The following is a 55,945-nucleotide window of genomic DNA, read 5'->3' as shown; positions in this document are numbered from 1 at the left end:
TAGTCATCAGAGAAATGACAATCTAAACAACTCTGAGATGGCTAAGATCAAAAACTCAAGTGACAGCACATGCTGGCAGGGATGTGGAGAAAGGGGAACTTGCCTCCATTGCTGGTGGGAGTGCAAACTTGTACAAGCACTTTGGAAATCAATCTGGCACTTTATCAGACAATTGGAAATAGTGTTACCTCAAGACCCAGCTCTACAACTCTTGGACACATATCCAAAAGATGCCCCACTATACAAGGTCATTTGCTCAATAGTATTCATAACAGCTTTATTTATAATAGCAAGAAATTGGAAACAACCCAGATCCCTCAACTAGAATTTTCAAGCTTTTTTTCTTATTAAATAAATGGGAAATTTAAAAAATAAGAACCTTGTTGTGACTTATACAGCCTCTCCTCTAACTCTCCATAGGAAAATTTTGGTGATTACTTTGTATACCAGGCCATAGACCACTAAGACCAAAAATATAGGTAGAAATTATGGAAGACAAAACCCCATAATACTTATCTTTGGAAGTTTCCCTATATTTTAAATATTAAAAAAATAGAATTATGCACTTCATTCCTTAAGACTTTACAAGAATAGCAATATAGCACCATGTAAGATCTCTTTATTCTGCCACACCCTTTGGAATTTAGCAAACTAAAATACTCTAGAACTAGAATAATGAGTTTCACAAAGACCTATATGCCTCTTTTTGGCCAAATAAATGAATTATTTAACAATTTATAATTGTTAGGACTTTAATAAAATACAACAGACATTTTAAGACTTTAGATGATTATTCAATGTATTTAGGTCATCTTTGCCTACACTATTTGGTAGTCATTGTGAGTTTTACATTCTGGAAGTTGCACAATAAAACTTTATCTATCTAACTGAGGTTTCTGGGAATTAGAATCTGAGATATAGAATTGCTTACAGGAACTTTATTGAAGTTATGAACATAGCTTAAACACCTATTGTCAAGTGGCAGACATATAGTTTATCAGGAAGAATTCTTGGATTGAAATGAAGACTGGTCTTGTAGGGATATAGAAAGGAACTGTAGAATGGGCTATTTAAACAACCACAAAGAAACATCACTGGTACAAGATAACCTTGTACCAGAAGAAGATACATGAAGGCTGTTTTCCTTTTCTGGGTAAAATTCCCAGAAAGCTTTTAGCTGAAAAATTGTAACTGTTAATTTTTTCAAGCAGTTGAAGAATTGTGCCTCGGTCCTTTACACAAATGTGAGTGATTATCAAAAAATGTCTACTCTGTGACACCCAATGCACTGATTAATCTACACACATTATGGAGGTGAGTTATCTTGGGAGTCTAGAGCTTTCAGTTGCCAGAGGTGTCAAAGCTCATTCTAAGTCCATAACTAATCCTTACCACCCCTATTTCACCAAGTGCGTGAATTCTTCCTGGCAAAAGCTGTTTCTATCACAACATCTCTGTGAGTCTTTGTCCCTCAACTGAAATCATATCCTAGATTTTTACCTCTAAAATGCCTAAGACCCTCATCACCATAGCCTTCTTAAGTTAAGGCTGATAAGTTTATGATTTTTAATATGGTCGACAAAAAAGTGGGAAAAGCTCAAGGTTCTGGAATTTGTGAGGAGGTTAAACACCTGGAATGAAAGATAGTTACGAAGATTCGCAAGATGGCGTCAGCCAGTATGCACCATAGCTGATCTACTCCAAGGTGAACAGGGACATGAATGGAGCCACAGACTGTAGGATTTTGAGAACTGTAGGTGAGTGGGGCCCCAAACTCTGCAGACCACCAGTGGGTCTATCCCCGGGACAAGCAACAGCCCGGAGGTGCTAAACGCACACCCCAAACTCTGAAACGGAATCCACAACCAAGCTGCAGCCGGCACATAAAACCCAAACTCACCATATGGGGAGGGGATTTTCTGGAGCCCCCAACCTGAGGAGTCTCAGGGAATATGGTGAAACTACCATTGAACCTCTCCATCCACACCATGCCAAACTGCAGAGGTCACCTGCCTAGCCGAGTGGAAACACAGGTGGTGGGATTCACCAAAAACAGCTAGAGCTGGCGTGTAGCTCGTGCTCTGCACCCTGGGCCCAATCTGAACCTAGACACAAAGGATTGACCCTGCAAACAGGGGCAGTTGGAAACCCGCGTGGACTGCTCCCACAGCCCAGTGGGACCGCCCACGTTATCGGGAGACGTGGGTCTTGCTTGTGGCGTCTAACTCCAGATCTAAAGCGAGCTGGGAGCATTCTGGCTGTCACTGGCAGAAAGAGAAGATACAGGGGATTCCCGCCAGTGGTCTGAATTGCCATTGTAGCCAGCTGCCCACCCGGGCTGCCCACACTAAACCGGCACTCCCCAAACAACAGAACCTAGCTGGGTCCATTCTGGCGGCGTGACAGGACCTCCCACGATATAGGGAGCCATGGGTCGTGCTTGCAGGGCCTAACTGCTGACCTACAGTGAGCGGGGAGTATACTGGCTGTCACTGGCAGAAAGAGAAGATACAGGGGATTCCAGCCAGTGGTCTGAATCGCCATTGTATGGGAGTGTCCTGGCTTACAGGGTCGTGGAAATTGCTGCTTCCTTGGGTACTGCCAGTGGCCTGAAACCATATTGTCTCTGGCTCACCGGGCACTGATTCTGTAATCTCCAACAGGCAGATCCTAGCTGGGTCAGCTTCTGCAGACCCAGCAAGAACTCCCAAATTCATGGGAGAGGCTGCATGCTCCTACAGAGTATAGAGGCAGAGCTAAAAGACAGCTGCAGCCCAGAAGATCTGATTCACCTGGTGTCTTGGCTACAAAGCAACAGGAAGGACAGGCAGCTGGGGTCAACCTACACAACCAGAGAGCTTGTGTGCTGACCTTGCTCTAGAGCCCAAAACTGCTGGTCTGAATTACAGCAGTAAGGTGAAAAGGCCCAAACAGAAACCTACTTTGCAAGACTCAGCCTGGAGCCTAAGGTGTTGAGAAAAATCTTCAGGAGTAGAACCTGAGTCACCTGCCTGGTCCAGGGAAATACTCCTTCATCCCCACAGGCAAGGGTACCCTACCTATAATCAGGCATCAACTATCCACTCTCAAACAGAGAAGGTCACTACAAACCACCTCCCAACACCAGAGTCACCAAAATGACAAGAGGACAGCGAAAGAACACTAACAAAACCCAAAACAGGTTGGCATCTCCAGATCCCAGCAATCCCAATGAAAACAACCTGGAGAGCCCAACAACAATTGATATACAAGAAAATGACCTCAAATTCTTAGTAAGTAAGATAAGGGAAGAAAAAAATAAAATCTGTAAACAAATGCAGGAGGAGGCAAACAAGAGGGCTAAGGATTTAAAAGAGTCATATAAAGAGGCATTTGAAGAATTTCAGAAAAATACAAATAACCAGATGAAAGAAATCATTAACACAGTTCAAGACCTGAAGATAAGGATGGAAGCTATCATAAAAGAACATACAGAAGAAAAGCGTGATCGAGAAGCATCAGAAAGGAAATTAAGAGAAGTTTCTCAAGTCAACTATTTTTCTCCTCACAATTTTTACTTGTGCCAATTCTGTCAATAATACTTTATTCTGCTAATTAAACTGTATTTCCTTAAAGAATATCTTTTAAACTGTTTGCTGTTGTAGTGTGTCAGAAGCTGGGTATCAAAATTCTCATTCTTCACATGTTAATTTAGAGTTTTCTGCTGGCATTCTAGATGGTGATGTTCCAGCAGAATATACTAGTCAAAATTCTAAGGATAGATTAGAGCTGTATAAATTAAGACAACATTTGTATATGTAAGAAACAGAAGTTAGCTGAACAGTGGTGGTGCATGCCTTGAATCCCAGCACTTGGGAGGAAGAGATAGGCAGTTCTCTATGAGTTAGAAGCCAGCCCTATCTACAGAACAAATTCTAGGACAGTCAGTGCTAAAGAGAAACTCTGTCTAAAAACGCAAGCAAATAAATGAATGTATGTGAAATGACATAATTGGTGAGAGGAAGGCAGAAAAATAAGATGAGTGCCTGCAGCAAGCTTAAGACTAAATTAACATTGCAATTTGAATAGAAGCAAAGTAATTTTAAGGACTTCAATAATTTTTATATTGTATAAATTTATATTTCAGTAAATTTTGAAGTAAAAATAACCATAAACTAGTCACCTAAGATACATAAAATCATATTTTAAGGAAACATTTCAATAAAAATAGGATATATTTTTTAAAAATAGAAAATAAATTATCTAAGGAAAGGCTCTGTGATGATTAAACTTAATTGCCACCTTGATTGGATCAGGAAACTCCTTAATCCTACAGAAGCATGCTGTTAATTATGTCAGTGGGGCATTTACAGAAAGGTTAGTTGAAATAAGGCCTGCTCTAAGGCAGGCAGCACCATTGTTGTAACTTGCTTAACTGCTTCAACTCTATAGGTCCTCAGTTGAGACTTACTTTGGTTCCTAGCATGACTATACCTCCTCTATTAATACCAACTCTTAGCATATCAGAAACTATTTTGATTCCAAGTCTCCATTTTCATTATAAAGTGAAATTAAGATCAAGTTCTCAGGCCCTACGTTCCTGAAACCAGGAAGGTTCAATGCTTGTTGCTTGGAATAGATGATAAATGCATATTCCCAGAGAGCGAGAAATCCCTCAGGAGCTCTCCTACCATAAATGCCAGCCAATCAGCTTGAAATTCTTTGTCTAGCCACCTGATTACATTGTTCTCAGAAGAAAATTAATTCTTCTTGTGTTTAACTGGTCAAAATGATGTAATGTTATGCTCCTCTTGCTTACCACTTGGGTACCTGGTTACACTTTTCTTATAAAAACCCTTCCTTAGAAGCAGATTAATGTCACAGTCTAATATCCAAGTTCCAACCATTGCCCTGACTGATCAATTCTTGTTACCAATGCTGTAGTCTGAATTTACAGGCTGTAACTCTGATGGGTCAGTTCTTGTTCAACATTCAAACAAACTTCCGTCAACCTGAGTCTGGTGTTCCAGTAGTCAGTAGGCAGCTATCCCTGAACCCTAACACCGTCATATGGATGTAATATAAAAACTGAATTTACATGAGGAATCAAATAAAAAAATTCAGGCTGATTTCAAAGGAGAGCTAACAGTAGCTGGAAAGGAGTACCTCTGGAAAAAGTGGCACTGTGACAATGGTGTCACAAAGTGCTCAGCACAGGATTTGAGTCAGGGGTTTGTAGCTAGCGAGTAAGGAAGGTGGAGAGTAGGATTTCATTAAGGCAGAGTGAGGATAGTAACACTCTTGTTTTGTTTTGTGTTTTAGATAATTTAAATAGCATTTGAAATTAAAGGGGGAGGGATAGATCTGTTTTTAATCTGGAGATGAGGTCAGATGGTCTTCTTTTGTAACTTTTAGGAATTTTCCTGACTCACAAATATGTATGTCAGATATATTGGGCTAGAAGGCCAAAGACGATGCTCCAATGTTATAGAATGTAAGGGTGGCTGTTCAGGCAGTAAATTGTCTCAGTCATTTTTTTCATTTTGGAAGCTGCTAACCTGCACTTCTAGTTCACTCAGGTATTTAAGTTTTATTCCTTCTCAAGACTCTGATGGGGTTGAATACCAGATTTTTAGTCTCACAATTAAGCTTAGTTGGTTAGAAGTTAAAATTTTTTTAGCTCAAGATAGGTGTTTTAAATTAATAGAGATAAGATATGGTAGATATTGATTCTTCTTTCAGAAATTTAGACCCAACAAGATACGAAAGATGTTTACTTCAAGTTTGCCAAATACAAAAGCCAAATCACTATGAATGTAACATTTATATAATTCCTGATTGTCTTGTGGTTCTTCCTGCTGTATGTGGTTTATTTTATTCATGTGTAATAATACAATGTATATGGTAAAAAAGAAACATAATAAAAAATGAAAATAAGTGGCTGACTTCTTAGAATTTTGAGCCTGGTTATTATGCTCTCTCTCTCTCTCTCTCTCTCTCTCTCTCTCTCTCTCTCTCTCTCTCTCTCTCTCTCCCTTCCTCTCTTTCCTTCTTCTCCCTGTCTTCCTCTCTCTCTCCTTCAACTTCCATAACTAGCATAGTAGTAAATCAATGAATGCTGTTTTTTTAACTAAAGAAAGGCTATTGTAAAATAAAGTAAATGCTTATGAATAACACCCAGCAGAATTTACTCTGGGTCAGAGAGTTTTGTCTACATTTTCTACCTAGCTTTGTACATCTTTTTGGTCATCTGAACATTTGGACAGAAGAGATGTGAAGTTATAAAACTTTTCAGTGTGTGAAAAGGGACAAACTCATTCAAGAAAATGGTACAGAAGCTTCAATTACTCAAAAACAGTAGGGACTCATCCTGCTACTACAATACAAACTTTGTAGAACTGAAGAAAAAATTAAAGAAAATCGAGGCCAGATGTAACACCATGAGATTGTAACTCCAACACTTGCAAGGCTGAGGTAGGCACATTGAGACTGTATTTGACTTCAATGATCCCTTAGAGTATACAGCGAGTTCTAGATTCACCTAAGGTTATATAGCATGTCTCTACTATTAGGAAGAAATTACATATGAACATATTTATTTCAGAGTATTACTTTACCTTTTTACTTCATTCCTTCATATTTTGTATATGTCTATGTGTTTTGACCTTATCCACATCTATTGCCCCTCCAACCCCTCCCAGACCAATTCCATCATATGACTTCCACTTCTTAATTAAAATACATCTTGGTATTCTAGTCCATTATCTCTGCCAGACAGATTTAGGCAGGATCTATTGAGGACTTGCTTACCCTGTCTGGTGAGAGTTCGGCCATCAACTCTGCCTACATCTAAGCTTGCCCATTTTAAGGCAGAATTCTGTCTGTGGCAGGAATGAGGACATTTTCCCCAGAGCCTTTTCTGCCAGATTTGAAGCCAACTCCATAAGGAGGTTCTCTGATGTTGAACATCTTCTTTGAGATAGGCTGGGTGTTGCCAGGAGTTAACTTGTCTTGTCAAAGAATCTTTAGGATAATGTAAACATCTGTAAATGTCATATTCTGTAGGTCTCTGAGGTTTCGAAGACCTTATTTAACTATTTTACCTTATATATCTATAAAATCATGTATATATGTGTTTGTGTACATGTACGTATACATATATGTATATGTAGTTAAACCTAGGACAAAGATGATTCACCAACATTATACAGAGTATTGGGTGACAGTTCCGGCAGTAAACTGTCTCAGTCATTTTTTATTTCATTTTGGAAGCTGCTAACATGCACTTCTGGTTCAATCAGGCATTTAACTTTTATTTCTTTTCGAGTCTCTGATGGACTTGAAGAGTTTAGTTTTACAATCAAGTTTAGTTTGTTAGGGGATAAGATCTTTTTAGATCAAGATAGGTGATTTAAGTTAATAAAAATGAGATATGATAGATATAGACTTCCATTCAGAAATTTGGACCCAACAAAGTAGGAAAGTTGGTTTCTTTGGGTTTGACAAATGCAAATGGCCAAATCATTACAAATGTAACATTTATACAACCCATGATTATCTCATGGTTCTTCCTGTGGTATGTAGTTTGTCTTATTCATATGTAATAATATGAATGCATATGTTTACAAAGAAATATAATAAAATAATAAAATAAAAAGTATACATCTCATTATTGCTGATGTTGATTTACATTTTTAAATTTAGTAGATGATAAAAGGAACTTCAATTTGTAATCATTTTTATTATTTTGAAATTTTATAATATTATCACAAAGTTTATCCTATAAAATCTTATGTTACCAATTTGACACATAATAGCACAGGCTAAAATGGCAAAAAAAAAAAAAAAGTGATTTGTCCTCACTTCTTTGAACTAAATAATATCTAGTTCATAAAATTAATGTATTGTTTTAATGTCACTTAAAAATTATATGTAAAATAGAATACATAGTCAAAGTATTTTGAACTGGTAAAGCACTATATTTCTGCTCTTAGTGGGATTCAAAGAATTAGCTTCAACAACAGAAGTTGCAGTTTTACATGGCTGAGAAAAAGGTTCTTACCACCTCTGCTCTTGTGTGTTGCAAGAGACAACAAAGAATCTTCTTGACACCGTTCCAGTTGTTGTTCTCAGTTAGTCAAAGGGAAAGTATGACTCATACAGAAAGACATTTGATATTAATCCCACATTACTTCCCTTATTAATTCACACAGTGAGTGCAAGGATAATGACTGGGTTGCTTCTGTTGGTGATAGGAACTCAGCATTTATTGTAAAATTACTATTATACCAGCATACATGGTGTACTAATATTAGTTTCCTCTAATGATGACATATTTCTCAAGAATAACACACAATCTGCAGAGTCAAGCACTTGTCCTGCAATTCTGTGTATGCTCTTTTATGCCCCACCATGGGAAATTCCAGAAGCTTTTCCTGGGAAGTCTCCTGGGGACAGTTGTCTTCCCCAGCTCAATCCCCATACAAAGCAGTGACTATCTTTTCATGCAGGGAGCTGCAGTGGAGGAATCAGCACCCCTGAAGGTAGGGAGTCATATTTATTTGCACATCAGTCCCAGGATCTTCCATTTAGAGGCCATTTCATTGGGTGCCACAGCTGAAATCCCTGGCAATTACATCTGTTATAGTTAGAATTTACAGAACACATCTTGTCCAAAAATACTGTCCTGTACTCTGACTCAGCACCTTCTTGTATGCCTTTCTGTCCATGGCATGAGAGAGACCCTTTGTACTGAGATTTCTCTCACCTAAGCTATATATCATCTGACTATAAGAGTAATTTCTTTCTCTTGACATAATTGTTGTCTCGGTGTCTTAATCCCTCTGTCTGCCAACCTAGGCCTAGTCATGGAAGCTTTTGGACTCCATACAATCTAATCTAGGCCTGGAATATTTTCAGCCTCTGAGACTTATTGGTGAATAATCACACACTTTCTACCTCTTTCTGAATTCTGCCTGCTTCAACTCAGCTGTTTTGACTTAAGCTCTTCTACAGGCTGACTGACTGAATCAAACTGTTCTTTCTGCTCCTGACTGAATTGCTCTGATTGGTCTTAAACTAACTCTAGCAATCTGTTCTAGTCTTCTGGCTCCTCCTCATTCTGTGGCTCATCTGTCTTCACTTGTTTCTAGCTTGTTCTGTCTACAACCTTTCTCTGTAAAACTGTACTGGTAAAACTGCTTTCTCTCCTCTCCTTTACCACTGATCTTTCTGAAGTCACTTCATGTTCCTCTCTGTTTTCGTGAGAGTTGGACATATCCTATTCTGTCAAATATTTCTCCTATTCATTACTTTGTCTGTCAATTAGACATCATTTTCATACATGGGTGCTTCCTTCTAGGTGTGTACTAAGGGGTGTCTGTATTCCAGCCAAATCATATCATAATCCAGGGCATGTTTGCATTCCATCCAGATCACACAGACTAAGATCTTTGGATGTGATCCTTTGCCATATCAGCCATGTTGCTGGATTAAAATTTCTCTATACCTTACTTTTACTCAAGTGTCATTCCACAGTGGTAAAAATGTAACAGCAAAGTGTCAACACAATACTTCTTAACATAACTTGACTTCAGTATAAGAACTTGACATTTATTCTCATTTTGCTTTGTCTTAACAGCTCAATACCCAGCAGTTTTCAGAAGAAATCATAAAGAAAGGCAAGACTTAGTATACCATTCTTGGCCTATGGAAAGGAGTGATCTTTAAAAAAAAAAAATTCCTGTATTGACAAAAATTGCTCACAATAATTTTCTGTCGCACTTGGGCATTAAAACTTACCTGCAATACAGAGTGTCCATTGTGTTGATCAGATATTTTTAATAGATATCATAAGAGTTATAAGAGAATCATAGATAGAAGAATCACGTATTAAATCATTTTCTTAGCTTGTCTTACTAGTTCTATATCCTTCCCTACTTTTATCAGAAAAGTGTATTTGCACAATAAAGTCATGGCTTTTAGCTTTGGGCGTTATTTAGGGTGTTTCAAAGATATGTGGCTATAATCATAAATTACATGCATCTTAAACATAAAATGTGACATCAATCTGTTAAAACTCAGGAAATTATTATATGAAAATTAAACTATATTACATATGTATAAGTTTGTGTGTATGTGCGTACATGTGTGTGGGTATCCATGTGCTCATGTGCCATGTCACAGGTATAGGGTTAAGAGGACAAATTTATGAGTCTGTAATTTCCTTATACCGTGTGGATTTCAGGGACTGAACTCAGTCTGTGAGGTACGGCAACAATCAACTTTATCTGCTGAGTCTTTTGTCTGGTCTGTGCCTATTTGTGTGAATGTCATGTGTGTGAGTACTCAATATGGGCAATGTTGTAAATCCTTTGTTAAAACATGCTTTTGTCTTTAGCATAAGAGAAGCCATTGTATTTTTAACTCCACATTTTGTTTTTTGTTTTTGTTTCTTTATTTGTTTTTCTTTAACTGATTTATTCAGGTTACATCCCAATTGTTATCCCCTCACTTGTATCCTCCTGTTTCTCCCTCCCTCCTTCTTTCACCCTATTCCCGTCCCTTGGTCTGTGACAGGATGGGCCCTCCTCCCAGACCATATGGTCACAGCCTATCAAGTCTCATCCTGGTAGCCTGTTTATTCTTTCTCTGAGTGCCACTAGCCCTCCTCACCAAGGGAAAGTGATTAAATATGGGTCACCAGAATGCATGTCAGAGTCAGGGCCTGTTCTCCACACAACTGTGGAGAATGTTCTGTCCATTGGCTAGATCTGAATTGGGGTTCAATGCTTACTGCATGTATTGTCCTTGGATGGTGCAGTAATTTGAGCAGAGCCCCCATGTGTCAAGATCTGTTCTTCTTGTAGGTTTCTAGGACCCTCTGGATCCTTCGATCCAGTCAAAATGATGTAATGCTGACCTCCCCTTCATTCTCACCTGGTTACCTGCTTGTTGCCTGGTTAAGGTTTTTCTTATAAAAGGCCTGCCTGCCTTAAAAACAGACCAGTGTCATAGTCTGGCTCCTGAGCCCAGATTGTGTCTCTGACTTGTCAGTCTTTTTTCAGTGTTCAATAAACTTCAATCAATCTGGTGCTCAAGTGGCCAGTGTGCAGCTGTGCCTGAACCCATAAGAGACAGAAGAGGGATCACCTGAAATTGGAGTGATAGTTACCTGTATAGTACACAAAGTCTTTTGCCAGCACCTTCCCGTTTCGCTTTGCATTTTCCCACTATGATGTTAACAAACTCACTCAGCACATATTCTTGTGGAATCATGACAGTATCTCCCCTTTTCCTTTTCATCACTCTCTTTCTTATGGTATACAGATAGAACAACAGCAAAAGACATAACAACGTGAAAATGTAAAATGACACATCTATGAACATCGTATTTACTAACCATACTTTCCACATTTCGTATCTAATACAATTCTTAGAAATGAAATTTAATAATAATTATAATTATAATCCTTATTCTACCCTTTGGTTTTGGTCTTACATATAATAAAAAAAAATTTGTCTTTCTGTTTCTGTATTCATTTATTTCTCTATAGAGGAGAGCATGACATTCATGTTTGGATGACCAATACTCAACTGTGTATGCCAACATTTTTTCTACTCATCTATCGATGATCTAGGCTGATTCCAAATCTTTGCTGTATTGGATAAACTGCGCAACAAACAGGGTGAACAAGTATGCCTCTCATAATTAAGCAGGGCTCTGGAGAATGACAGTAATTATTTGCTAGTAAGTTGCTGAGAAGTATATATGGAAAAATGAGCCCCTAAAATAAGAGGTGAGCCTACAAATGTAGAGACTTGGGCTTCAAGTAAGGTTCAAAGTGAAGTATCTTTTTTTTATTATTTAAAGACAGAGGTTTGTTTGTTTGTTTTTTTTTTTTTTTTTTTTTTTTTTTTTTTTTTTTTTTTTTTTTTTTTTTTGTAGCCTTGGCTGTCCTGTACTCACTTGTAGGCCAGGCTGGTCTTGAGATCACAGTGATCCACCTGATTCTGTCTCTTTGAGTTCTGGGATTACAGGAATGTGCCACCATGCCTGGCCTAAGTAAAATATCTTTAATTCTCAAATTTTAGAAATTTCTCTTGAAAAATATTCAACAGACCAACTAATTTGAGCAACATTATACATATCAATAAAATTAGAGATGGGATTAAATGATACAGAAACCATCGCCTGATAACACAGGAATGCCAATAGAACTCTGTTTTATAATCAGAGACAGAAATGGTGTGAATGTGGATGGGAAGAACTAGGAGAAATACAGGGTGTGAAGACTGTAATCAAGATATAATATGTGAAGAAAATCTGTTTTAAATAAAAGGAAAAATAGCATCTTGAAAAATAAATAGGCCTTGGTAGAAGAGAGGAGAGAAGGGTGGTTTCATAAGTTTCAACCCCTGGAATCTCTTATGTGCTTCTGTCCCCCATGGCTGTACACTCAGAGGGGAGTAATAACAATTTAGTTCTCTTATTTTGGAGGCACTGACATTTGACAGAGAGAGAATTTCGGCAAATCCATTTCTTTCAGTTCAAAATGCTTTTTATATGCCAACAGAGCCATTCCCGATGAGTTCAACAAAGAGCACAGAAAGATGGGCATCACACTCAACAGAAAAGTGAAGGCATTCCATGCAGAGCAATTGACACCTCAGTGAATATCTGACCTGGTGCTCTCACTTTGTCACTTGTAGTGGCCATGGCTCTACAGGCTTCAGTTCTAAGTCCTGGCCGGTGACAAGCTAGCAATGTCTACTCCTCCTCCTTCTTTATTTCTCACTGTTGTTAAGAAAAAGGAATTAAAACATTTTAAATTATTATTTTTAAGTAAATGCTTTAAAATACATGTATCTACATAACAGCTTCAGAAACTGCTGTCCTGAAGACTAGCTCCCAGAATAGTGAAGAGAGAAGAGTCTAGTGGATCCATGGTAGAGAGAATTGACAAGGCAGTGAACAGCTGGTTAAGGGAAACCAACCATTAGGAAAGAACTGGCTATAAGAACTAGCAGTTGAGGCGAGGTTGAGTAATGGAGGAAAAAATAAATATTAGAGACCCAGGAATATGCACTACAAACTGAAGGTCTTAAAGTCCAGGAGAACTTTATTTTTCTTTTTCTTTCTTTCTTTCTTTCTTTTTTTTTTTTTTTTTTTTTTTTTTTGGTTTTTCGAGACAGGGTCTCGCTGTGTAGCCTTGGCCATCCTGGACTCACTTTGTAGACCAGGCTGGCCTCGAACTCACAGCGATCCACCTGCCTCTGCCTTCTGAGTGCTGGGATTAAAGGCGTGCGCCACCACACCTGGCTAGCGAACTTTATTTTTCTATCTCTCTTTCATGCTTACTGTGTGTCTGTCTTCGGTTCTCCTTGGGCCAGCCCCAGTACTTTATTTAAAGTGAAGTTCAATTTTTTCATTACAGATTACATCATAATGTCTCTCATCTTTTACAATCAATAGGGCATTAAAAACCCAACAAAGCAAGAGAACAGTCTAACAAGGAAATACAAACAGTTCTGAATAACCTACAATAAAGCACACAGTAAAAATCAATCAACATCCAAGCAATGGTCAGCATGACCTGATTATTATTTCTTAAACAATACTTGAGAAAGTTTAATCATAAATTTCCTTGAGCTTTAAGCCATTAGTTTTCATGATTGCCAAAGCAGCATAACTTGAGCTAAATGTTCTCTAATAAAAAAAAAACTTGACTTACTCCCTGTCCCAAACCAATAGGTATGCTATCCAAGCCTAAGCTACCTGCCAAGAGGTCCTCTGTTGTAAAATATCTGTAAAGCTTCATGTTCCAAGTCCACCTTCTATTGCTGTCAAAGCAAATTCTAAAGAAACGTTTCTACAACTAACAGTATCTAGCCAGGTACTGTTAAGTCAAGGTCCTAACATTCTTCTAAGCAGTGTATGCTTGACTGCACACAGTCAGAGCAAAAACTCTATTATTATCTCAAACATTTGGACAGATGCTTTCTTTCAACATTCTCTGCAGGAAAAAAATTTCCCCTGTGAATTTCATTAAGACTGAGAAGTAAAGAGAAAAAGACAGTTTTAGGAGAAAATGCATATTTTTAGACAAAATTCCACTTGGACCATACATAATATTTAAGGGCATTGATGATCCTTGGAGCTTTGTCAAACAAAGCTTCAAGAGATGGTCTGGATGTCTAGAGGTCATGCTGGACAGTCAGAGGTCTCTGGAACTTTGTCAAGCAAAGTCTTTACAATTTGTTCTCATGTCGGTTACAAGAAACTATATGTGCCAAGAATTGTAATAGCAGCATCAGACAATAAAGAAAAATTACAAGACTGATAACACAGACCACTCTAATGCAAAGGAGAAATTGGAATTTCATTCATATTAGGCATAGTAATATATTTTTAAATTATTTCAACTTTACTTATATATAAATTATATATTTAAATATCTAGTAAAAGAAATATTTTAAACTCACTGTAATACCGTGATTTCTTATTATTTATTAAATATGTCAGATGGAAGATAGTATAGAAAAAATAATACATAAATTATTTCCTAATGAACAAAAGTATATTCATGAGTATGTTTGTTCAAAATAATTAGTTTTAAATTCTCAAACATCTTAGTAGATCTTTTTTTTTAACTTTTTATTAATTTATTCTTGTTACATCTCAATGGATATCCCATCCCTTGTGTCCTCCCATTCCTCCCTCCCTCCCATTTTCCCATTATTCCCCTCCCCTATGACTGTTCCTGAGCGGGATTTCTTCCCCCTGTATCTACTCATAGGGTATCAAGTCTCTTCTTGGTAAACTGCTATCCTTCCTCTGCGTGCCACCAGGTCTCCCCCTCCAGGGGACATGGTCAAATATGAGGCACCAGAGTATGTGAGAAAGTCATACCCCACTCTCTACAAAACTGCGGAGAATGTTCTGCCTATTGGCTAGATCTGGGGTAGGGGTTTAAAGGTTACCACCTGTATTGTCCTTGGCTGGTGCCTTAGTTTGAGCGAGACCCCTGGGCCCATATCTGCCTATCATAATGTTCTACTTGTAGGTTTCTAGGGCCCTCTGAATCCTTCTACTTTGCTATTCTCCCATGCTTCTCTCATCTAGAGTCCCAATAGGATGTCCTCCCCTCTGTCCCAGTTTCCTGGTAAGTGAAGGCTTTCATGGGAAATGCCCTTTGGGCTAGTATGCAGATATCAGTGAGTATATACCATTTGATTCTTTCTGCTTCTGAGTTAACTCACTCATTATGATCATTTCTAGATCAATCCATTTGTCCACAAATTTCGGGAATTCCTTGTTTTTAGCTGAGTAGTGTTCCATAGTGTATATGTACCACAGTTTCTTTATCCACTCTTCTACTGAGGAACACTTAGGCTGTTTCCATGATCTGGCTATTATGAATAAGGCTGCTATGAACATGGTTGAGCAAATTTTCTTGTTGTGTGCTGGAGCATCTTCTGGGTATATTCCAAGGAGTGGAATAGCTGGTCTTGAGGAAGCCCTATTCCCATTTTTCTGAGATAGCACCAGATAGATTTCCGAAGTGGCTGTACTAGTTTGCATTCCCACCAGCACTGAAGGAGTGCTCCTCTCTCCCCACATCCTCGCCAGCATGTGGTGTCACTTGAATTTTTGATCTTAGCCATTCTGATGGGTGTAAGATGGAATCTCAGAGTTGTTTTGATTTGCATTTCCCTGATGACTAAGGAGGTTGAGCACTTCTTTAAGTGTTTCTCAGCCATTTGATATTCCTCTGTTGAGAATTCTGTTTAGTTCCAGGCCCCATTTCTCAATTGGGTTATTTGGTTTGGTGGTATTTAATATTTCTTGAGTTCTTTATATATTTTGGATATTAGACCTTTGTCAGATGTAGAGTTGGTGAAGATCTTTTCCCAGTCTGTAGGCTGTCGCTTTGTTCTCTTGACAGTGTCTCCTGCCTTACAGAAGCTTCTCAGCCTTATGAGGTCCCATTTATTAATTGTTGACATAAAGGCCTGGGCTGTTGGTGTTCTGTTTGGGAAGTTGTCTCCTGTGCCAATGTGTTCCAGGCTCTTCCCCACTTTTTATTCTAAGTGGCTTAGTGTCTCTGGTTTTATGTTGAGGTCTTTAATCCACTTGGATTTGAGTTATGTGCAAGGTGACACATATGGGTCCAGTTGCATTTTTTTTACACATAGACATCCAATTAGACCAGCACCATTTGTTGAAGATGCTATCCTTTTTCCATTGAATGGCTTTGGCTTCTTTGTCAAAAATTAAGTGACCATATATATGTGGACTCATATCTGGGTCTTCGATTCAATTCCACTGATCAACCAGCCTGTTGCTGTGCCAGTACCATGCTGTTCTAATTACTACTGCTTTATAGTACAGTCTGAGATTAGATATGGAGATTCCTCTGGAGCACCTTTTATTGTACAAGATTGTTTTAGCTATTCTGGGTTTTTTGTTTTTCCATATGAAGTTCAGAATTGAACTTTCAATGTCTTTTTAAAAATTTGTAGGTATTTTGATAGGGATTGCATTGAATCTGTAGATTGCTTTTGGTAGGATGGCCATTTTTACTATGTTAATTCTCCCGATCCATGAACAAGAAATATCATTCCATCTTCTCAGGTCATCTTCAATCTCTTTCTTCAGAGTTTTGAAATTTTTTTCAAACAAGTCCTTCACTTGCTTAGTTAGAGTAACTCCTAAATATTTTATATTGCTTGTGGCTAATGTGAAGGGTGTGGTTTTCCTAATTTCTTGCTCTGCAAACTTGTCATTTGTGTATAGGAAGGCTACAGACTTTTTTGAGTTATTTTTGTATCCAGCCAATTTGCTGAAGGTGTTTATCAGCTGTAGGAGTTCTCTGGTGGAATTTTGAGGGTCACTTATGTACACCATCATATCATCTGCAAATAGGGATAATTTGACTTCCTCTTTTCCCATTTCAATACCTTTGATCGCCTTTTGTTGCCTTATTGCTCTGGCTAGAACTTCGAGTACTATATTGAAGAGATATGGAGAGAGTGGGCAGCCTTGCCTTGTTCCCGATTTGAGAGGAATTTCCTTGAGTATCTCACCATTTACTTTGATTTTGGCTATTGGCTTGCTGTATATAGCCTTTATTATGTTGAGGAAAGTGCTTTGTATCCCCGATCTCTCTAAAACTTTAAACATGAATGGGTGTTGGATTTTATCAAATGCTTTTTCTGCATCTAAAGAGATGATTATGTGGTTTTTTTATTTTCAGTTTGTTTATATGGTGGATTACATTGATGGATTTCCATATATTAAACCTTCCCTGCATGCTAGATCTTTAACAGAAGACATAAGATAAGTGAATTTTAAAACAAATTAGAGAATATATATACGTAGAAAATTACAATTAATATAGATACAAAATATGGAAAATAATTAAAAAGCAAAAAAGCAAATTAAACTTAAAAGAACCATATTCAAACATAGAGTGCATTTAAAATATACTCTATCAAAATTAAAATCTTAGCAGTATATATTAAATATGTATAATAATGAATTTAGTTATACTGTTTTTATATTTGTTTGTAAAGTATTATATCCATACTAACTTATTTACTGTTTTGTGAGAATATTTTATTCAAAATGGGTACAAAAGAAATAATAGTGAAATACAAATTAAAAAAAAAATTAATCAGAGGTGGGACAAGATAGCTGTGAGTAGTGAGGACCTTGTCTAGAATCCAGAGTAATTGAGTCTGTGAAATGGACTGCTTTGTTAGCCAGGAGCACCAAGCTCTCCCGTCACTGCAGCAGGACAACTCCATGGTTCAAAAGGAACAAATTTTAAAAATCCTGCAGTACCCTGAATAGAGAAAAGAGCAGTGACCCCCTGAGCAACAGAGCATCAGAGGCAGAGACTGCTGCAGTCAAAAAAAGCAAGGAAGATAAAAAGAACCCCCCACTCCCACCACCACCTCCCGACCTGCCTGATCTTCCCATGGGTTTAGGAACCCCAAGCTCTGAGCACTTTGCACTCTTTAGAGTACTGGAGCAGTGTGGTCCCCCCTGTGGAACAAAGGATTAACAGCATAATCCACACAGTATCTGGCATCCAAGTAATGGTTCCAATGTGTGGCTGACTCCTCAGAGGACAAGAAGTAGCTAGAGGAACCATATGAAACCACAGATCCTAGGTGGCAGAGTGTAGATGAATATAGATACAGAAAGACAGTGTCTGCTAAGTCACTATAAGCAGCAGTTTTAGAAGGAAAACTCCAAACCAAAATGACAAACTACAACCGAAGCTACACAGGAATTAGATAACTATACCATTGCAAAAACATTACCACACAGGTACTCTATTACAACCAACATCAAAATTAAGGGATTTGACAGTCACTGGTCATTAATATCTCTCAACATTAATGGTCTCAATTCTCCAATAAAAAGACACAGACTAATCAAATGAATGCATAAATAATGTTCAACATTCTTCTGCATCCAAGAAATACATCTCAGCCACAAGAATAGATATTACCTCAGAGTAAAAGGCTGGGAAAAAGTATTACAAGCAAATGGGCACAAGAAACAAGCTGGTGCAGCCATTTTAACATCTAACAAATTAGACTTTACACCAAAACTAATCAAAAGATGAGGAAGGATACTTCATACTCATCAAAGGTAAAGTCAAGGAAGATGTCATCACAATTCTGAACATCTATGCTCCCAATACAAGGGCACCCACATTTTTAAAAGATATTAACAAGGGTTAAACCACATATCAATCCCTACACACTAATAGTTGGAGACTTCAACACCCCACTTTCACTGAAGGATAGGTCATTGAAACAGAAACTAAACCAAGAAGTAACAACATTAACCAACGTCATGAATCAAATGGATCTAACAGATATCTACAGAACTTTTCACCCAATCACAAAGGATTATACCTTCTTCTCAGCACCCCATGGAACCTTCTCCAAAATTGATCACATAATATGTCACAAAGCAAGCCTCAACAGATTCAAGAAGATTGAAATAATACCATGTATCCTATCAGATCACCATGGTCTAAGGCTGGACTTCAATAACAACAGAAATAACAAAGAGGCTACACACATATGGAAACTAAACAACTCTCTACTTGATGACACCTAGGTCAGAGAAGAAATAAAGGAAGAAATAGAAGACTTCCTGCAATTCAAAGAAAATGAAGGAACAACAAAAGGCTTATTTTTATGAGGAGGTGATTATAAGTTTGTCTTATACAGAGAGAAAACTATGCTGAACTCAGATATGTCTCTCTTTTCCTTTATCTTTTTTTATCTTTTTTCTCTTTTCCTTTATCTTTCATCTGTAAGTAAGCTGAAAGAAAGAAAGGGGGATATAGAAACATAGAGGTAGGATAGCTCAAGTCTTTAATTGTTACTCATAATGAAGATTATTTCTAAATCATTGATATAGAATCTTGTATGTTGATGCAAAGCATGGTCATGTCAAATACTAGTCAGATTTTAGCACAAGAATACATATCCTAAGTTTAACAGATAGATATGATTCTATAGATACATGAGATAAAATAGTTAAGTAAGGTCTTAAAAAGCCTCAGAAACCCACAGAATATGGCATTTAAAGATGTTTCATTATTCCAAGGATTCTTTGACAACAAGACAACTCCTGGCAACACCCAGCCTTCCTCAAAGAAGAAGATCAACATCAAAGAACATCCGTACGGAATTGGCTTCAAATGTGGCAAACCAGCCACTGGGCAAAATGTCCTCATTTCTGTCACAAACAGAATTCTGTCTAAAATTGGGCAGCTTAGGTGCAGGCAGAGTCTACAGGTGAACTCTGCCAGGACAGGGTAAGCAAATCCTCAATAGTTCCTGCCTCATGAATAAGTCTGACAGAGATAATGGGCTAGAAGTCAGAAAATGATGCTCCAATGTTTTAGAGAGTGTTGGGTGCTGTTCGGGCATTAAACTGTCTCAGTCATTTCTTTTTTCATTTTGGAAGCTGCTAACCTGTACTACTGGTTCACTCTGGCATTTAAGTTTTATTCCTTCTTAAGTCTTTGAGGGGAGTTGAAGACAAGATAGTTTAGTTTCATAAGCAAGTTTAGTTGGTTATGGGATAAGATCCTTTTAGATCAAGATAAAGGATTGAAGTTACTAGAGATGAGATATGATAGATACTGAATTTAATTCAGAAATTCAGACCCAATAAGATAGGAAATATGTTTACTTCAAGTTTGACAAATGTAAATTGCAAATCACTATGATATAACATTCATATAACTCATGACTGTCACATGGTTCACCTTGCTGTATGTAGTTTGTTTTATGCATGTGTAATAAAATAAATGTATATAAATAAAATAATCAATTGGGTAATATTAGATAATAAACTAAATAAGATCAAACATTAGCACTTACAATATGAATTTTACATTCTTTCCATATATAAATGAAATATTAACAGTGTTTATATGTCAAATTTGAAAATTCAAAAATTTAATATTAAAAAGCACACAGGTCACATTCTCTGATAACATTGACAGGGGTCCCGCTCAAACTAAGGCACCAGCCAAGGACAATACAGGCGGTAAACTTTAAACCCCTTCCCAGATCTAGCCAATGGTCAGAACATTCTCCACAGTTGAGTGAAGAGTGGGATATGACTTTCTCATGTACTCTGGGTGCCTCACATTTGACCATGTCCCCTGGAGGGGGAGACCTGGTGGCACTCAGAGGAAGGACAGCAGGTTGCCAAGAAGAGACTTGATACCCTATGAGAATATACAGGGGGAGGTAATCCCCCCCAGGAACAGTCATAGGGGAGGGGAATAATGGGAAAATAGGGGGGAGGAATGGGAGGATACAAGGGATGGGATAAAGTACTGTTGCTCTGTAGTACAGCTTGAGATCTGGGATGGAGATTCCTCCAGAAGATCTTTTGTTATACAGGATGATTTTAGCTATTCTGAATTTTTTGTTTTGTTTTGTTTTTTCCATATGAAGTTGAGAATTGATGTTTCAAGGTCAGTAAAGAATTGTGTGAGTATTTTGATGGAAATTGCATTGAATCTGTAGATTGCTTTTGGTAAGATGGCAATTTTTTACTGTTGGTTCTCCCAATTCATGAGCATGGGGGATCATTCCATCTTCTGAAATATTCTTCAAATTCTTTCTTCAGAGATTTGAAGGGTTTTTTTCATACAAATCTTTCATTTTCTTGGTTAGAGTTACACCAAGATTCTTTATATTATTTATGGCTATCTTGAAGGTTGTAGTTTCCCTAAGTTCTTACTTTTAAATTCTGCCCTTTTCTTCAAGAAAACAGATAATTAATTACACAGATGCAATAGCTTCTACAATATTAAATATATTAACAGGAGGGGAAGTGTTTGATAGTAGAATGAAGAAAAGTAAGTGTTATGGTTTTGGAATGCCCGTTATTTTATGAGCTGACTAAAAATACTTATTTTTAAAAAGTTGAGTTCTAGCATATATGTCTTGTCATGCTTGTTGAAGAGGCTTTTGTGCCATGTTAGAACTCTGAAATGTATTCTCTTAAGTTCTGGTAAGAACACAGCTAAATACCTATGAAGAGATTCCTCTGTATTTTTGCTATATTTACAAAGAACAAATAGATCAGGCAGTATCCATTACTTAAATCCTGACTTAAATTCCTCAGAATGCATTGGGAGACTCTTCTAAGATGATATTGACTCCCAGATACAAGAACAGTTGATTGAGAAAAGTCACAAATTATGATAACTACAGGTCTTTGGGGCTTCTGAATCTAGTCACCTGATGAACTTGCATAAAAGAAAAGACTTGGGTGGAACCAAAAATCTAAAATGTGATGACTTCAGATGCCTATTTTATTTCTCCTTCTGTGTGAGATTCAAGCATCTTTTTTGGGCTGTCCTTGTTACTTAGCTTCCTTGAGTCTCTTGATTACAGTATAGGTACCCTATACTATAGGGCTAATATTCATTGATAAGTGAGTACATACCATGTATGTCTTTCTAGGTCTGCATTACCTCATTCAGAAGGGTCTTTTCTAGTTCCATGCATTTGCCTGCAAATTTCATGATTTTCTTTTTCTTTTAATAGCTGGGTAGAAATCTATTGTGTAAATGTGCTACTTTATTTTTATCCATTCTTTGGTTGAGGGATAACTGGGTCGTTTCCAGTTTTGGATATTACAAATAAAGCTGCTGTGAACATACTTGAGAAAGTGTCCTTGTGATATGGTGGAGCATCTTTTGGGTATATTCCCGAGAGAGGCACATTTGGGTCTTGAGGTAGAACTATTCCCAATTTTCTGAGCAAGTACCAGAATGATTTCCAAAGTGATTGTACAAGTTTGCACTCCCACTAGAAATGGAGGAGAGTTCCCTCCTTACACATCCTTGACAGCATGTGCAGCCACTTGAGCTTTTGAAATTAGCCATTCTGAGCAGTGTAAGATAGAATCCCAGAGCCTATCTTTGAATTGAATTTCCCTGATGACTAAGGATCTTGAACATTTTTCTAAGTGCTTCTTGGCCATTAGAGATTCTTCTGTTGAGAATTCTCTGTTTAGCTCTGTACCCCAGTTTTTAATTAGATTATTTCATTTGCTGGTGTTTAATTCCTTGAATTCTTTATATATTTTGGATAGTAACCCTCTCTCAAATGTAGGATTGGAAAAAAATCTTTTCGCAATCTGGATGCTGCAGTTTTCCCTTTCTGTTTAAGCTAAAAATTGTATATAGTTTAAATTTTATAATTGAAACAATTATCAATCCCACAGTCTTAGCAGGCCAAATGTCCATATGAAAATCCACTCAGTCATTGATGTAAATGCAGTTCTGATCATCTTTCCTTTAGCAACAGTCCATTTCAGCATCAAGGTTTTTCCAGTCTGCTAGCCTGATGAACTATCTGTCCTTCTTCAGCTGGTTTGTTAAGCTATTTGCATGCAGGGAGATCTGCTTTTGCATCATATGCACTGCTTTCTTTATGTATGTCTTCCTTGAGTCACGACTTTCATTGGGAAGCCTCTCTCTGTCTCTCTCTGTCTCTGTCTCTGTCTCTGTCTCTCTCTGTCTCTCTCTGTCTCTCTCTGTCTCTCTCTCTCTCTCTCTCTCCCTCCCTCCCTCCCTCCCTCCCTCCCTCCCTCCCTCTCTCTCTCTCTCTCTCTCTCTCTCTTTCTCTCTCTCTCTCTCATATACAAGGTTTGTCTGTGTAGCCTTGGCTATCCTGGACTCATTTTGTAGACCAGGATGTCCTCCTAGCTCACAGATCTGCCTGCCTCTACCTGACTGCTGGAATTACAGGCACATAACACCACGCCTGGAGTTGTGCTTTTCTTCAGACATCCAAAGACCTTCTAAGATCTGTGTTATCTGGCTGGAATCCAAACATGTATTTAATCCAGGAAACAAAGGCAAGCACATCTGAGTTTAAGGCCAGCCTGGTATAGAGCAAGTATCAGGTAAAGAAAAGCTTAGGTTCAGGTGTGGTGCTACATGCTTTTAATCCCAAAAAGAAGTTAGAGTTAGTTTGTAGAAGGAAGCACCCATAGTTGGAAATGATGTCTAATTGAGCAGCAGAAAGGTGATGAATCACAGAAAATTTGACAAAAAGAAGCTGCTTAAGAGGCAGTTTTACAGAGAGAGGAAGCATTTTACCAGAACAATAACAGAGAAATGGGTTGCAGAGATAGTATTCAGGTAAAAACAGAATAAGCCAGAAAATAAGAAGCCAGATTAGACTAGATGTCTGAGTTAGTTTGAAATCAAACAGAGAAACTCAGGGCTGAGAGAGAAGCCAGATTAAACAAGTCAGCTGGGACAAGAGTTTGAGCTGAGTTGAACCAGCTAGCCCAGAGCTCAGAAAGAACAAGAAAGGGTGATTAAGTGATAAGTCTCATAGGCTGAAAACCTTCTAGACCTAGGATATTTTATACAGACACCAAGAGCTTCCAGGACTAGGCCTAGGTTAGCAGAAGGAGGCAGTTTTTTAAGCCTCATATACAACAGTTAAACAGGAAGAATAAAAGTTACTTCTACAGACAGTATCCTTTGCCTGACAGAAGCTTTTCAGTTTCATGAGGTGCCATTTATTAAATGTTAATCTTAGAGACTGAGATGTTGGTGTTCTGTTCAGGAAAGTGTCTCCTGTACTAATGTGTTCAAGAATATTCCCTACTTTTTATTTTATTAGATTTAGTATCTCCAGTTTTATTTTGAGGTCTGTGACCCACTTGGACTTAAGTTTTGTGCAGTGTGATAAAAGTGGGTCCCTTCGCTTCTGCTACATGAGGACATACAGTCAAACCATTTGTTGAAGATGCTCTATTTTTTCACTTTGTACGGTTTTGGCTTCTTTGTCAAAAATTAAGTATCCTTAGGTGCATGTTTCTTTCTATTCCTTCTACTTGATTCCATTGCTCAACTTTTCTTTGTTTATGCCAATACCGTGTAATTTTCATTACTATTGCTTTATAGTACAACTTGAGATCAGGATTGGGGATACTTCCAGAAGTTCTCATATTGTAGAGGATTGCATTTACTATCCTGTATGTCTTGATTTTTGTTGGTTTCTTTGTTTTTCTTTTCCATCTGAAGTTGGAAAGTTCTTGTTCAAGGTCTGCAAAGAACTGTGCTGGAATTTTGGTGGGAATTGCATTGAATCGAGTACTTTGGAATACAACTACTTTGGAAATCAATCTGGCTCTTTCTCAGAAAGTTGGGAATAATTCTACCTCAAGACCCAGCCATATCGCTCCTGGGTATATATCCAAAAGATGTTCCACCATACAACAAAGACTTCCCCCTGGCAGGACGCCTTGTAAGCTACAAAGGAAGAGGATGCAAGCAGTCCTGATGAGGCTGAGGTCTCTTGGTAAGGGAGAAGGGTTCCCTCTCTTGGAGGACTAAGAGAGAGGAATAGAAGAAGGGCAGATGAGAGAGGGAGGATGGGACCATGAGAGCATCTTTATCCATTCTTCAGTTGAGCATCATCTGCATTGTTTCCAGCTTCTGATTATTTTTAATATATTTTATTAATTTATTCATATTACATCTCAATTCTTATCCCATCCCTTGTATCCTCCCATTCCTCCCTACTTCCCATTTTCCCCTTACTCCATTCCCCTATGACTGTGACTGAGGGGGACTTCTTCCCCCTGTATATGCTCATAGGGTATCAAGTCTCTTCTTTGTAGCCTGCTATCCTTCCTCTGAATGCCACCAGGCCTCCTCATCCAGGGGATGTGATCAAATATGGGGGTCCTGCTCAAACTATGACACCAGCCAAGGACAATACATGCAGTAAACTTCAAACTCCTACCCAGATCTACCCAATGGACAGGACATTCTTCACAGTTGAGTGGAGAGTGGGGTCTGACTTTCACAGCTTCTGGTTATTATGAGTAACACCGCTATGAACATAGTTGAGCAAATGTCCTTGTATGGTGGAGCATCTTTTGGGCATGTCCCTACAGTGGTATAGTTGGGTTTTGTAATAGAGCTGTTCCCAGTTTTCTGAGAAAGAACCAGATTGATTTCCAAAGTGGTTGTACAAGTTTGCACTTGCACTAGCAATGGAGGAATGTTCTCCTTTTTCCACATCCTTGTCAGCATGTCCTATCACTTGAGTTTTTGACACTCTGACAAGTGTAAGATGGAGTCTCAGAGTTGTTTTGATTTGCATTTCCCTGATGGCTAAAGAGATTGGGCATTTCTTTTTTTTGTTTGTTTGTTTGTTTGTTTGTTTTTCGAGACAGGGTTTCTCTGTGTAGCCTTGGCCATCCTGGACTCACTTTGTAGAGCAGGCTGGCCTCGAACTCACAGCGATCCGCCTGCCTCTGCCTCCCGAGTGCTGGGACTAAAGGCGTGTGCCACCACGCCCGGCAAGATTGGGCATTTCTTAAAGTGCTTCTCAGACATTTAATATTATTCTGTTGAGACCAATACAAGGAATCAATGAACGACAATGAAGATCTGGTTCTTTGAGAAAATCAACATTTCTTCTTTTTTAATAAGACTATTTTTAGGCTATAATTTAATTACACTTTTCCTTTCACTTTCTTCTCTTCAAACCTTTCCATATAACCCATCCCACTCCCCCTCAAATGCATGGCCCTTTTTTCAATAATTTTTATTGCATGCATATATATATTTATATATACATCAGAATATATAATTTATATTATATATGTTTATTTCTAAATATAACTTGCTAAGTTTGTGTAATGTAACTTGAATATATGTTTTCAGGGCTGATGGGTTGGCACTGGATAATAAATTGGTAGCTCTTTGCTGAGGAAATCACCTCTCTTGTTTCCAGGCTTTCGTGTTTGCCTATAATTCTTTGTGTAGGGTTGGGAGCTCATGGGCTTTTCCCAGTCCAATTTGTCCATCCATAATGTCATCCTTGTTCTTCTCATGTTCAGTCGACACGTGGATGAAGAGGTACAAGTTGTTTTAATAATATGACAATAATTGGTAGAACAAAACATATTGTCGGGAAACTTATCAAAATTAGCAATTCAAATATCCAATAGTTATATAAGGAAAACTGAGGATCTGAAAGAGAGACTAAAAAAAGGTGAAAAATTAGAAAACTAGTGATATTGTATACTACATGACCAATCTTTTTAAAATTTACTTATTTGTTAACTCATTCATATTACATTTCAATTGTTATCCCATCCCTTCTATCCTCCCATTTCTCCCTCCATCCCACTTTCACCCTATTCCCCTCCCTTATGACTGTGCCTGAGGGGGACCTCCTCCCCCTGTATATGATCATAGGGTATAAAGTCTCTTCTTGGTAGCCTGCTATCCTTCCTCTGAGTGCCATGGTGCCTCCCCATCAAGGGGACATGGTCAAATATGGGGCACCAGAGTTTATGTGAAATTTAGTCCCCACTCTTCACTCATCTGTGGAGAATGTTCTTTCCATTGGCTAGATCTCGGTAAGGGTTTGATGTTTACTGCATGTATTGTCCTTGGTTGGTGCCATAGTTTGAGCAGAACCCCTGGACCCAGATCTGCCTTTCATATTGCTCTACTTGTATGTTCCTAGGACCCTCTGGATCCTTCTATTTCCCCATTCTCCCATACTTCTCTCACCTAGAGTCCCAAAAGGATGTACTCATATCTATCCCACTTTCCTTGTAGGTAAGGACTTTCATGGGACATGTCCCTTGGGCTAGTGTCTAGTTATAAGTGAGTATATACCATTTGACTCTTTCTGCTTCTGGGTGAACTCACTCATTATGATCATTTCTAGTTCAATCCATTTGTCCACAAATTTTGAGAATTCCTTGCTTTTAATAGCTGAGTAGTATTCCATAGTGTAAATGTACCACAGTTTCTTTATCCATTCTTCTACTGAGGAACATTTAGGCTGCTTCAATGTTCTGGCTTTTATGAACAAGGCCGCTATGAACATGGTTGAGCATATGTCTACATGTAGAAAAATGCAATTGGACCCATATTTGTCACCATGCACAAAACTCAAGTCCAAGTGGATTAAAGACCTCAACGTAAAACCAGAGACACTAAATCAGTTAGAAGAAAAAGTGGAATAGAGCCTGGAACACATTGGCATAGAAAACAACTTCCTGAACAGACACCAACATCCCAGGCCTTAATGTCAACAATTAATAAATGGGACCTCATGAGGCTGAGAAGCTTCTGTAAGGCTGGAGACACTGTCAAGAGAACAAAGTGACAGCCTACAGACTGGGAAAAGATCTTCACCAACCCTACATCTGACAAAGGTCTAATATCCAAAATATATAAAGAACTCAAGAAATTAAACACCACCAAACCAAATAACCTAATTGGGAAATGGGGCTTAGAACTAAACAGAGAATTCTCAACAGAGGAATATCAAATGGCTGAGAAACACTTAAAGAAATGCTCAACATCTTTAGTCATCAGAGAAATGCAAATCAAAACAACTCTGAGATTCGATCTTATACCCATCAGAGTGACTAAGATCAAAAATTCAAGAGACACCACATGCTGGCGAGGATGTGAAGAAAGAGGAACACTCCTTCATTACTGGTGGGAATGCAAAATAGTACAACCACTTTGGAAATATATCTGGTGCTATCTCAGAAAACTGGGAATATGGCTTCCTCAAGACCCAGCTATTCCACTCCTTGGAATTTACTCAGAAGATGCACCAGCACACAACAGGATCATCTCTTGACAGGTGATGCACACCTGTATGTCAGTTTTTTAAAGGTTGAGAAGACCATGAAACAACCACAGTATGGTCTATTAATCAAGATCTGCATAAGGAAAACAACAGTTGACATGCCAACATGGTTGGCAGAAATCTCATAAGACCCTATCCCCAGATGAAGAGCTGCAAGCCATAAACAGCTACAGATAGAGAAAAAAATCAGTCTTCTACAGGGAGAAGCCATCTGATAATTGTGAAATATGAAATGCGCAGCCCTAAATACATATACATATAAGCAATACTAAATGGAACCAGCAGGCTTTATTTATGTATTATGTATAAGCACACATACATATATATGCATATATTAAAAGGCAGGACTTATTAAAGAGGAAGAGATGAAAAATTTGAGAGGTGAGAGGGCCACAAGAGGATGTGAAGGCGGTAGGAAGTAGAGGAAGTAGAAATGATGTAATCACATTAGCCACATATGGAACTCTGAAGAAGAAAAAAAAAGAACATTTAAATCTAATAAATAAATAAATGAATACATTTCTGAAGTATGTATGGCACCACAGGATGTCCCCTAATAGGACAAAGTAACTTGTACAAAAAATTCAAAGTTAGAGACATTATGCTTCAAATTGTGTACTTTTTCATGACTAAGGGATGAACCCAGTCTTATGCTTGCTAGGTTACCTCTATATCACTGAGCTAAATCTCCAGCTCCCAAAATCCAGTATAATGATACAGCAACAAAAACAATGTAATTGTGGCATAGAAACAGAGAGGTTCACCAATGGAACAGAAGACAGAGCAGAGTGTGACTAGAAACACTCTCACGAATTTTAGTCAAGGACACTGAATGTATACACTGGTAAACAGATCATCTCACCAACGAATGGTGCTGGGATAACTAGATGTCCACATGTAAAAGAACAATGTAAGACCTCTGTATACCCTCATATGCCAAAAATATCCATTCAATACATTAAATAATAAAGCTAAAGATTGACACCTTAATACTTCTTTTTTTTTTTTTTTTAAGAGAAATAGTTGACATTGACGTCAGCAATAATTTCCTGAACACATCAAACGTAAAGGCAAAAGAAGCAAAACTAAGAGAAACTCCTGGAAACCAAAAATCTTCTGGACAACAAAGGAAATAAACCAGATTGGTTTAATGTTTTTTTTTTTCAGAGACAACTACTGAAATGGAAAAACAGGAAAATTATTTGTAATCCATGTACACACACACACACACACACACACACACACACACACGATCAAAGGTTAACACATATGAAACACACAACTCAATAAAAAGTGCTCCCTTGTCCATTGTTAGATATGCAAATTGGTGCATCTTAGTAGTTTCTTATACAGTTATACATATACTCAACATAATATACAGCTCGACTTATAGTTATTGTTCCCAAAGAAACCTCTACTATCCCTGTGTAGACAATAAATTCAATAAATCTTTGATAATCAAGAATAATTTAGAAGCTGAGATGGTCTTTGTACTGGTCTTCCGGCCACTCACATTTTCTCGTCTAGAATATTTAGGAGCAAGAAGAACACTTGAGTTGAACGAAGACATTCAGAGAATGTGCGTTTTGATGTTTTCTTTTCTTCTGTTTTGTTTTTTTGTCTTCTCTGGCCTTGGACCTGTGTGCTTACATTTGGAATGACAATGTACTTATATCATTGAACAATAATGAGCAGGACTTTCTTTTATCCCCCGGTTTCAGAAATTCCGATGTTGTAATTTTCAGAGGAGATGTTTGAAATACCTGTCTGTACATACTCTTTCCCAAGGCCTGCCCAGCAAGATGGTGGAAAATGGAGAAATAATGAAAACCCTGCTTGGAACCCTATACTTTAAATTTTTCACTTTCATTTTCCTAAAAATGAAATATTCCTTTGCTTTGGTTGATGACACCTCTTTTCTACATGCATTTCCCTATAATCCTCTAAATAATGGGCAGCTGCCAAAGCATTGAAAATTATTAGTGTAACTATACTGAGCATTAATTCAGTTTTAAAATAGTGACCATATGATATCAGTTATGGGCCCATGAAAGGATTTCAAAGTGTCATACATGTCCTAAAATGGCATGTTTTAACAAGATATTTATTAGCATGGGACATATGTGGTGAAAGTTGGTATCTAGTATGTTTTCACTGTAGACGATGAGCGTGGTCTACATAGTAATACACACTAAGATGCACCAATTTGCATATTGCCTATATGGTTCATAGGTTCATATTGACAGTTAAGTTATCCCAGCAAATACTTAAAATTGATTTACTAGATTTGGTCGTATTTCCTGGTCATATTTTTTTTTTCTCTCTTTATGGCAGAAGAAGAGGATCAGATGTTCAGTGCAGCTGAAAACATTGTGGACTCACCAAGAGCAGCTGTAATTCCTTGATTTCCACAATTATTTTAATGCTTTAAAATTAGCCTTTGAGATGTCATCAAATCTAAGGGTTCTCCTAGTACTGTTGATATTCTCACTTAACTAAATCTCCAGGAAACCTTTTTTTTCTTTCTTTTTCTTTTTCTTTCTTTCTTTCTTTTTTTTTTTTTTTAAATGTCATCAACTATCCCACCACTAATACTTCCATTTACCTCTGCTCCGGAGTGGTAGATACACAGCAAAGAGTACTACAGTACAGGCTAGGAAACTCAGTATTTGAACAGGGTCTGATTTCAACACAGGAAGACATCTGTGTAGGCATTCATATGCATACCCTAGAACAAATAAAGGTAGAATCTACAAAGAAGAACACATGGTTGCAGGATACTACCCTATAGACAACTATCTGGGAAGGCAGGAGTCACCGTCTCGTGCCTTCTTGATCTAGTAGGGATCCATCTGAAAGTCTGGTCTGCAACTGGTGGCAAGAAAGAACGAGGTAGAGTTTCTGCACTAGGGGCTCTAGACTTCAAGCAGCGCAACTTGAGTCTGTTCCATTTTGAAGTGAACCACTTCTTTTTTTTGTTTTGTTTTGTTTTGTTTGTCTTTTATTTTTATTTTTAAATATTAACTTTTTCTTATTTCTTTGAGACTTTTAGTATGTATTTTGATATTTGCTCCCATTCTCTCTTTTTTTGTTGTTCATTTTTTTTTTTATTAATTTATTCTTGTTACCACTTTTTAAGAAGGAAATCATTCCTTTAATTTCCAGGATTTATTTTTTATTCATTATATTACTTCATTATATGCTCCTTTAGAGTTATAAAAGTGACTATGGGAATTAAAAGGTCATAAGGCATGTCTATATGCACCATCCCTAAGAACAGCCATGCCTTTGGAATATAAAAGATATCAATGTGAAATTCAACATTTCTAAGGTGAAAACCAGTTGTGAGTCTGCTTATGGTAATCATGGAATTAGATCAATGTTATCTAGCTTTGCCTAAAGACACAATTTGACAAGTTTCTTTAAAATACCTTACTGATTATACCTTCATCGTACCATTACCTGGTACTGTCGCAAACCAGCCAATCAATATCAGAGATAGAAAGATGAAGATGAGTATCAGAAATACAGAAAGCATTGTCCATCCAATGAAAACTGAAATGTACATCCAAATGTGGTCTTGATTAAAGAGCTCATCTTAAAAAAAAAAAAAGGACAGAATGTCTTAAAACAAATATGAATACTACAAACTGCATTACTAGTTTGGGAAATTGTTGATCGTAAATGCACTCCTTCTCCTTAAACTCCGAGAATCTGATGTCTGTAGTGTGATCATTATACTGTTTCCCTACATCAGGAGGAAAAAAAATCTCCATTCAGACTCATTTCCATGACTTTTAATCATTCTTATAAAATACCTTTCATTACATATTCAACATATTGAGAAATCTCAGCAGAATTTGTAGACTATCTCTGTCTCTGTGTCTCTGTGTCTCTATGCATCATTCTCTGTCTCAGTGAGGGTTTCACTATGTAGCCTAGACTGTCCTTGAATTCTCCAGCATGCTTACCTAAGGCTTATAGGTGCTGGGGCCCAGGCATGTGTCATCATGCCCTGTCTTCAGAGATTATTCATGCATGCTGATTTTCTGTGATCACAGAAATCATTTCTACAGACTCACACATATTCATAAAAATATTTATTTTCCTGTTAATTTTCTGCTCTTCTAAGAGACAGTGAGAGCAAAAGAGATAGAGAGAGAAAGAGAGAGAAAGGAGAGAGAGAGAGAGAGAGAGAGAGAGAGAGAGAGAGAGAGAGAGAGAGAGAGAGAGAGAGAGAGAGAGAGAGAGAAGGAAGAGAGAGAGAGAGAGAGAGAGAGAGAGAGAGAGAGAGAGATTTGACTTAAGGCTAGAAAATTATTCCATGAAGTGAGAGTGAGAGCTAAGGTATATATACCAGAAGCACACATCCTTCTCCTACACTAATCCTTCACATAGCCTTGCTAGCTGAAGGTAACTTTGCTGTACACTGGATACAACCTTTCCCAATTTGTCTTTGGCATTCAATGATGACACTTCCAAAGACCCAGCAATGCAAGAGTAAGTAGTCTATGTTTTAGTTGCACATGTTACTTTCTACTGGTTTTACTGGCTTCTATAAACTACCAGTCAGTACTATTCTCATATGGAAGAACACTACTGAATATAGCATGAGAATAATAAAAGCTTTTTGTTTAAATTCATTCAGGAGTCATTAAAAACTATAAAGATGCCTAGAAGGCAAAATGGCATACACCTTTAATCCCAGAACTCCAAAAGTTGAAACATAAGGAGAGGAGTAAATTGGAGACCATCTTTGTCAATTTAGCAAGTTCAAGGCCAGCCAGGGATACACAGTGAGATTTTCTTATCAAAACAGTGAACAAAAAACAACAAAAATTACTAAATTGAGCATTTAGTAGGTAAAACTGCTTGCCATGCAAGCTTGAAGACCCAAGTTTATACCCTGGAACCTACTATGGAAGAAGAAAACTAACTCAAGGAAGTGCTCCTCTAATCTTTACATATACGTCATCATGTGTGTTCACATGCACACACATATACACACTCACACATGTATGCATGCACACACACAGTAAAATAATTTTTAAAACATGGCATTAGTTATATATTCATTTCCTAAATGGATATTCATAACCTAGATAAAAAACATAGATCAAAATATCAACATAATTTTTAAAGTTACAAAAATATATATCTTATTAAACTTACATGAAAATATCATGTTTAAAGAAAAATTATTCAATGCAAATAAGACTGTGATATGTATTTTTATTACATAGTATCATTGTCAATTTGTCCTCTAATATTTTTATCATAGCACCTGACAATACTGGACTTACTGAAACACAAAGGGAACTCCATAACATAATAATCGTTTTACCATTAATGACTTCGATAATTTTGTGTTTATGTTTTTAAGTTAGTAGCAAAACCTAATGACAATACTTGCTTGCTAGGATGATACTCGTCTGCTTCTCTTCACCAGTTACAGGGTTGAAAATACAGCATATGATGGTGCCCTGTGACCAGTTTGTAAGGAGAGTCATACTCGTGTGGAAAAGTCTGCTTCAGGAACCTTTGAAAATATTATTTTGTGAAGGAGTGTGGAATGCTTGCCCCCCCTAGCTGTCTCTCCACTCCATTTGGGGCTTTGGGAACCATCCTCCTGAGTTACACTCCATCATGATTCCAGCCGCTTGAGGAGACTAACCAGGATCTTGTTCTCCCAATCCAACTGCTGGAGAAAACGAGGAAAAGAGAATCAGGATATTGTGTCAAAGCTGAACTGGCAGTTTCAAAGACAAAAGAGTCACAGTAGTTTGTTCAATAATCTCAGAAGGTTTGCGAATCAACACCACATTGGAATGACAAGTTAGATTAACCAGGTGGTATTTTATGTCTATCCAGGGCATAAGGTATTTTTGAGGCAGCTGCATGATTTTTACACATTACTTGGACATTTTAATATTTTCTGAAGACAGCCTCTTCAACAAATCAATCTGAGAAAACTGGATGTTCACATGCAGAAGAATGAAACTGGACCAGACTATATCACTTTGCCCAAAACCAGCTTCAAATGAACCAGAGAAATAAACATGAAACCTAAAACTACTAGAAAGATGTAGGCAGTAAATTGTATGATGTGGGTTTAGAAAACATTTCCTTAGTGCTACACCATTTGCCCAAGAAGTAAAGTTAACTACTGATCAGTGGAAATTTATGAAACTTCTGCACAACTAAAGAAAACAATAAAGCAGGTGAAGAGAAAGAAGGGGAGAGAATCTTTGTTAACTATACCTCTGACAGATACTAACATCCAAAATAAATAAAGAACTCACAAAAAGAAGAAAAAGAAATGGCCCATTCAAAACAGTTCAGCCTGGAACCTGAACAAAAGTTCTCAAAATAAGAAAAATAAATGGCAAATATTAGCTCAAAAATGCTTATCTTCCTTGGCAATTTAGGAAATGCAATTGAAACAGCTTTGATATTTCATCTTGTTCCATGTAAATGGCAAAGATTAACAGGACAACTACCAACAAATGCTGGAGGGGGTGTGGGGGAAAGGTAACCCTCAGTCACTGCTGGTATGACTGAAACTGGAGCAGCCATTTTGGAAACCAGTGTGAGAATCCTTAAAAGATAAAAATGTAAGTCTACCTTATGTCCCAGGTATATCACTGCTTAGCATGTGCTAAAAAAGACTTGACTTGCTAATCGACAGATCCTTCCACAGCTGTGGTTATTGCTGCTCTCCTCGTAATGACTAGAAAATAGAAATAACTTAACTGCCCTTCAATGTATGAGTGGGTCATGAAAATTGTAGTACAAATACATCATGGGATAATATTCAGCTGTGAAGAAAATCAAATTATGAACTCTGCAAATTAATGAATGGATGGAACTAGAAAAGGTCATATTGAGTGAGGTACAGCAGACCCAGAAGGATAAATGTCATATGTCCTCTTTCATCAGAGGCTACTAGCTCCAAATCTTCAGATGTAAGTTCATATTTTGAAATAATTGCAGAAACCAGAAAAGTAAAATGAGACTATAGGTAGGAAAGGAGGATGGAGGAGTGATAGAAAGGGGGGAAAGTGTGGTAGAAAATCTCTGATTGCAGAAATGAAGAGAGGGAGAAACTAATACAGAGAGGGAAAGAGATAAGTACACAAGAAGGAGAAAGGAGGATAAAATAATAGTAAGGATGTATGAAAAAGTTGTAAGACATCATATTATACTATTAACCTAAAATCTATAATATATAAAATCATGCATAAATAAGCATATGAAGCTTAAATGAAATTTTTTTCACCTGGACTGACATTGCTTCCTCCAAGAACCAATGACCTCCTAACACCGGACATGACAAGTCATCTTTTGGGTGGTTGGTCAGAGTTGTCCAAGAACTTCCCAAAATATTAAGGCTATTGCAATTGTCTTTGGTTGCCCACAGAGGTGGAAGGTAAGTCCTCATTGCTGTAGACACCATGTACTTCAGATACAGGGCCTAGAAGACTCTGAGCCAAATCTAAAATGAAAGCCTTTTCCCTAACACTAGCTTTTATGCTACCAGAACCTTCAAAAGGAGGAAAGGAAACAACTGTCCTCCCCAGCTAGAATGCCTAAAAACTTTATCAATGACCAGCACAACACAATAACCACAAGGTGCAGTAGTAGCACATATATACATTGGTAGTAATGAACAGCTCTCTAAATGGACTTAAACCCCGCTCAACACGAGATAAATCATTCCTGGTCCTAGAAACCTAACCAGCTACCCAGGGCTAGTGATATTGGCTCTTTGAGGAGAACCAATAACTACCACTTTTAAAACCAGCACAATCCCCAACTGCATTCTAAATATCTGTTTTTATACCCACACGTAAATGTAGTCCTTGCCTCTCATCAAGGAAACCTCTGTCCACAATATAAAGAGACCATTACATAAAACCACAACCAACCAAAATGCAGAGCTTTGGATCCCAGTCCGAATGGATACATCTACAAAACAAGTCTCATAGCCTAAAGCTCAAGGAACATTAGAGAAAAAGGACAATAAAGACTGTAAGAGTCAGAGGATCAGGAAGTTTACTATGAAACTGTATCCCAATAATATAAGAAGGTACACGCATTAAGCCCCACTAGTATGACTGCCTAAATATGAAGTGAACAAAGCCAACAATAGCCATGCCAGAGTAGTCTGGGTTGGGGGTGGAAGCTCAGAAGTCCTCAACACTACACAAAGAAAGCTACTCAAAGAAATGTTGAGAACTGGAGAAGCAGTCTACTTCTAGGAAAGAGCACACCTACTGGTTGCCCAGTACCAAATGGTCAGCCACCAAAACACGCATAAAAGTAAGATACAGACTGAAAATGTAATATCTACATATTTAGAAATATGTATTTCTGTGTGTACACGTATGCATGTATGTATTTGTGTGTTAACAGCACTAAATGTAAAAGGAGATCATTAATTTGAAAGAGAATTATTAGAAGTAAAAAAAAATAATAATGTCAAAAATAACTATTATATCATTGGGGTAGATGACAGTGATTAGTTTATGTAGATGCTATTATCTTAAAATAAATATATATTAGTTATCTTAAACAATAAAATGTTAATGCTTGAACACTTAAAATATGAGAAAAAACTTAAAAACTACTAAGACAATTTCCATATAATTTAGTTTATTGGGCACAAGGACATTGGTTTACCATGTTCCACAGGCAACTTACCTGCCACACTGAGGTTCATGGTGGTCACATCCTGGAAACCACTATCGTTAAATGAACATTGGTAAGGCCCATCATCCAAAATGGTGATGTTATGAATTCTGAGGGCCAATTTGCCCCTCCTAATGGCACTTCTCACAAATTCTGTACGATTCGCATATTCAGGTGAAGCTTCTCCATTCAGTTCATGGCCACCTCTGTATAGGTAAACAGGTTGGGAATGGCCACTCCTGAACCAGCGCACTTCCATATACTCCACACTGCGTGGTGGGGTCACCTGGCAGCTGAGCTCAGCCTGGCCTCCTACTCTAGCCAACAAGTGTCTCCTGGGAGTAGTTACCATCTGTTTCTCTGTGGAAGAACAAAGAATATCAAAGTAAGTCTGAAACCAAGACCACCCCTACCTCTAGATTCTGTTAAAAGAAAATACTAAATATTTCCCATCACAGCTAGGTGATCCAAATGCTCACCCCTGGTTTTACTCTCTGTAGCCCATCAATATTTTATTTTTGAAAGCACAATATTATTTCATTGTACTTTAAGTATATATTGGAGAACATGATAGAGCAGGAAGCACAGAAATTTATTTTCTCTCCTTAAAAAACAGCATATGGAGAAAAAAATCTGCCTGATGCTACTATTTTGGAACTTCACAGGGTATCTGAGGCCTCAGAATTAGTCAGCTTTTCAGAACATGATGGTGTCCCTCAGAGAAACAACCTAAAGCAAGAGAGGTTTACTTTGGCTCCTGGTCTCCAAGTCATCCCACTTTTATGAGCTACAGTGAATTTCTGATTTTAGGGGGGTTTTCCCAATATTTACTTGTTAAATCAACAGAGTGATTACTTTCTGCTCCTTAGATGCAGGGTGGACCACTGGAAGTGCATCTTAGATTCCACACACAGAAAAAACTGATTAGAAAAAAGTAAACAGGTCATCTTCAAGTCCCTTCCTCCACCTGAGTTTAGTCCTGAGCTCTGCCTTCATCAAAGAAGCTCTATGTTGCAGGGGGAGGTGACTAATGCAGAAACTCATAACTGATCAGGATGCTGGGAATGAGGGATGCTCTCCAATAAATGAGACATCTATATCATCCCATTCAAGGCTCTGGGCAACAGTGAAAGAGAGGGGCAGACAGAACAAACAGGCAGGAGATGAGGAGATGTGCATAAAAAAAATCCTTCTGGATATGATAGATGTTTTATTCATGCAGGCATGGAAGCTGTGGTCATAGACACAATCTTTGCACATTATCAAGTCCAGCAACATTTCATCATGGGTGGGGAAGGAGATCAAGAGCCCCACTTGTGCCAGAGGGCCTGTTGAAACTTAACGGTTTCTGGGACAGGGAATATCATTTCTTCAGTGGTGTCGCAGTGATAAGCTGTCTATGCTCTAGTAAACAACTGTCTACCCGATCTCCTGCAAGCAATACAATTAAACTCAGAGGACCATACTGAAAACAAAGGGTTAAACTAGGAGTGAACCTTGATGGGAAGAAGGGCTTAAGCAGGGAAGGATGGAGAGGTGAACAGAGAATGAAAGTGCACACAAGTTAAATTTATTACACATGTGTATAAAATGGTCATAAAAATTTTTTTAAAGATTTTGAAAGGAAAAGGTAAATGAAAATTAAGTAATAAACTTCTTACCTGAAGACATCATCATTTGCAGAAAAAGAAAGTAGATAGAGTATCCAGAAAAGTAAGAAAATTCAGGTTTCATCATATCTGGACGTGAGACCTGAAAGAAGGCATAGACTGTAGACCATGAGACATGAGGCAAACATTGTCTAGATAGACAGATGATCTTCATAACTGTAAAAAGGGTCAAGCTTATGACTTTTCCATTTAAAAAGTAAGACTTGTTAATGCCTAAAAGAATGCCTCTCTCCTCACACATTACTCTAACAAGAAAGGTTGTCTCTGTATTTTTACCTCACTGGTACAAATTCTTCTGTTTCATCATGTTCTATTACTCAAATATGCTAGACAGGCTGTAGAACCTAGGAGAAACCTACTCTATTATCCTGCTAAATTGACATAATATTAAACTGACTCCTAATGACTTCTCCTTGTACCCATCGAGCAGTATGTCTCCCAATCATCATCTCAGAAGCTTCTGTTTTCAGTAGATAGTGATTAATACAGATAACTACAACTGGCCAAGGTGCAGAAAATATGAAGAATGACTTGCACTAAATGAACTCCTCACTGCTCTGCCTCACATGGCTCTGGGATCATTGCTCAAGAGGAGCCAGAAACAGTATAATAGCCAGAGATGGTAGATGACCAAAAATCCACATTCTGGACACCCTAGGACAGTTGCATCTATGACAGTGTACCAAAAATCTGTGCATATCCAAACCATGCCAAAAGAAGAAAAAAAATGGGCATACAATTTCACCTAAACATCAAACAATTGACAATCAATAGGTTCTGGGAAAGGAAGGGTTAGACCTCAGAGTATAAGCATTGGAAACTTGCCATACTCCAGGGAAAGGCTAAACATCAAAAAATATCTGGGCAGCATAAAATTGGTCTTGGATCATTTAAAAATGAACACAACCGTGGATAAATAAAGAAGGCATGGATATGGGATTATTTATGGAGGTGAATATGATCAAAACTCATTGTACAAAACTGGTATATCTCAAAGTTCTAATAGATGCAAATAATAAATACATCTGTACATACATACATACATACATACATACATACATACATACATACATCAACTAATCAATCAATAAATAGGAAAGTTTTGTCATTTGATAAATTGAAACTTAAAGTTTTACTGTAAATTAGCCATTTATGCAAAAACATGACATACACTCTAATTTTAAAGAAATGATGAATTTTTATATAAATATAACCAAATCATTGGATATGGCATATTTAGACAAATAAATTACTGAAAATGTAACTGGGTATCCTGTATTTTATGAAGTAAAGAAACATCACCTTAAAGTCGTAGACATGAGTTGATTCACTGTGTTATCATGCCAAGTCAGCCTGCCAGCTAACAACAATGAAGAGTTTCAAACAATACATATACTAAAGAGAAACACAGGACTTTGTTAAAGCCGTAGCCATATGCTCTACAGACAAGTCAAGATCAGGAGCATAAAATCCCTCTGGTCATGGAGATCAGCAAAATCCATCTACTACTAAAGGAAAGTGGGAGGTCTGCTTGGCCTTTGTGAGGTCAATGTGCAAACATCTAAAGTGGATGACATATTTTCTATTTATCTGAAAAATAACACAAGTTATATAATGCAGTTTCATTACATGGTTTGCGCATGTGATGTGGGTAGGTAATTGACTGTCTTATTATCTGAAAGAGCAGATTACAGTCAACAAGGAAGCATAATAAGAAATGTAATCTCTAAGTCACTGGTGGGATTCTGGTATCTCCCTCCATGACTGTCAGAATAATTAACCTAATGTTTGAATTTATTAAAAATATTTATTCTTAAAAGCAATTGGTTCATATGTTATAATTGGAATACATAAGCTTCTAGAAATGCAAATAATCATTATAAAAGCATATCAGTGGTTTCCTAGGAACAAAGAAAAAGGACAGGAAAGAATGATTCAAAAAGCTTACCAAGTTTTGAGATCATAGCTATTTGTTATATGAACTGTAGTGACAATTACTTGATTATATATATATATATATATATATATATATATATATATATATATATATATATATATATATTTAAAACCTTACAAATTATTTATCTTAAATATAATATGGGCTATATTGTATTTCAATTAAAGCTGAATACCTTTCTTCATACAGAGTACTGTTTAAATAAACAAAATTTTAGTGATGATCTTTTGGTAAATATTTATGTGGACACTTTATGATATATGTCTTAATATATAACTTAAGTTAGCAAGCAGATCTTACTAACTGGAAACACCTGCATTAGTGATCATCAATCTAAACACTGGCCCCACTATTTTCTCTCTGGATTCTTTATTTTTAAAAATGGGGCTGAGAAAATAGTATAATTTCTGAAATTCAGGGCATACTGGACAACATCAACCATATTAATAATGAAATTTGAAGGATTTTACTGTCAATCAGATTACTAAGCCCCACATATAATGAAGACTTGTCTAGCTATTAGGAAATTAGATTAAAGCCCTAAGGCTAGACTTACAGAGGCAGGAAATACCCTTATCTCCCACCATCATCCATATGCAGATCACTTACTTGAGCTTCAGAATCCAGAATTTCTTTTCTGGTCCTTCAAAAATCCTCAGTGCCCGCAGGTAGATGGTCAAAGCTCCTTTACCATTATTCAATGACACCTCCCCCAGCTTCAAGTTGGTACTCTCTCCAGGTCCAACCAGTTTCCTCCAGGGTGACGCTTATCACTCGTGATTCTCAAATACACATCTGTTCCCTGAGAAAACTAGAAGAGTTTTGTCTTATTTCTGTAAAAGCCCTGTGAGCTCACACACACATGCATCACTCCCTGTGAGTTCAAACACACACACACACACACACACACACACACACACACACAGTACCACTCCTGTGCTCTGTGTGGCTTACAGTAGACCTGTTTCAACATGACTCACTTCTCTTGTGATGATATCTGAGACAAGACTTTTTTCCCACATTATTTCCCCCTAAATTTTGCTTTAGAACATTGGAAAGGTTGGAAGCAATCTTGTTTGTATTGGCATTCACATGCTATTGAAATTACCATTATAGATATAAATGGTTTATAGTTTTTCCACGACAATACTTACCAAATACTTTTGGTATTTCTGGATAACAGTTATGTTTCATTTCTGAGTATTTTCAATATTCAGTTTAGTGGAGGGCACAGAACAAGACTTGTAACAATTGACAAGGGCTCTTAAATAAAGAAGGTAATAGAATATTTTATTGAAAATAAATTTTTCACACAAAATATTCTGATCAAGGTTCCCCTCCCCCAACTTCTCACAAATCCTCCCCACAGCCCTCTAACTTCTCTCTCTCTCTTTCTCTCTCTCTCTCTCTCTCTCTCTCTCTCTCTCTCTCTCTCTCTCTCTCTCTCTCTCTCTCTCTCTCTCTCCCTCTCTCTGTCTGTCTGTCTTTAGAAAACAAACAGGCAAAAATCAAGAAGCAAACGAGCCAGATTTAAAATATATAGAGAGAACAACAGAAATAATGTACAGAAACTACAGAAAACACATGCTCATCACAAAAACAAAAAAAAATCAGAGACCAAGATATAAAGGAAAGTAAGACAAAAATGCCCAAAGTGATATGAGACAAAAAGTCTACACAAATACCACTTAGTTCATTTTGTGTTGGCCGTCTACTTCTAGGTATGGCGTCTAACATTAACTGTGGTACTCCATTGTTGAAAATTAATTTTTCCACTGTGAGCAGATCTCTACTGGAGATACATTCTTCATTAAGGATGGGAGCTTATGTCAACTTCCTATGTTCAACACTGCTGCCCCATCTGGCTTGAACCTGTGCCAGCCCTGTGAAGCTGCCACTGGATCTTTGACTCATATATGCATCAGTCCTAGTGTGTCTGGAAGATACAGTTTCAGTGGTATCATCCATCCCCACTGGCTCCTACAATGTTTCTGCCATCGCTTCCGCATAGTTCCCCGAGCCCTGAATGGAAGGGTTTAATGAAAACATTCCATTTAGGACTCACTGTTTCAAAGTATTTCACTCTCTGCATGTAGTACAGTTGTAAGGCTCTGTGTTCATTCCTAGCTACTAAGAAAAAAAAGGTTCTCTGGCAATGGCTGAGCAAGACACTAGTTTTGGGGGTAGAAGAATGTTGCTAGGAGTCTTTTTAATTACTGCTACTTTAGCAGAATAATAGGAGTTAGTTTTCCCCTAAGCCCATGGCACATCTAATCTAAGGCTCTTGGTAATCTGGGCAGTATCAGGCATGGTTTTAATCTTGTGCAGTAGGCTTTAAGTCCAACCATATGTGGTAGGTTACTCCCATAGTATTTGTGCCACTGTTGCAAGGCATATCATAAAGGCAGGTCACCATCGAAGATCGCAGGATTTGTGACTAGGTTGGTGTTTACTTTCCTCCTTTGGTAGTATGTAGAGTACCTTCTTGAATATGAGACGTTCAATTACTTATATGTGCTTTAAATTTTTATAGTGTGTATTTAACGTATGCGTGGCGCCCGCGCCACCGCAGTACCGAGTCGAGGGTGAGGGCCTGTGGATTTAACTCATGCACACACACGCACACACACAATAACACAGCGGCTCCTTCGTGTGAAGAGAGCAGCAGCCACAGCAGCAGCCATGGCAGTGGTTTATTATTCTGTTTCCGAGTTCCAAAGAGCCTTCTTATAGGCAGCAAAACAGGAATCCTCCTCCCAGGTGAAATCCCTCAAGAGGTGATTGCACACAGGAGGAAAAGTCTCGAGGATGGGAGGGGTGTGTTCTCAGAGCAGTAAACATGACTAGCTAACCAAGATAAACACAGACATGGAAGCTGCTAGAAACAGGACATGAAACAGCAAGACAGGCAGGCAGCCCAGTCAGGCCTGGTTCCTACACGTATGTAGTGATATGTTTCATTGTACCATTTTTATTCATGTATATGATGTAGTTTGATCAAATTCAACTCTTCTTGTGTCTTCCTCCTCTATATCTGTGGTCCCCTCTACTTTCCAAATACTCCCCCTTATAACTTAACATGCTTTAAAAAGTGTACATTCTGTGGGGGAAATTATTTTCTACATATATGTCAATAAAACATTAATGTAGATGATGCAGAAAAAGCTCAAGAAGCTATATGACAAAAAACCTTGCAAACCAATTAATAATGGGATAATAAAATAAACATAAAGTTCTCCAAAGATGAAATGCATTTTGCTATCAATGAGATGCAAATTAAACCTACATAATATGTCACCTGTTTCCAGTTAGAGTGGCCATCACTACGAAAACAAATAATAACAAATGCTAGCCTACAAAGATGTCATTCCTCTTCACTGCCTAAGATCTAGCTGCACAGTTTCTCATGAGAAAGGCAACCACCTCACTTCATAATGGCAACGCCCTATCACTGGTAATTGATATTGAAATGGAGCAGCACAAATGTGCTCACTAATAACCTTTGTCTTCTAGCTAAATCTCACCTCTCTCATGAACACATGTCTTTCTATAACTTTGTCACCATTGGCTGCCCAACTCAAATCACTTTGATAATTTCTTCACAAATGTGTTGTTTCCTCGTTTTAATTTAATTGTTTGTTTTTTGAAATTTTCATACATAGGTGTTACATTTACATCATTTCTACCCCTTATTCTCCCTGCTCCAAGTTCTCCCATGTACAACCTACTAAGTTTGTTTACTGTTGCATATATATGTGTGTGAGTGTATACACACATACATACATACATAATGTTTAGGGATGACTCCTTGAGATCAGATGACTTGTTATGAGACTAGTTTCTGGTGAACTAGCTCATTCTTGCTCTCTCAGTAGCTCCTCATCCTAGGGTAGAGCCTTGTGAGGTTTTACATAGCTACTCTTGCATGTTAACTGATGGTTCTCATTATGCAGGTCTTGTTTAGATTATTGAGATTTTCTTGGTATAGCTTTGCTGTCATGTATAAATGCTAATCTTTTACATCAGACTTCCTAGTTCTGGTTCTTACAACCTTATTGCTATCCTCCTCCTCAACGTTCCTTGACTCTTAGGTGTAAGGGTTGCATTGTTGATGTATAGGTTGAGGGTTGAACAGCCATGGTCTGTTGTTCTCTGTATTTGTTGTGGATGTTTGTAGTAGTCTCCATATACTGGGCATGGGGGGAATCACTGATGAGGAGTAAGGGTTGGTCTAAGAGTAGATATTTATAACTCAGCTAGAGAATATTCTGGTTTAGGAAAGTGATTTCATAGCACTGCCTTCCTCAAGTATATAGCTAGTCTTAAAGTATCAGGCACAAATTCCTTTTCATTAAGTGGGTCTTAAGTCCAACTATACGGCTGTTATCACTCCCAAAGTACACAGTGGCACTATTGAACTGTTGGATATATCTTGCTGAGCTTATCATTGCTGTGACTCATAGATTTTGCAGCTGGGTAGGAATACTGATTGCTTCTTCTCACTTGGCAACTAATACTAGATCTTCAGGAGCTGTGAGAACTAGTTAGTGCTCAGTGAGGAGGTTTCTGGGTCAATTTCAGTTCAATTTCTTCAAGCCCTGTGGCCAAAGCCTGTGATGTCTTCAATAGTCTTCCTTTCAACCTCCCAGAGACAACTAATGGCAACAGCAAGGGCCTATGTTGCTTCAGATGATGACATATAGGAAGGTTTCCCATACCTGCCATTGGGGCCACATAGTCTATGGCTCTTGGAAAGAATAGCATCACCACACATGGCATAACTCCATGTAATACTTATTTCAAGTAATCACAGAATAATGTTCACCTGTGGCTTTTTCAAACACCTTTAGTGTTATTTACCCACCACCAGCCCTGGCCAGTTGAAGTCCCTCCTAGTTTTTCCATTTCCCCTTTGACAGTACCTGAAAATCCTACTATCCTACTCTCTAAACCCCCCTCTCTCTCTAAGGTCCCTTTCTGATTTCCTGGCTTCTGTATTTACTCCAGGGTATATTCTCAAATCAGAAGATTCAGAGCTAGGGTCCACAAGTAAGAGAGAACACGCACCTTTGTCTCACTGGGTCTGAGTTACTTCACCCAGGATGTATTAGTTTCATCTGTTTACCTGAAATTTGCACTCTTCTTTACAGCAGAAAAGAATACCAAATGGACCAAAGACCTCAATGTGAAACCTGAAACTGATAGAAAAAAGACATAGGCAGCACCTTACAAGATATAGGTGTAGGAATGGGCTTTCTGTACCTCAAAGAAAATTATCAATAGCATGATTAGAATCCCATACCACAGGAGAGAATTTTTCCCAGTTATACTTATGAATTAGAATATATGTGTGTATATACATATATATATATATATGTATGTATGTATATCCAGAATATAAACACAAGGAATCAAGAAAACATGGTCCAATTTAAAAAATAGAATAAGAGGAAGAACAGAGAATTTCGAAAAGAAATAAAAGTGGCTAAGAACACTTGTTAAAAGTGTTCATCGTTCTTAGCAACCGAGGAATTAAAATTACTTTGAGATTTCTTCTTGCTTCAGAGAGAATGGCTAAGATCAAGAAAACAACTGACAATTAGTGCGAAAAATATGGGGAAAGGGGCAAATTCTCACTCACTGCTGATGGGACTACAAACTAGTACAGCCATTCTGGAAATCAGTGTGCAGAGTTCTCAAAAACCTAAGAGGAGGTTTATCTAGCTGTACCACTCCTTGGCACATGCCCAGAGGACTTGACATCCCACTCCATAGGTAATTGCTCATCCAGGTTCTTTGCTGCGCACTCACAAGAGCTAGAAAAGGGAAACAACCTTCAACTGATGGATGGATGACAAAAATATGGTAGATGTTCACAATGGAAATTTATTCAGCAGGAAATAATAACAAAATCATAAACTTGGTAACCTGCTATCCTTCCTCTGAGTGCCACCAGGTCTCCCCCTCCAGGGGAGTAAGGGAAAAATGGGAGGGAGGGAAGAATGGGAGGATGCAAGGGATGGGATAACCATTGAGATGTAACAAGAATAAATTAATAAAAAAATTTTAAAAAATAAATAAAATTTAAAAATCATAAACTTAGCCATTGTTTCCTTTTTTAACTATAAAAGATTTCTACTCTGAACATTCAAATGTTTAATAAAATTTATATACTCTTCCTTTTATAAATAAATGAAAATTATATACATACAAATTTACATGTTAGTCTATTTTCTGTCACTTGAATTATTTTATCCAGTTTAAAGAAGTTTTCTTTTTTTAATTTTTTGTTTTAATATATGCACTTTGCATCTCAATTTTAGCCTAGTAGCCTTTCAGTCCCATCCTCCCTCCCTCCCTCATGCCCGCCTCTCCTAGTCTTCAGAAAGGGGAGGACTCCTCTCCTATCATCTGACCCCAGACTATCAATTCTCATCTGGACAGCCTGCACCCTCTTCCTCTTTGGTCTGGCAAAGCCGCCCCACTAGGCTGAAGTGAGCAATGAGTGAGCAATAAAGTATGCTATATACTCACTTACAGGATAACCACACTACAATACACCAACCTAAAGATGCTAAATAACAGGGTAGAATGCTTAATTCTTACTCAAAAGGGCAAACAGAATAGACCCCCAGAAGCAGCTGAAGAGAAGGAACAGGACAGGAGCCTACCATAGAGGTCCTCTGAAAGGCTCAACCCAGTGGGGGAATCAAAGCATATGCTGAGACTCACAGCCAAACTTTGGGGTGGAGCACAGGGAGTCTTATGGAAGAGTTGGGGGATAGAAGAACCACGAGGGGATAGGAGCTCCACAAGGAGACCAATGGAGCTTAAAGAAGTTTTAACAAACTAGTTTAACAGGTACCCTGCCTCTCAAGCTGAAGTCTCCCCCCACCCTTCATAACTCTCTATGTGAGTGTGCTGCAACCCACAGCAGGTCTGGCATGAAAGAACACAGCCACTGCCAAAACAGGTGGTGCCTTTGGAAAGAAAACGTAACCTTTCTAAGATCAGACGTAATATGTATCTAGCATGTGCAAGGAATAATATAACAAGCAATCTCTGGACCGTCCTTGCTGACTGGGGCTTATGGAAAGACCACAAATAGTGAGGGGCAAAAGCAAAGGAACAAGAGTGGGGAAGCTCACTGGGCAAAGGCAATGGCATCAGGACAAAGCCCAGCACAGTGCCTGAGAATGAAGCTCCCCGTGGATGGAGCATGGAAAGCACAAAGAAGCGAGGGCTGAGATGAAATGCTGCTGCAGAGCAGAGCACTGCGGGACTAGTAAGCCCCACGCAGGACTTCTAGGATGGTTTGAGCAGTACCAGGACACCACTGAATGACTTTGCCAGAGTGTGCGTTTTTGGAGTGGCATATATGAAGAGACGTATCCCTTTCGCAAAGGTCTCTGGTTTCAGTAAGGAAGAATTGAAGCCAGGACAGATCAGCAAGGCCCCGTCTGGCTTGCTCCATGCCACACCCTAACACAGGACAGAGCTGAGGGAGGAAGGCCTGGTCTACCCACCAGCAGCTGGCTGTCTTTTCTTGTCCATGTTTGACGTTAGCTTCTCTCCTTCCATCAAACTTGCTCAAGTGGAAACCTGGTGAAGAGAAAGCCTGCCTTTGAAGTCAGGAATCTGCACTTAGAAAGAAATGCATACACTAGAAACAGACTCCTTTTTTTCTCAGAGAGGACCAGGGATTCACAGGGTTTCTTTACAGCCATTCTCCACGATTCACACTAGCTCTCTAACACCCTGCATGTCCATGCCCCTATTGCACCAGCATATAATGCAGGCAGGTCAATATTGTAGACCTCAGAGTCGTAGCCGGATTGGTGATTACCTTTCTTCTTTAGCAGTGTGCAGAATACCTTCTAGTATCATGAACACCAGTCAGGTGGGGAAGAAGACTCTAGTTAGGCACCAACTTGATTTCAACAAGGTATATTAGTGTTGTCTTCAGCAAAGGGCAGGGCCATCACCTTCTGGAGGGCAGTCAATGGCCTTGGCAATAGCCTGAATTGTTTGGGGCTTTGCATAACCGCTTTCGCCAATGACTCAATCGGATGTAACCCGTTCCTGGCATTGGTGGCAAAATATGTCTATTTGAGACATTATCTCTCCTGTTATTTGGTGATTCCATTTAGATTTCTCTCATATTTTTGAGTAGGGAAGCAGCAGACATGGATCAGTTCAGCGTTTCTGTAGTAAGATGTAGAGTCTTTCGTGTGTGTGCCCAAGAGCTAAGTCTTGAAACAGATCTATTGCCAGCTTCCTGAAGAACACCACACTGATTTCCAAGGCATAAACTGCACAGGTTTGCACTCTCACCAGCAATCAATAAGTGTTCCTGTTTTCCCACATCCTCACCAGCATGTACTGTTGTTTAATTTATTGATCTTGGTCATTTTGACTAGAGTAAAATGAAGTCTCAAAGTAATTTTTATTTGTATAATCTGATGACTAAGGCTATTGAACATTTTTCTACTTTACGTCCTTTGAGAACTCTCTAGTTTTGTACCCCATTTTTAATTGTCATTTGTTTTCTTGATGTTCATTGTTTTAGTTCTTTGTATATTTCAGATATAAGCGCTCTATCCCATGTGTAATTGATGAAGATCTTTTCCCATTCTGTAGCCTGCCGCATTGTCTGCATGGTGATGCTCTTTGCCATGGTGATGCTCTTTGCCATGGTGATGCTCTTTGCCATGGCGATGCTCTTTGCCGTGCAGAAGCTTTCCGTTTCATGATGTGCTGTTTATTAATGGTTGCTCTTAGTGCCTGTGCTATCAGTGTGCTGTTCATTAAGCTTTTTCCTGTGTCAATGAGTTAACGACTATTCCCTATTTTTTTACTCTATAAGATTCAGGGGATGTGGCCTTGTGATTAGCTGTTTTATTCATCGGAGTTAAGTTTTGTGCAGTGATAAATATGTATCTGTTTGTGTCCTTTTACATGTGGCCATCCAGTTTCCCCAACTGCTTTTATGAACCCACAATTAACTCAATGCATAAACCATATAAAGACACAACAAAAAAAAAAAAAAAAAAAAAGAAAAGGTTACCCACTGTGATCCAACAGATAACTCTCCGGTGAAGGATTTGTTTTGATGACTCAGTATATTTGTTAAGAAACATCTGGCAAAAACACTGCTAAATCATTAGGTTGGTGGAGGGCTGTCTCCAGATTGCCATGGTAGCATAAGCCAGTACAATTTTATCAAACATTTCCCAAACAATTCTGGGGTTCCCCTTTCTGTCTTCTCTCCTCTCTGGGCTGCCAAGCCCTCCACCTCCTGTGGAAACCCCCAGTTTCTCTCCCACACCAGTAGTCTGAGCTTACGTTCTTCGTGGCGTATGCTTCGTCTGTTTTCTTATAAGACAGGAACACTTTTTTTTTTTTTTTTTTGTTAATTTGCTTAACCTGTTGCAAACCAGATGAGTAAAGCTTCCTCTAATACTGATTAATAGTGTCAATGTGCTGAACTTACCCAGGGCATTAGCCATTCACTGCCCCGTGCTAGCCATCCACTTGGTACCTATGCATTGACAAAGCTTTACTATGTCATTCCTGCCCATCTCCAAGCCAACCCCCTGCAGAAGCCCTCCTGTGGCAGCTCTGTAGGGTGGGATTTATTTCTACTTTCAACTTTAATCAGCCATAGATGGAGAGAGGCCTGGCTCACTCACTTAGATAGGCTGTTACATTCCATGCCACAAATAAAAGATATCGGGCTGTATTGAACCATGGTTTCTCACTTTCAAAGCACCATAGGACCGCTGTCATGTTAGGCCCCCTTGAAATCATTTTTTGCCTAGTTAGCACTCAGAGGAAAAAGATAGCAGTCATTGCTAGCGCTTACTGAAATTAGGCTCATTTTGATTATAGTGCTGGGAATTCATCTTTGCATCCTCCACCAGGGATCCTCCCTCGCCAACCCCTCACCACCATAGGAAACAGAGGATGGAAATTGAGTTTAAAAGTCCAAATGCAAAGAGGATATTGGCTATAGAGTGCTTGTTTATCGTCAGAAAGCCTGAGGCAGCTTCTGTGCTGTACAGTTCAGAAACTATTAATTATGAAAGGTTGTCTATGTCTCAAATTAGTTAAAGTTTGCACTCTTCTGTCACAGCAGTCGTACTGCAAGTACTCACATGTAGTTAATGGCTATCATTTCAGACAACACATTCACAGAACATTTCTGTCATTTCAGGGGTTTATTGAATGACACCGGTCTACATGCTAAACACAATGCTGTGTTATCACAGGATCGCTCAGACTTCCAGCTACCCAGCCAGTACTATGTAATGCTGAACTCTCCAGACTGACGGGCTCACTCATAATATACACATCACCTAAATGCTTTGCTTTGCTTCTCTGCTTTGCTTTGCTTCTTTTCTCTCAATACAAACCAGGTAGAAGATGCTGAAGCCTTACTCATGTCGCCACCTTGTGGCAAATTGTTGGTATTGCACGTTCAAAGTCAATATTGAGAAAACAAGTTTCAATAATGTACACAGAAGGGATATGCTGTGAACTTATACAAAGCACCTTCTAAAATTCAAGGGACTTTCCAAGCTGTTCCATCTTCCTACAAATGACACACAAAAAATAAACACAAGCTCTTGGTTTCCTTATTTCTTATCTCATGGGGAATCATGAGTGGCAGGTGTTCACCCAGGCGTTTGGCACTTAGCCACCTGTTACAAAGCATAACCACAGAGCTGAGGCGTGCAATTGGTTGCTCCGATATTCACAAAACTCCCACAGTATACACTGTTTCTTTCTCTAGATCACAAAAAAAATCTTGGAAGAAAACAAGTAATTTTCCAAAAGCTTCACAAACAATATCGCAAAATATATATATATATAATCAAACCTCAGATACACTAATTCCAAGTGCCAGGCTTTTTTCTGGTTCTAACTTGAACATATTTGGAAAGTGCAAGTGCTCATGATTGGGGAGTTTTGTGAAATCAACAGGTTTCTTTGACTACATGAGCATATCCCAAGGGACTTAGAGCAAACATTCTTTTTTTTTTTTTTTTTTTTTTTTTTTTTTCATTTTTAAGCGCTTTAAAATGTTATGCATGAGAATGAGATTTACATCATTTCTTTCTTCCAATTCCTCTTCCAATTACAATTCCTTCTGCATTTCCATACTCCCGTTCAAATTCATGGCCTATTTAATTATCGTTTTACACACACACACACACACACACACACACACACACACGGAGAGAGAGAGAATTGAGGTCATTTAGTATGATGTGTATACATATGTATGTAGCCATGACCACGTGGGATGAAGCAACTTATCAAGGAGCTCATCCCTAGAGAGGGCTGACTTTCTCTTTCTCAGCACCCAACACTTGATTGTCACTCTTCATCTAAGAGTAGAGTCTCCTACGATTTCCCGCATTCTTGTTGGAATGTCAAGGGTGGTGTCATTGCTCAGGTTTTGTTTAGGCAGCCATATTACTGACATTTCATTTATGCAGTTTCCTTGTCACTTATGGAAGACGCTGTCTCACAGCTGACCCATGATCCTCTTGTTCTTACAATCTAACCCAACCTTCTCCTCTAATGTTCCCTGAGCCTTAGGTATATGTGGTGTGTTGGGTACCTCATTTTGATGACTTGTGAGCTTCTAGTGGTTTGTGTTTGCTGCATCTTAGATGAGGCATGATAGCCTCACTTATGTATGGGTATAGGGATAACCATTTTGAGTGCAGTTTAGGAAAAGGGCAGAAAAATAGGTTTTCAAGGTTTGTTCTTGACCTTACCAGTCATGGCTGTTGGTTAGGTCTACAGAATCTGGCATAAATTCCTTCTAATTGGGCAGCCTTTCTAGCCCAATTATATGCTATTGCTTACTCTTTAAATGTTCTTGCCTGCCTGGCCATTATTGTGGTTCACAGGACTTACTGAGAGGCAAGATTATTGACTACTTTTCTCCCTTGATAGCTTGCATAGAAACTTTAGAAACTAGGAGAGTCATTCCTTAAGGAAGAGTCTTCCAGATCAGTTCCAACTCAGTTTCTTCAAGTCTTGTGTCCAAAGTGTACAGTGCCTTCAGCAATGGCGTCTTACCACCAAGTCCTAGCAGGTGATGAGGAGGAAAAGCAATGGCCTATGATGGTTTGGAGTCCCTTGAATTCTACTTCCTGGTAGCAGCAGGTGAGACAGGAAAGGTCCCATTTTAGCACCTTGTTCTTTATTTATTAACTATCGCATTTAATGTTTCCAACAGATTAGGAAGCATGTGTTATCGTCCCATTTTACAAACGCAAAGTCTTGGACGTTGTCTCAGCTAGAGTATCTATTTCTGTGAAGAGACACCATGACCAAGGCAACTCATACGAAGGAAAACATTTCATTCGGGCTGGCTTACAGTTTCAGAGGTTTAGTCCATTATTGTCATAGAGGGAAGCATGGCAGCAGCTTGGAGGCAAACATGGTGCTGGAGAAGGAGTTGAGACTTCTCCATCCTGATCCTCGGGCAGCGGTAACAAGACTGCCTCACTGAGCATGGCTTGAGCATCTGAGACCTCAAAGCCCAATCCCTAGTGACACATTGTCTCCAACAAAGCCACACCTACTCCAGCAAGGTCACATCTCCTAATAGTGCCAATCTCTTTGGACCTATGGGGCCATTTTTATTCAAACCACCACAGGAAATAGGCACTAGATACTCCTCCAAGTACTACCTAGGGCTCAGTTTTCTGCTTCTCTGAGCTGCAATAACAGGCCATAAAAAATTGTTTTGTGTAATATGAATTAATTGTGTAATATGAATAAATTAATAAAATATTAATTTTTTAAAAACAGGCTATCACACTCCTTTCTGAAATTCTGCTGGGACCTCAAGAAAGAGCCATGACTGCCAAGGGAAAAACACTTTCTCTACCACTTTTATGCTGTTAGCCAGCTTGTGAGATGGCAATATCTTCTGCTAAAGGACAAAAAGGGGAAAGAAATGCAAAGTGCTTTGCGCCCTGGTCCTGCTAGTGAGTGAAGGCACTTAAATGAATCTGTGCTTGCTCTACTTTAGAGGCAGCATCTTCATTATTACCCCTCAGTTTCCCTGAACAAGCGGCCAAAAGATGGGGGAAGGGAGTTCTGGTGGGACAGCCTTTCACACCTGTGCCTGAGCTGCGGTCCAATGCCAACACCGCTCCAAATATCCTAACTGGCTCTATTTCCTCTTTCAGCTATCACTTCCTCGTGTGGTATACAGGGAAGATATGGAAGAATTTGATTTTAGTTTCTGCAGGCTTACTAAAATGCAGCTCCATGGGTGGAGGTAGGAGAGTGGGCCCCACCCTTGCTGGCCCAATGGGAGCCCAGGCTGACCAACTCAGCTACTACCCAGGACCAGATCCATGGCTTTGAGTGGTTCACCTCAACATCTATTCCATCTATGAGCTCCTGGTGTGCCTCAGGATCTCCATGTCCACTTCAACAGCAGGATATCTGAGAGGAGTCTCAGGTAAAGTCCTGTACTGATGGTGGAGCAGAATCCAGAGGCCTTAAAACAGACCAATGACTCCTCATTGCAATGAACATTTGTATGTGAAGCTGTCTGGGCAAAAGGGTATGCTGTGTGACACACTGCAGCTTCCAGTGCCACTACAATGAACAAATATGTGATGAAAATGTGGGAAAGTTAGAAGAGCAGTGATACATGCTTGGTGGACAGAGGTGGAATTGTAGACATAACAGCTGTGATGGGTGTGAGAGAAGGCCGCAGCTGATGGAGGAACAGATTGTTACCCAGTAGGGTCAGAAGGATGGTGTGAAACAGCAGCCTGGGACTTGCACACACTTGGCCCTTGAAGAAGTTGTCCAGCCATACCATCTCCCTGACTCTGTAAAGCAAAAGGGTGCTTGAGATGAAGAATGGTCCACTCACTGGTTTGCACCTCCTTGAAAGACCTCCATGGTCTGTACTTCTTCTGGAGGCCATGCTAGTACGTGGCCTATGCTTCAGCAGATGGCCATGTTGATGTATATGGAGGTCCTTAGGACAAGCCGATGCCTGAGACCATGGAGAAGGCCAGGATTTATGCTTGTGATGGAAAGAGCAAGGAAACTACTCATGCAGGGGTACCGATGACTGCAGATGCACAGCTGAGAAAGAAGATGATAGAAGGCTTCTGTGACAACTCCTACCTCCATCCACCCCATACCCCCAACAGAGTAACAGACTAAAAAGGAAGCCATCAAAGAGAGCTCTTAAAAATTGTGCTAAGCATCCCCTTGATGGGGAGACCTGGTGGCCCTCAGAGGGAGGATAAGAGGCTATGAAGAAGAGACTTGATACCCTATGAGCATATACAAGGGGAGAAGGTTCCCCCCCCATCACAGTCATAGGGGAAGGGAGTAGGGGATAAGTGGGAGGGATGGAGGAATGGGAGGATACAAGGGATGGGCTAACAATTGAGATGTAATATGAATGGATTAATTTTTAAAATTGTGCTAAGGATGCTGAAGTGTAGTTCTCCACAATTGAAGGCTTCTGGCAGGGGTGCAGGTGGAGGAGATCTCAGTTTTCCTTAGTGGGCTGGCCACTGGGATTTTGACCGTGCTCCAGCGAGTATATGACCAATATAAAATGGACTTTTTCTTCCTCTTCTTTTTTTCCTTTTTTCTTTTTCTTTTTCTTTTTTTTTCTTTTTCTTCTTCTTCTTCTTTTTCTTCTTCTTCTTTTTCTTCTTCTTCTTCTTCTTCTTCTTCTTCTTCTTCTTCTTCTTCTTCTTCTTCTTCTTCTCCTTCTTCTTTTGTGGTTTTGTGGGAGGGTCACAAGTGTGAGGGAACAGACATGGGAAGATGGAGAAGTTTGTGTGACTGGTTGCATGATGTGAAATTCTCAAGTAATCAGTAAAAATATTATGTTGGGAATAAACACATAGTTAACAAAAAGAACCTATACAACATGTGATGGCTTGATGTAATCATTTAACATTTATCATTTTACATTGTAAAATGATTAGCTCCATCAAGCTCACATTTGAAGCACGACGTGAGAGTGTTCTACCTGTGCTTCCTTACTATGTTTCAAGCAAAGATGTCATGGTACACATTAGAAGCCAAGATTTGTTCTTGTGGAAACTGAAATGCTGCCTTCCTGCCTTGAGAAACCAGTTTGCCCAGGTGTGAGGAAAGCCTGTGACTACAACACTGACAGAGTCTCATACTGAGCTGTGTCTCTCTTCCCACCTCCCCTGGGGGCCTGGGCAACTCTGAACCCAGGCAGAGTGTGCTCGCTTTACTCCAGGACCACACCTTGCCACAAGAGCAGGCACTGGCCCTCAGAAGCCAAGGCCCAGTGACTGGACTGAGATTTGGGGCCAGGCCTGCCACCTTGCTCCTCCTCAGTCTTATGTGACTAAGAGAAGCTGTTAAAGACCATGCTATGCCACTG

The 55,945-nt window shown here is 38.7% G+C and overlaps 1 pseudogene; it reads right to left on the bottom strand.

The window, feature by feature from the left end:
• Positions 1-25,882: 25,882 nt before the first annotated feature.
• On the bottom strand, positions 25,883-38,676 carry LOC127211932 (selection and upkeep of intraepithelial T-cells protein 8-like; annotated as a pseudogene).
• Between the last annotated feature and the right edge of the window lie 17,269 nt (positions 38,677-55,945).

The sequence above is a fragment of the Acomys russatus genome, chromosome 29 (assembly GCF_903995435.1).
Source record: "Acomys russatus chromosome 29, mAcoRus1.1, whole genome shotgun sequence".
NCBI lineage: Eukaryota > Metazoa > Chordata > Mammalia > Rodentia > Muridae > Acomys > Acomys russatus.
Note: the sequence above shows the minus strand (reverse complement) of the source record. Positions and strands in the feature narration are given on the sequence as shown.